Here is a 72,089-nt window from a genome sequence, read left to right on the forward strand (position 1 = left end):
CTAGTTAGGAAGCCATATTGGGTAGGATGTAGACCATCATGCATGAAACCTTTAATTCTTTCGACCACCATTTTATAAATCGCCTTATAAATGACTAGCATGTGTAATAGGTCTCCAATCTGTAAATTGGTTCACATAGATGCCTCTTTAGGAGGAGCTTGATAAAAACTTTTTTCCAAGCATCTGGCATTTGCTGATTTTTCCAAGCATAATTAATCATATGGAATAAAACAAGCTTGAGGGCATCCCAATATGCAAAGGACCCTGTAGTGAGGAGGAGGGAGAGTAGATAGGATTAGATTCACATCAAAAGTGTACGACGACGAGTGGAAGGGGACTTATATAGTCCCTTCAAATTTCCTACTAACTCTAGCTAAAGGGTCACTTTAGTAGCCCTTCCCCCCCCTTCATTATAGCCATCCCTTCCCATAGAATTTTGCCCTCAAAATTACATGTTCAGGCTACTATGCCATCATGTTGGGACAGCAAAGTGATGTTGATCAGCCTGGTAAAAGATAGGGGTACTCCTAGAGAATATCTCTTGGCTGCCATGACTGTTCATCCTATGGAAGTCCTTTCCATCTTATGAGGTACTCAATGTATATCCTATTGTGGAGTATGCAATTTGGGAACATAGAGGATGGAACTATGCACACATGCCGATCTACATGTGTTTTCAGCAAATACACATGAAACACAATGTGAATCTTCGAGGTGTTTGGTAGCTCCAATTAATATGCTATTCTAGATAATCATGTAAGGGCCATAATACCGATGATCCAGGAATATGAGCATAGCAAGGACTAGCTACTGTCACATCCCCATCGATATCATCAATGACTAACTGTGGATGTAGACCATAGTATAAACAAATGCTCTCACACATACAAATCCACACACCCGCACACACTTGAGTATAGACACAAGTCTTCATACCTGAGTTTCTGTAAGCACTCCAAAGGTGAAGGGTAGCAAACTCAGCTGCGATGAAGGCTAGCACTGAAGGAGAAAACAGATCAAAAAGTAGTCCACATTCTCTTTATTCAGGCTACAACTACTTCTGAAGATTATAATATTTCATTTTAGTCTCTCCCAAACCAGAATCCTAAGCCAAAGATCCTTTGAAAAGATAGCTGGTATGGCAACACACCAATTAAAATAGAAATAAGAAATCACAATATTAGCAGGCTGCAACATGTACGAAAACTACACAATGTGAAATTTGCATGTCCACTAATACGACGGGAACATACATCTAGATGAATCAAAGAACACGCCCAATGTTATGCTCTAGCCAAGATAGCATGACCTCGGAAAGATCGGTGGGCATTTTCTCTTAGATGACCGACTTTTGTAATATTTCATGTGCGTAAATTAAATGGTCAAGGGAAGTAACTGCCTAGGTCCTAGGTGAGGGTGTATTTGGCATCGACTAGGTGGTTCTGAGTGCTAAGGCCTAGGTGCACCTAAATGTGTAAAAATGCCAAGGGGCAAATGTTTTAATTGTGCCCCAAGAGAGGGGTAAATGGTGTACCAAGCTAAAGGTCTAAAATGATGACATGTGGTAGAGGGAACCATCTAGGGAATTGTGGGCTTGTGGATAAGCATGAAGGCATGTAATTACGTATCTTGGTGTACATGTAATCCATGAGATAGGTTGGGAGGAAATACGGATGCCTGCGCCTGTGAATTAGCCCGTGAATCGACGCGAAGAAGCTAGAGAATAGAATTTGGCTATATCACTTGGTATCAGACCGCTGGTTATCGGAAAGGAGGGATGAAGGTGGACGAATGTTGCGCAAAAGCAAGCTACGTTAATTTCTAATAGCGAGGCTGTCGCTCGGCTTTTATTGTCTGACCTTGGAGAGCTATGATTGTGAGTCCGTTAGGGAAGCAGGTCGAGATTTATTACAGGCCTTTCAATTACGTGGGCTACATCGACATCATAGTTACCAGACGCGCAAGCTTCAATGCTCTCAGTCTGGTTATGAGAATCTGGTGAAGGGGAGGAAGACTCGCTCACAAACATATTGATTATGTCATTGGAAATGACAGTTACACTTGAGATCGCTGCAATTTCAATTCCAAAGCTAGGCATACAATCGGTGCTGATGTAATATACTTTACTAGCTTGGGGGAAAAAGCTTTAAAGCTCAGGTCTTTATGCCTTAGTCGTGAACGTGGGCGAGCTAGAGTCTACACCAGGGTCAAGCGGTACACCTCCAAGTTTTTTAGAAAGGAGCGCAGGGTGTTATGACGACGAACGACGTGGGCTGAGGCTGATTCCGAAAGAGAGAAGCGAATAGCCAGTTGCCTTTTTGGATCTAGGCTTTCCATCGCAGGGGCTGCACATTTCCCATTGAAAGTTCAAATAGCTAAGGCAGTGAAGGTCTAAAAGTTATCGTTCGCTGGAGTAGTAGGAACTCGGGCTGGCTGAAGGAACTTGAATTACGTGGAGCTTCCAGGGGGTAAGTTTTCCTTCTGTATAAAATTTTAGTTTCCTGTTTGCAGTCGATTTATTCCTGTACAGCGGAGGGAAATTCGAAGTGAAAAAAAAAACTATTTTTCCTTTTGAAAGAATGGAGGCAGAGGGACAAAATTCTAGGGTAAATCCTGGTGAATCTAGAGCGCGATCTACGCAAGAAATGTCCCATCACACAACGCCTACTCTGGTGGGTAGGATTTCTGTACTAGAAGATGCCTTACAACAGATCATGAACCAGCAGCTTCAAGTGAATGCTGGTCGAAATGAAATTAGAGAAATCGTGAAAGCCTTGTTGGCTAGACCATCTAGAAATGAAAAGGGCAAAGCTCTAGCAGAGCCAGAGCCTAGTATACACTCGTCGGAAAGTGCGAAGGTCAAGGTACCTAATATTGCTAATTATAGACTGAAAAAGTACGTTGGTCGGATGACCGAGCGCAGTTCTAATGTGATCGAGGTTTGGTTACACAAGTGGGAAGAAGCCTTCGCCATTTGTGAAATCAAATCTGATCTAAAGAAAATCCGTGAGACCACTCACCTGTTTATTGAGGTAGCGGATAGGTGGTGGATAAAGCAACAGAGAGATCAGGTTGCCCCTACCACCTGGGAAGGGTTTAAGGCTAAATTTAAGAAACATTTTCTTCCACCTGACGAAGAGTCCCGAGCTTGAGATGCTTACAGAAACCTTCGCCAGAGGAATTTGTCAGTGGCAGAGTACACTGACAAGTTCAGGGAATGTGTTATGAAAATAACAGATCCTCTCCCTATGTCGGTTTAGTTGAAAGACTATATCTATGGACTGAACGACAAGATTAAAATGGAAGTTCGGGCTAAATATGTGACTACATTAGATGAATCTATTGCAGTAGCCCTAAACTATGAGGATGCCAGAGGCAGACCTAGTGGATTTGTGCAGGCAGGGACTCAGCATGAGTACCCGAGAAAAGGGGGATGTCAGAGGAAATGGTCTTCAAAGACAAGTGTCTCACAGCCAAGTGGCCAAACCAAGCAGGTGAAGCCGGTTGAGGGACAAGCAAAGACAAGTACCACCATTGGGGTGAAAAGAAAAGTAACTCCAATGGCGGCCTGAGCTTGGTCAAAGTCCTCGTTGACCCCTGAGCAAAAAAGAAACCTAGAAAAGAAGGATTGTGCTTCGGCTGCCTTCAACAACATCAGTGGAAATATTGTCCACTAAACAAAGACCGTCGCATGGCCAACATGATAATATCTAAATGCGATGCGAAAATGCAGGAGAGTCCCAATGCGGAACATATGCAGATGCAATTGGCGGGACCTTCTCAGAGGTTAGTACCTGTGTTGTTAAGTGTGTCTGTTACTAAGTTAGTAAGCGGTGCACCCGATAACATCCTTTCAAAGCCTGCAACAACGAGGTATACGGTTTTTGATGAGCCCGAGTTGATTAAAATGAAAGGGCAAGTAGCCAATCATGATGTGATTGTGTTGTTTGACTCAGCATCAACGCACAATGTAATTAACTCGAAGCTTATTAAGAGGCTCAAGTTGAAAACTAGTCCGTCTGACTATGCTTATATAGTCAGGATGGCGGACGGAAGTTCAACTGAAGTATAGCACCAGAGGGTTACCCAGTTGGAACTTTAAATTCAGGACTATGTTGAGAAGCTAGACTTTGAGTTGACCAAGCTTGCCCACACAAATATAGCCCTAGGCAGGGCTTGGCATTTTTGGAAAAATCCAGCCATTGATTGGAAAAAGCATATTTACCAGTTCAAGATGAACGGGGTAGAATATGTTTTGTGAGGTGAAAAGGATTTACCTCAAGGACCATTGATTTCAACCATGGAAATTGGGAAGACTCCGAAAGAGTTTCTGTGTCTGTGTATAGCATCAGGTAAGGTCGATTGATGATGCATCGGCTAGCACTGAGGCTACCCAAGATGGAGAAATGGCCGAGTTGGCTAAAGAGATATCGGAGAAGTTCTCTGATTGTTTTAGGGATGAATTACCTTATGGGTTACCTCCAGAGCGGAATGTTCAACACAAAATTGAGCTTATCCTGGGGGCAGAACCTGTAAATAGATCTCCCTATAGGTTAAGCTTTACAGAAGAAGCTGAGGTGCGAAGACAACTGGAAGAATACCTCAAGCTGGAACAAATTCAACCCAGTTTTTCACATTTTGCTTCGCCAGTGATATTAAAGAAAAAGAAAGATGATACTTTTCGTTTCTATATAGATTACAGAGCATTGAATAATATCACTATTAAGCACAGGTATCCGATGGCTTGGATCGATGATTTGCTAGATGCATTACATGAGGCCGTAATTTTCAGTAAGATTGATCTTAAGTGTGGCTACCATCAGATCTGTATTAGAGCCGAGGATGTGCATAAAACCGCTTTTAGAAGCAGGTTTCGTCATTATGAGTTTTTGGTAATGCCCTTTGGACTTACCAATGCTCCAGCTACATTCATCATGCTTATGAACGATTTACTACGTCCGTATATCAGAAAGTTTGTAGTACACTTTAGTGACGATATTCTGGTATTCAGTAAAAGTATTACTGAGCATCATGAACACTTAAGAATAGTGTTCAGTACTTTGAGGAAAGCCAGTCTTTATGTAAATAAAAAGAAAACTATACTGTGTATGGTTAGACTTGAATATTTAGGATTCATAATTACTCCAGAGGGGGTAGAAATGGATTTACAGAAAGTGGCTACGATACTGACTTGGCCAATCCCTCAGAGTTTGACCACTTTGCGATCATTCTTGGGATTTGTCCAATTTTATCAAAGGCATATCAAAGGATATTCCGAAATAGTATCGCCATTGACTGATCTGACCTTAGATAAAGTACCTTTTATATGTGTTTAACACCATAAAACAAGCTGTGGTCACAGGATTGGTGTTAAAAATAGTTGATCCCCAGAAACCGTTGTTCCTTGAAACCGATGCAAGTGGGATTGCGGTAGGAGCGGTTCTCCTTCAAGAGGGAAGGCCAGTAGCCTTTGAAAGCAAGAAGCTTTCTCCCTCTCAACGGAATTGGCCAACTCATGAATTAGAGCTGTATGATGTTGTCCATGCTTTGAAAACATGGAGACATTATTTGTATGGATCAAAGTTTTATGTGGATGTTGATCATGATACTCTGAAACATTTTTGTAAACAACTTGACTTGAGGGGCCACCAAGCTAGATAGGCAGAACTCATGCAGGAGTTTAACTTGACGATTTGGTAGCGAAGAGGGAAGGATAATAAAGTTGTTGATGCGTTGTCACGCATTATGCATAATATGAGTTTCACAGTGTTAGAGAGTGCTCTAATGGCCGAGATTAGAGAAACTCAAAAGGTGGGCGAGTTTGTCCAGAGTCTATGGCCTAAGGCCCATGTGTTAAAACCCGGGGAAAAGGATGACCTGGCATCCAGAAAAGACCAAACTTATGCAAGATATGCCATAAGGGATGGTATGCTGCAAAGAAATGGCAAGGTAGTAGTACCTAATCAGAATGATCTCAGGCAGAGAGTCATTCGACAATGCCATGATAGCCCATGTGTGGGACATCCAGGACTCGAGAAGACATATGATCTCGTGAAACGAGATTTCTTTTGGCCAAAGATGAAAAAGCATATTCATGAATATGTGACACGTTGTTTTTCGCGTCAGGTAAGTAAGGCAGAGCGGGTGAAGCCACCCGGACTTTTACAGCCCTTGGAGATACCACTAAGTAAGTGGGAGAGCATTTCCATGGACTTTATTGTAGGGCTGCCTACGACACAAGGTGGATATGATTCTATCCTTGTGGTGGTTGATCGTCTTACCAAGATGGCTCACTTCATTCCAACTAGAGAATCTGTTAGTGCCCCGCAAGTGGCGGATTTGTTTATTAGACATATATTTCGTCTGCATGGATTACCCAAATCCATAGTGTCAGACAGAGATGTCAAATTTACCGGTCATTTTTGGACTACGGTATTTGAGACACTAAGGACTGAGTTGGGAATGAGTAGTGGGGATCATCCAAAAACGGATGGTCAGACGGAAAGAATCAACCAAATTTTAGAGGATATGCTTAGAGCATATGTGTCATTGAGGCAACACACATGGGACAAGTGGTTGCCATTGTTAGAGTTTGCCTACAATGATAGAAAACATTCCTTTACAGGGTTCAGTCCGTTTGAACTGAACTATGGTTATAGACCAGCGAATCCAACTATAGTTGGAATACCACAGAAAGTGCCTAGTGCCACGAACTTTGTGGTTCAGATGCGGGAGATGCTAGCACTTGCGAGAGCTAACATCCGCCAAGCTATGGATAGAGCTAAGGCATATGCGGATGAGAACCGATCCACTCGAGAATTCAAGGAAGGAGAAAAAGTTTTTCTCAGAGTTCCTTCGCACTCTAAGTCTTTGAGTGCAGGAGAGTGTGCTAAGTTATCACCTCAATATTGTGGGCCATGGTTAATTCTAAAAAGAATAGGCAAGGTAGCCTATAAATTAGAATTACCACAGGGGTATAAGGTGCACCCAGTGTTTCATGTTTCTCGTTTAAAGAAATTTTTGCATATTGGTGACTCACTAATCGAAGGTGTTGTTTTGTTTCACGAGATAGAGGATAATGCAAGACGCAAACCAACAAGAATCCTGGACCGAGGAACAATGCAAGTGCGCAATCGGAAGATACCCACGGTGTTGGTTGCATGGCATGGTCTACCTCTATCTGAAGCTACCTGGGAATCCGTATACCAATTACGGAGAGTATTCCCAGATTTCATCATCGAGGATGCTGATGCTTGAAGAGGGAATGTTATTCTCTAGCCGAGATAGCATGACCTCGGAAAGATCGGTGGGCATTTTCTCTTAGATGACCGACTTTTGTAATATTTCATGTGCATAAATTAAATGGTCAAGGGAAGTAACTGCCTAGGTCCTAGGTGAGGGTGTATTTGGCATCGACTAGGTGGTTCTGAGTGCTAAGGCCTAGGTGCACCTAAATGTGTAAAAATGCCAAGGGGCAAATGTTTTAATTGTGCCCCAAGAGAGGGGTAAATAGTGTACCAAGCTAAAGGTCTAAAATGATGACATGTGGCAGAGGGAACCATCTAGGGAATTGTGGGCTTGTGGATAAGCATGAAGGCATGTAATTACGTATCTTGGTGTACATGCAATCCATGAGATAGGCTGGGAGGAAATACAAATGCCTACGCCTGTGAATTAGCCCGTGAATCGACGCGAAGAAGCTAGAAAATAGAATTTGACTGTATCACCCAAACTCATCCTTTGAAAACACGTGCAGTTTCAATCTCATGTCAGTCACAAGGTTGAAATGCTATGACTAGCTACTATGACATACCAAGTGGTTTAATCACCACCCAACGGTGGGTGTAGATCATAGGATAAACAAATGCTCTCACACATTTATTTTCGTTCATTTAATCTTGTTAGACATTTTTTACTTTTTCTTGACACCAAGACCATGAGCATTACAAGAGCAACGTGCATGTTCCCGCACACTTTTTTTGTCATGTGCACACACACACACACACACCACACACACATATCAAGCCGTGTCCACGAAACAGCCATTATCTAATTTGGTTACTCTGATTTTCTACATGATTCTTTTTTTTGCCGTGTAAAGCAGCAGGCAGTCCCCCGACCATTTTGTACATCATTTACATTTTCCCATGACCTACCATTTGAAAGGCGCCTGCATACCTGTAATGTCACGAAAATAACTAGGCTGTAAGTACCCCCTAAACCTTTAAATGAATCTAAACGACTATTCTGAGAGACATGCCTGACAACAATTCGACGTATGAGCAGACTCCATCCCACTGAGATAGAACCAATTGGCATTCCTCGAGATTACTTCCAATGGACAGAATCAGAAATGACCATCAAGGCAGACCCTAGAATTATTGTTGATTATAAGTGTTTCCAAGCATGGGGGCCATGGACAGCTTCTTGCTTGGAAAACAAAGCATGTGTCCTTTCTCCTTGTCATCCAAACCAATGAAGCTCCAGACATGAGTGTCAACAACCTATCCAGCCTTCATGCACCTAGGCAACCTTGTCAAAGTCGGCCAAGTATATCCTCATAAGGAGGTGATGTCTCTCTAACAAAAAGTTCATGTGTCACATTACTCACACCAGCTACTGCAACCCACAGTTCCTTCAATCATTGCCTTCCCAACCTTCGATCATCCGTTCGCATGAATGTTTGCTAGTAATACATATGGTGAAGAATTCCTTGGATCTAACTCCAAAGCAAAATTTGCAGCACGCACTGCACGCTTCACATCATTATGAATTCTGCATGATGAAAGCAAGCTCAAACATGCTGAAGGTACATATTCAACTGGCATACTGATGATCAGGTCCTCTGCCTCTTTCAGTAGTCCTTTTCGCCCAAGAAGATCAACCATGCACACATAATGCTCCACCGAGGGACTTATACCATGGTCTCTAATCATAGCAGCAAAGTAACGCCCCCCATCAGCAACCAGACCAGTATGACTGCAAGCAGTGAGAACACAGATGAAGGTGACCTTGTCTGGCGTCACGCCTTTGGTCTGCATTTGACCAAATAGTTGCAAGGCCTCCTTGCAATGACCATTCTGGGAACATCCAGCGATCATGGTATTCCAGGAGACCACATCCCACTGTGGCATCTCTGCAAACACAGCCCTTGCATCATCTAGGCTCCCACACTTGCCATACATACAGACAAGCGCATTCCCCACAGCAACATCCGACTCCCATCCATTCCCAGCAACAGTAGCATGGATTCCTCGACCATCTTCCAGGGCCGCCACACTGGTACATGCATCCACAACGCACATCAAGGTGATCTTGTCTAGCTCAAAACCTTCCACTTGCATTTGATTGAAAACTTGCAGGGCCTCCTTGCCATGCCCATTCTGAGCACATGCAGCAATCATGGCACTCCAAGAGACCACATCCCGCAGTGGCATCTGTTCAAACACTTCCCTTGCATCATCTATGGTCCTGCACTTACCATACATATTGACGAGGGCATTCCCCACAATAACATCTGACTCCCATCCGTTACCAGCTACAACAGCATGAATCATTTGACCCTCTTGTTGGGTGGCCAAACTGGCACACGCATCAATAGCACAGATGAAGGTTATCATGTCTGGCTTAAAGCCTTTGGCCTGCATTTGCCCGAAGAGTTGCAGGGCCTCCTTGCCATGCCCATTCTGGGCAGACGCACCTATCATGGCATTCCAAGAGATAACATCCCGCTCTGTCATAGTTGCAAACACCTCCCTTGCATCATCTAGGCTCCCACACTTCCCATACATATTTACAAGGGCTGTCCCCACCACCACATCTGACTCCCATCCATTTCTAGCAATAGCAGAATGAATTGCTCGACTCTCTTCTACCGTGGCCCAATTGGGACATGCATCCACAACGCAGATGAATGTGATCTTGTTCGGCACAAAGCCCTCAGCATGCATTTGACCAAACAGTTGCAGGGCCTCCTTGCCATGCGCATTCTGTGCACATGCAGAGATCACAGCACTCCAGGAGACCACATCCCGCTGTGGCATCTCTGCAAACATTTCCCTTGCATCATCTAGGGTCTTGCACTTGCCATACATATTGACAAGGGCATTCCCCACAACAACATCCGACTCCCATCCGTTGCCAGCAAGAGTAGCATGGATCATGCGACCCTCTTCTAGGGCTGCCACACTGGCACACGCATCCAAAACACAAATAAAGGTAATCTTGTCTGGTTCAAAGCCTTCGGCTTGCATTTGACAAAAGAGTTCCAGGGCCTCCTTGCCATACCTATTCTTTGCAGACGCAGAGATCATTGCATTCCAGGAGACAACATTCCGCTGTGGCATCTCTGCAAACAATTCCCTCGCATCGTCCAGGCTCCCATTCTGGGCCGACGCTGCGACCATGATACTCCAAGAGTACACATTTGGATCGAATATTTTATCAAACACAGCACGTGCATTCTCTAGGCTCCCACACTTGCTGTACATTTGAACGAGAAGGTTACTCAGAAATCTGTTTCTAGCATATCCACGCATGCTCATGTGTTCATGCACACGTTTGCCCTCAGACAAGGCCTTGGCACAGGTGCAGCGCCTCAAAAGCGAGGCATAGGTAGCATGATCTGTGTCTGGACCCAATTGAGCAAGGATCTCTGTTTCCAAGCTTTCAGGAGCGCAGTCTTCATTCCTTTGATGGTGTCCATGTAACATCTGTGTACGACAAGTCGTGTTGGTTCCTAGGTCAAGTTCTACCCCTTCAGCAAGCCTGGCCCAGTTGGATGCCCAGCGACTGCGTGGTGATTGAGTGACCATCCAACTGAAATGGGGAAAACCCAATACATCGCCCTTATGCCTATCAAAGTCTATTTTCGCGTCCCTACTCCAAGGGGTCAGACAGTCGAGCTTGAGGGGGTGCAACATACTATCATGTGTTGATTCCTTCTGTCCAAAGATGGCGACTCAATTTCAAGGTGAGGCAACGATGACAAAGAGTAGAAACCAAAACAGAGGAAAAGCACCATAGGCTTGAGATTAACAAAACGGCCCGTAAGAAACGAATTAGAACTTGACTGTGCATTCTACGTCTACAGCTGTGAGGAGTGGGATGTAATCCAGAGAATTAGAGGCAGAAAGTGAAAACCCTGAGAATTTGGGAGGTGAAAGACCAAACCGCAGATTCGAGGCAAGCTTACCTGCGTGAAGCATGAAGTCTTCGAGGGCAGACGGATGGAAGCCTCTAGCGCAGACCACTTCAGACGAGGACTTGCACAGGTGAATAGCAAGGGAGACAAAATGGCAAGCCATGCAAGAAAGTTGGTAGCTCAAGATTCTATCCTGAGTGTAGTATTGGCACTTTCAATTTCAGTACAACACAAAACTAGGTTGGGGTAGGCTGCCCAATGTATACTAAGTTGATTATAAATTAACGATTAGTCGAATCATCTCGCTATGTTAATGCATAAATCAGTAAAGTGGAATTAGGAATCCTATATTTATGAATTTGTCATGTAAGTGCATGTAAATGAGTGCATAGACAAATTTAAACAAGGATTAAAGAACGTTCTGAATTGTATTTTGAATATTTGGAAATGAAGTCACACAAATGATATTGTTCTTTAAATCAAATTGTTTCCCTTCAAGGAGTAATCCTTTGAGCCCGATGTGGTGTCCATTTATGCAATGTATTGATGTTTTAAATTATTTGCTTCCATTCTATTGGCGGTAGTAGGCCGGCTTTCCATCGTTGAGCACATACCTATTAACTCAAAATTGAACTTGAATCCTAGCATTTTATCAAAATTTTAAAAGGAAAAAATGAATGAATTAAAAAATGGACATGAGACACAACACAAAGTCCATTAAGACCTGATCCTCCCTGCAAATGCCGGGTGGTGGTGATTTGATATTGACTTGCGCATATTGTTTGTGTGCTTTGGGAGTTGAATACATTAATAAGGCGAAGCTCACAAGAGCTCATAACTGATTCTCATTGCAATCTATAAAATATTGTCACATGGACTACAATCATAGGAATAAAGGTGTCGATATCTTTTGACCTTGCATTCATCTTGGATATCCTTGCTCCCTCGCATCGAGAACATGCATCAATAGTGTGGGCAGGGAGGCGGCACGCTTCCTTCCCCAAAGAGTTATAATCTGAGGGAATGGGGCCCTTCCTCGTGCACCGAGAATATAAGCGTCGAGAGTATAAACATCGAGAATATTAGCATAGAGAATAAGTCTCTCGAATGGATAAGATATTGGCATATTACCTGAATGTCAGTAGATGTAATTGTAGTCGAACGGCGGTAAAATCACCATGAGTGGTGTGCAAGGAGAAATTCAAATGCTTGTCATCTTTTGGCGATTTCTTTGATCTTGGAGGTAGAGAAAACGCCACATTGTTACAAGTCATCAAGCTTAGGGAGCATACGCTCTAGATGATAGTAGACACTGTCAGCCATGGCAAAAGCATTGCGATTAGAACAATGTCAAGGATGCCAATGTGGAAGCCTAGTAAGTCTTCAATAGTTGAAATCCCATAATTATACTTTGCCTGGCTGATGAATGGACCACGTCAATTTGCTAGAGTGAAGCATAGAACAATAGATGCCAGCTCTTTGGTCAATTCCCTTGATGAAAGTGCAACGAACATGCTAGCAAATACATAAACAATAGATTCAGAATGGAAGCCATATTAAAACATGATATCAATTAATTAAGCCCAAAAATTGGACCATGCATGCACCATTAAATAAACCAAAAAAGTCTACTCATTATTTCTAATGAGCTTTTTCCTCTTATAGAATAAATAAACAAGATTTTTCGAGGTTGGGTATATTTTGCTCTTGGTTAAAACTACAAAACCTTGGGGCTTCCTTTTCTTGGAGATTTAATAAACTCATATGCTAAACTGACCAACCATACAATGCATTTATGGAAACAATGGAGAGCAAACATCTTCGCGTAATCAGTCCCTTTGGCTTACCGCCAATGATGTTTTCTCTACAAACAAAACAAGTTGAAGTTCCTTCATAAGGCCTGCCCAAGATCGAAAAAGAAGACAAATTCAATGTGTAGCATGGAAAAGAAAGATGGTCAAGGATACCTACCAAATAGTCCCTCCACGGGGACCAATAGCTCTTTACCTCTTAAGCGCTTGAAGACCTCCCTACAGGGCTTTACCTTCCACATGTGGCTAAGGCCCAATCCAACAACTTCATAATAAAAGCATGTCCAAGTGGCTACAACATTTGCACATGTCTGTTGGACATACAAAAAGTTGTATCAACCTACTAGTTGTGCAGCATGTGGAGTATTGGATAACCGAAGTCAAGCATCATCTCCTTGGACGGCATGCTGAGGCCAAACAAAATTCTTTTTCACTAACACTACCATCTACCTCTCATGCTCTTTATACACCACTAAACGCTGCCTAAGTAGAGCCCAACACCTGGGTGCCCAAAAAGACAGTCTGGAATGGGCGCACCCAGTACACATGAGCTGGTTAAAAATTGAGTTTTCACGCATGGCCACCCCTTTACAAATTGCCCATGTACTACGAAGAGTGTGCTTTTAAAATAAAACAAGATTTGGGGTAGGCAGCCTTTCTATCATCTAGCATGTAACTACTAACTCGAAATTGAACTTGAATCCTAGCATTTTATCAAATTTTTAAAGGAAAAAATGAATGAGTAAAAATATATACATGAGATGCATCATCGAGAACATAACTATGAACTCAAAATTGAACTTGAATCCTAGCATTTTATCAAAATTTTTACTGAGCTTTAGCAATTGCACACAAATGCTTGACACTTGCTTTAGAAGGCCGTAAAGAGACTTAAGAGCTATGCAGCTCACAAGCTGTGGACCAAGGTAACACTAGTGGTAGTCCACAACTAAGAACAGCTTCAACACCGGATGGAATCACACGAGCTATGGAACTAATCATCGCAAACTTAAAAGATCTCAATCATTACACCAATTGTCTCAATCGATCGTGATTGGAGCAGCCAGACTCTCAAAAACGTTTTGGTTCCATGTTAAGTAACAACAGATTGACATCTTAAAAATGGTATGATGTTGAGTTCCCTATGGTAGAAGAGGACTTCTTTGTCTTTTTTTTCGTGTGTAATGGGTCTATGAAGGGGTCAATAAGTACAAAGACAATGGTAGAGGAGGCTTTATTAAAATACATTATAAGTTTTGGTCTTGGTTTTTGTTAGCAGTAATTGCATAAAGTGCATTAAGTCATAGTTTTTTCCATTTGAATAGGAATGTGTGAAGCTCTTTGGTCCCGGGAATTTAGGGTGTTGAGAGACCACGCTCAACATCATATGATTACATGTGCATAGCACTAACACATATAGAGTGCTGTAAAGGAAAGGGTTAGATGCCCTAACCCTAACCATAAATGGGTTTGCATATATTCTAAGCCCTTCAACACGACCTTCTGCCACAACACCAACAAATATAGGGCAACAAAGCCATCCTTCAACAAAGCTCAAGCAATGCCCTCTGCAATAGTGGCGACTCCAGCCCGCCGACGACCTTATCCAATGTAGTGCTCTTCACAAGTCTTGCGCACCAGCTATCTCCTTCAATGGACATCAACGACTGCTACTCTACCACTCTACAATGACCACGGACGTCGTTGCAACAAAGGCTTCAAGTGTAGCGCCTCTATAACTCCAAATGGCTCCAATTCAGTAAGCCAAACGAGCTTTGTAGGCAACAACTGGCACCCGTGACCAAGCATACAAGCATGCTCCAACAAAGGCAGCAATTCCAACTTGCCAGTGACCTCAAGTGCAATGATGCCCAATGTTCCACCAACTACAAGCTCCATCCGACTCCCCATCATAGCCAAGGCCAACGACCCGACTTGCAACAGACTCAATAGCTACCTCTCGAGCAACTCCAGTAGCTCAATATCCATGAGCAGCCTCCAATAAGTAGATCCAGTGATCACAGATGGGCTTAACGACACCCGCAAGGACCGGCTCCATGGCGCCCCTTGCCTTGGACACAAATAGAATCCCATCGACGAAATCTAAGAGATTCTGTCACATGGTGCTCTTCATGATACGTGGCACACCCCGAATCTGACATGTAGCCTTATCCTCTTATCTTCACATAGTGCCACGTGGCATGCTATCAAAATTGCCATGTCAGCAACCCCATCCAAAGATGCCACATTAGCAACATCTCGCATAGTGCCACATCAGCACCTTATCTCCCACGTGCCATGTCAACACAAGGAGACTCTATCCTACCACGTCATCAAATAGCTCATCAGCTACCATGTCATCAGAGACACATCATCATCTAGCTCATCTCTACCATGTCCCTAGGCTGACATCAGCATTGCCACATCACCATCCACGTCAGCAAGTCCACATTATCACTGCCACATGGCACTCCCTCCTGCCAAGCACTCTGACCCCTCTGCAGGCCACTTGGCACCATGCATGTGCACCTGCTTACCACATCAGCACACTACTCTAGAGGCATACCTCTTCACAGACACAGTCATAGCATGTGACCCCCTGAGTGCCACATCATCACTGAGCACATTTGCACCCTTTTTTGTCCCTCCACTTAGATCAAGTCGTATCTCTTGATTCAAGAAGAATTTTAGGGCATTCCAAAAAGAAAAGTCGCTCGATTTTTTGTGCTCTACATGCTTGTCACATCATGCGCACATTTCGACACAAGTATCACTCACTTTTGAGCCTCGTGACAAATTCACTTTCTTCATGCACATCAGCCTCTACATCGACACATCTGACCTAGCACATAAAAAGAACCAAAGAAAAAGAAATTATTTGTTGTTCTTTTCTTCGATCGACGGTTGGTCTAGATCTAGATCAGAGTAGACTAGATCACCATAGTGGAGACAATTTGAATTTCTCCAAGTTGCCAATCTAAGCCATGCCCAAAATTCCCAACTAGTTCTTATTCGGAGTTAGTGCCTATGCTCACATGCAGTTTCACACATTACATTTTTTGAAAACCTACCATCTTCGAATCAGTGAGCAGTCTTCAATGGTATTGGCACATTGTATCAGTGGGCATATTGCAGACCATTGCACATTTTCACTTCACATTGCCACCATTGTAAAGCCTTTAATTGGGCTATTTTTTGGCATTTGTGCACATCATTTTGAGCCTTGTAAAACTCTTGGCTATTCCCAGCATAACAAATAGTGTTTTCACATACACTTTGAGTACATTTCTTGCACCATGTCTATGACTAGCAGCCTCAATTTGATCTGCTAAGCTAGACAACTCCAATTATGGCACATGGAAATACCAAATGGAGACCATTCTTGTACTTCATGAAAAATGGGAGTATGTCAATGGATCTACACCTAGACCATTAGACGATCCAGCCAATAGTAGCTCTACTCCACCTGTTGTCACAGCACCAGCAGCGGGATCTCCAACTACACAAATAGTTTTCGCACCTGTAGCAAATCTTGATATTGCTTGAGCATAGGCAGAATGGGACAAGAAACACAATTATGTATGTCATCTGTGATCAAGCAGAAAGATGTCATGCTAGGATAGCTCAACACAGTCAAGACATCAAAAGAAGCATGGGATATGTTTGCAGCTCTCTACGAGTCCAAGAACACTTCTAGGATTCTCACATTGAGAAACCAAATCAACCAAAGTTTCTGCAATAGCAACAACGAAACCAGTCATGCTTATGTACTCAAGATTAAATATTACAACAATTAACTCACAGCAGCAAGAGAGACTATGAATCCCATAGAAATTGTTTAAGTCATCTTGAATGGACTAGGAGAGAGATACAAGAATCTAGTATTACCATCCAACAACAAATTCCAACACTAGAAGAACTTCAGTCAGTTTTACTTGGTGAAGAACTCAGGACTCATGCCATTTATGCACGCAAAGGTCATTCCAATGATCAAGCATTCACAGCTTCAGATAGTAGCAAAGGCAGAGGCAGAGGTAGAGGTAGATCATTCCAACGAAGTGATCATCATCAGGAACAAAATCATCATCAAAAGTTAGAATCAGCATCAGCATCATCCTCAGCAACATTAGCATTAGCACAGAGGAAATCATTCCAATAGAGGAAGATTTCAAGGACGAGGGAATGCATCCACCAACGGGTCAAACATTCAGTGCAACTACTATCATAAGTTTGGACACTATGAAAGAGATTGCCGCAAGAAGCAGTATGATCAAGGCGATCAACAATCCAGCAGCAACAATCGAGGGAATTTCCATGGAAGAGGAAATCATCGTGGTGGGCATTCTAGTCACAGTCATTGTGGTGGACATTCTAGTCACAGTCATTGTGCAAATGAACATGGGAATATGTTCCTTGCAAACGAGGAAATGCAAAAGACCGATACAGTGTATCTAGACACTAATTGCAATTCAAAATAGGATTTTAGCTATCAAGTCGACGAAGCAGATCAGGATCCTTGGTACATCGACAACAGTGCATCATCTCATATGACAAAGCATCCGGAATGGTTCACAGAGATGAAACCATTAGAAGGTCAGAAGAATGTCATCTACATGGCAGATAATACACCGAATCTAGTTCATGTGGGGGTTAAAGGTCACTGTGCCTTTACCCCGGTTATGTACAATACTCAAACACATATATAAATGAATGAAAAAGAAGATTAGGGTGGTTCTGCACCCACCAAAACTTGTGTGGCTCTCTGTCACTCTCTCTCCCTCTTCTGTTCTTGCTTCTGTTGAAGGCACTCTCAACTGGTATCAGAGCCCAGGTGATCTAGCTGAGCCTGGAAGCTCAGCAGCTCTGTGGGAGGAAGGAGAAGCTGTGTGGGAAGCTTTATGGGTGGCTTCACTTGCATCCGAGTGTCTAGAGACCTTGGAGGAACCTTTGGAAAAGTCACTTTGGTTTTGCGAAGTGGTTTTGAGAGCCTGTTAAGTGTTTTCAAAGAAAAAGTCGTTTTTTGAGCTTTTCCTTGTTCTGTTTGATGACAGAGACTTCGTATTGACTTGTAGAGGTAACTATTGCTTGCTTTTGGTGTCCACTTCACTTCAGGAGCTTGGAAACACCTTCATTCTTGAATCTAGGATCATTTCATTGGATTTCTGACTCACTGTGTTAGTTTCTATGTTTTTCTCCCCGGGTGTTGGAACTCAAGTTTGGAGCAACCATTTGCAGATCTGTCAATTCCGGTGGACTTAGGAGGTCCTAAAACTTCTATGTTGCTCATCATTCGCACTCCGATGGAGTTTACAAACAGCTCTGTTTTCCAAAATGTTTTTCAGTCCGTGTGTTGGACCCAGTGATTGAGACCACGGTTTCCAAAACCGTCTGTCCCATTGCGTTTCGGACGCCCAAAAACCCCTACCTATCAGTTCTTGCACGATTCGGTGGAGTATTTTCAGAGTTATAGATCTCTGTGTATTCGATTTCGTCTCTCTGTTATGCATTTTTCATTCTAAGGTTTTGAAACCTTAGATTTATGCCACATGGCAGTGGATAAGTGTTGACTCCCATTTCTCACTCATCAGTTGGGATTTTGGAGTTCCGGCAGAAGAGAGATATTTGTAGATTTTCTTGCTGAGTCCGATTATGCAATGGCGCCCATGTTTTGAGGCATCTCAGGTTCTATTTTCAGTAGCGGTCTTTTCCGTAGGACCATGATTTCTTGAGCATACCTTATGCAGATCACTCTGATTGCAGTTTGAGCCATGTGTGCTCATTCGTGGTGTGCATTGGGTTGTAGTGGATGATTTATAGGCCATTTGGATGCATTGTGATCCTTATTGGATGCGTTGATAGGCCCAGATTGCCTTGTGGGATGCTATTTTTATGGATGCTTTGCACATGGATGCTATTTTATGCTGAGCGATAGCTTTGACACATTGCAGGTGATGCACTGATAGTGTTATGCTCTCTTGGATGAGATATTATTAATGCATATGCCCATGGACGGTGTTTATCCCATTTGGCACTTATTGGCATTTTGGATTGCCATTGCACTTGGCATTTTCTTTTGGGCTAGATTTGCTTATATGGATGCATAGTACATGCACATGAGTTAGCTGCATCTTTTGATGCTTTGAGCTTTGAGTTTTGGTGATATTTCAGTCTATTGTGGCATACACATTTGGGTGCACCTGGTATTTGGTATGATTCTCTCTTACAGGCACTAGCATTTGGGATTTTTCTTTATTTTCATCATGGCATCCTCTTCCATGTCTGAAAAGGAGTTTTTCAACATTAAAAAGTTTGATGGGACAAACTTTTCTTTGTGAAAAGAACAGATAAGGGATGTGCTTATTCAAAAGAAGCAAATTAAACCCTTGGCAGGGATTGAAGCTAAGCCTACAAATATCTCTGAGGATGATTGGAATGAGTTGGATGCATTAGCAAAGTCTACTATTAGACTTTATCTTGCAGAGTCAGTTTATTTCACAGTAGTAAATGAGCAGACTACGGAAGATTTGTGGAAGAAACTGTGTGCCACTTATGAGAAGGAAACTGCCTCTCATAAAGTTTACCTCATGAAGAGGTTGTTTGAGCTACAAATGAAGGAAGGGGTCTCCATTGCTTCTCACTTGAATGAATTCAATATTATTTTCAGCCAGCTTCAGGCTCAGAAGATGAATTTTGATGCGGAGACTAAGGCAATATTTCTCTTATGTTCATTGCCATCCTCATGGGATACCTTCCGTACAGTTGTCAGTAACTCTGCACCTGGTGGAGTACTGAAATTTGATGATGTTGTGCGTAGCTTGTTGGCCAAGGAGATTAGACAGAAATCTATGGACGGCAACAAGCAAGATGCAGCCTTAAATGTGCAAAAGGCAGGTCACAGTTCAGGCGGAAGTCCCAAGAAAGAGGGAAGTCTCGTAGCAAATCCAGGGCATGGAACATTGAGTGTTACCACTGTGGCAAGAAGGGCCATATGAAAAAGGATTGCTACAAGCTGAAAAGAGAGCAAAAGGATAAGAAAAAGAATGCAAATTGGGGTGCAAATCAAAAGGAACAGAGTCCAAGGGAGGACAAAGGAAAAGTGAAGATCGAGGAGATCAATGCAGTCAAACATGATAGTGACAATGACATTCTCTTCATGTCTAGTTTATCTGCAGAGTTGCTTACCACTTCAGATGATGCATATTCCCAAGATTGGATTTTGGATTCTGGTGCTTCATTCCATGTTACTCCCCATAGGGAATGGTTCTCCACTTATGACAGTGGAAAGACAGGTTGTGTGCATCTTGGAAATGACTATGCATGTGACATAGTGGGAGTAGGTGACAAAGTTTTCTTTTGCAAATGGGTCTGCATTTATTTTGAAACATGTGAGACATGTGCCTAAGTTGACCAAGAGTCTTATATCAGTGGGTCAGCTAGATGATGCTGGTTTTCACACCACTTTTGGCTTTCAGAGTTGGAAAATTCAAAAGGGCTCTATGCTTTTGGCCAGGGGTGCCAAGTGTGGGACTTTGTATCCCTTACATGTATCAGGGGTATTTGATCATGCTGTTGCAATAACCGAGCAGCCAAGCACTTCTATGTGGCATTGCAGGTTGGGGCACATGAGCCAGAATGGAATGAAACTCTTATGCCATTTGGGTTATGTACCGTATTTGAGTTTCTCTGATTTTGAATTTTGTGAGCACTGTCTCTATGGGAAGTAGACTAAATCAGCCCATGAAAGAAGGGGAAAGAAAGAGTTTGAAAAGCTTGATTTGGTGCATTTAAACGTATGTGGTCCCATGCCTACACGATCATTAGGCGGGGCTGAATACTATGTGACATTCATTGATGATGCAAATAGGAAAGTGTGGGCTTATGTTATAGCTCGGAAGAGTGATGTGTTCCAGGTATTTCAGAAATGGCTGGCCTTTCAGTCAGGTAGAATGCTTAAATGCCTACGAACTGACAATGGTGGAGAGTATCTCTCTCATGACTTTCAGCATTTCTGTGATACACGTGGGATTAAGAGGGAGCTCACATCCCCTCGTACTCCAGAGCAAAATCCAGTTGCAAAAAAGTTGAACCGTACCATTCAAGAAAGGTTGCAATGCATGCTTTCCAATGCAAGTCATTCTTGTGGTTTTTGGGTTGAGGCAATGAAGACTGCAGTGCATGTGATCAATAGATCACCTAGTAAGAGTTTGGATGGTGGTGTTCCTGAAGAGGCATGGAGTGGCAAGAAGCCCTCTTACTCTCATTTGTGTATATTTGGGTGTGAGGCATATGCACATGTGCCGAAAGAGCTTCGAAAGAAGCTAGATCCTATGTCTAGGAAATGCATCTTTCTGGGTTATGGTGAAAGTGGAGAGATGGGCTATCATCTCTAGGATCTAGAAGCAAAGAAGATCATAGCAGCCATGATGTAGTCTTCAATGAGAAGAAGATGCATAAGGCACCCATGAGGGATGTGGAAATGAGGAGAATCACTTTCCAGGATGTGAATCCACCTGCATATGTTGATAGACAGCAAGCTATCCATGCACCAAATGTGCAAGAAATGGTACCACCAAGTACTCCCACAAGTATACGATCAAGGGTAGATGATGGATCATCTATTGGTGGAAATGATGAGCCAAATGTGGCTGATATGCAGGTGGGACAGCATGTTGAAATGCCCTTGAGAAGATCATCTAGAGTGTCTAGAGTGCCTAATAGGTTTGTTCCAGGGGTAGACTATGTGATGTTTACTGATTGCGGGGAGCCTTCTTGCTACAGAGAGGCTATGATGCATGAGGATCAATGCAAGTGGGAGTATGCTATGCAATTAGGGATGAGTTCACTTATGAAGAATAAGACTTGGGACTTGGTTTCTTTGCCACATGGAAAGAAAGCATTGCCATGTAAATGGGTCTACAAGATGAAGGTCACAGGTCATGATGTGCCTAGGTACAAGGCCCGTTTGGTCACTAAAGGGTTCAAGCAAGAGAATGGTGTGGACTTTGAGATGAGATATTCTCTCCAGTTGTGAAGATGACCACACTTAGATGCATGCTTGGACTAGTGGTAGCAGAGGATATGGAGCTTATGCAGATGGATGTCAAGACAGCTTTCTTGCATGGGGATTTGCATGAGAAAATTAACATGGTGCAGCTGGAAGGTTTTGAAGAAAAGGGCAAAGAGCATTTAGTTTGCAAGTTGAAGAAGAGTCTTTATGGTCTTAAGCAAGCGCCTAGAGAATGGTATCAGAAGTTTGATGCTTTCATTCGGTCCTAGGGTTTTAGAAGGAGTGAAATTGATCACTGCCTCTACACTAAAAGGGCTAAGGATAATAGCCTGATAATCCTAGCACTATATGTGGATGATATGCTATTAGCTAGCAAGAATACTTATGAGCTAGATGCATTAAAGGCCAAGTTGCATGAGGCCTTTGATATGAAGGATTTGGGACTTCAAGGTCCTATTCTTGGTATGCACATCATGCGTGATCGGAGTAGGAAACTCCTTTGGCTTTCACAAAAGAAGTATGTTACAAAAGTATTGCATCGTTTCAATATGGAGAGGGGGAAGGCAGTGAGTACTCCATTGCCTCCATATGTGAAACTGAGTCATACAGATAGTCCCAAATTAGATGAGGAGAGGGCCATGATGGCCAAGGTTCCTTATGCATCAGCGGTTGGGAGTCTTATGTATGCTATGATAGCTACTAGACCAGACATTGCATTTGTAGTGGGAGTTGTTAGCCGGTATATGGCTAATCCAGGAAAGAGGCATTGGGAGGCAGTTAAGTGCATCATGAGGTACATGAAGGGTACTAAGGAGATGTGCATCTGCTTTGGTAAAGGAGACATGCGTGTACTTGGGTACACAGATTCAGACTATGAAGGGCATGTGGATAGTAGGAGATCCACTTCTTGTTATGTGTTCACCTTTGCAGGTGGTGCAATGTCGTGGATGTCTCGTGCACAGAAGTGCATTGCTTTGTGTACCACAGAGGATAAGTATGTTGCAGCCACAGAGGGTTGCAAGGAGGCTATATGGCTTGATCGACTAGTGGGAGATTTGGGGATTCATACAGGTGTACCAATATTGCGTAGTGATTCCATGAGTGCTATTCAGCTATCACGGAATCTTATCTTTCATGCAAAGACCAAACACATTGAGGTCAAGTACCATTTCATCAAGGAGGTACTTGAGGACAAGCGCATAGAGCTTGTCAAGGTTCATACAGATGATAACCCTGCAGATATGCTGATGAAGAGTCTACCTAGTCAGCGGTTTGAGTATTGTCGTGTATTGATGGGCATTAGATAGTATGCTTATTGGTTGTTCTCCCTTAAAGGCACATTGTCCTTTAAGTGGGAGGTTGTGGGGGTTAAAGGTCTCTGTGCCTTTACCCCGGTTATGTACAATACTCAAACACATATATAAATGAATGAAAAAGAAGATTAGGGTGGTTCTGCACCCACCAAAACTTGCGTGGCTCTCTGTCACTCTCTCTCTCTCTCTTCCATTCTTGCTTCCATTGAAGGCACTCTCAGTTCAAGGGATAGGGATTATCCCTATGAACAATTTCACTAGTATGAAAAGATTGGTGAAATATGTACTCTATGTTCCGAAGCTCAGCAAGAACCTCTTGTCAGTAGGTCAAATGACGGAACACAACTACTGAGTCATCTTTGATGGAGATGAATGCACTATCAGAGACAAATCCAAAGGATTTCAGCTAGTAGGAAAAGTAGTCAAGGAAGGACGCTTCTTCAGAATGCTAGCTAGAGTACCAGATTTGCATGCCATGTCAGCTCAATCGCAATAGATGCCACTATTTGCAAAATGGCACACGACATATGGACATGTCAATTTCAAGAGCTTGATGGATCTTAGGAATCATAATATGGCAACTGGGATTCCTAAGCTACAGTTTCTTGGAAAAGTGTGTGAAGCAGGCTGCTTCGACAAACAAAAGAGAACCAACTTTGACAAAAGCACCTCTCGAGCACGAGGTATTCTTGATTTGATTCATACAGATGTATGGGGTTACATCAGCATCAATGGTTCACTTTACTACTTGACTTTCCTCGACGTCTATAGCAGATATTGTTGGGTCTACTTTTGAAAGAGAAATCTAAAGTCTTTTCCAGATTTCAAGAATTCAAAGCCATGGTAGAAAACCAGACAGGCAGAAAGATCAAAATCATGAGATCAATGCAGAAGTCATGGCAATCCAAGACAATTCAATTGTGTAGATACTCCTCAGCAGAATGCAAGAGCTAAAAGGAAGAATGGTACTTTAGCAGACAGTGCTAGAGCAATGCTTAGTGAGAAGCATCTTTGGAATCAGTATTGGACAGAAGCAATAGCCACTACCAAGTACTTGCTTAATCAACTTTTGACCGAAGCGATACAGGGTATGACAACTTATGAAGCATTCACTGGACACAAGCCATGCATTGGGCATCTATGCATATTTGGTTGCATAGCATATGCCCACATACATGACGACCATCGTCGAAAATTGGATGCAAAGTCACGCAAATGCATCATGGTTGGCTACAGTGAAGAAATCAAAGCATACAAGTTGTATGATCCCATCAACTGAAAGGTCATTATCTCTAGAGATGTAATCTTTGATGAGGAATTAGAATGGAAATCCTCAAATACACAGGAGATAGACACCCCAATTACTTAGTCATCCACAGAAAAGGTTGATGAAGAAGAGCAAGAATTGCTAGAAACACCCCAAGAAGAACCACAGCAACTCCAACAGTCAACTAGGGAAAGCAAACCTCCAGCCAAAATGACATATGCTCAGAAAGGCAAAGCAATTTAGGTTGAAACCACCAACTATGCTCTTATGACTACCATCATGGCTATAGAAGAGCCATTGTACTTTGAAGACGTAGTTGATAAGCCAGAATGGAAAACTACTATGAATGAAGAAATGGCAGCTTTGTATAAAATAATACTTGGGAATTATGTGACCCTCCACCAGGAAAGAAGGCCATAGCAAACAAATGGGTATACAAAGTGAAGTACAATCCAAATGGAAGCATTGAAAGATACAAAGCTAGACTAGTTGCAAAAGGATTTCACAGCAATATGGCCAGGACTATGATGAGACTTATGCTCCAGTAGCAAAGATGGATTCCATACGGTTCTTGATATCACTAGCGACACTCAGCAGATGGAATGTGTACCAGCTCGATGTCAAGAATGCATTTCTCAATGGTTACCTAGACAAGGAAGTCTACATGCAACAAGCAAGTAGGTTATGTTGAACCAGGAAAGGAGAATAAGGTTTGCCATCTCAAAAAAATTCTCTATGGCTTAAAGCAAGCACCCAGAAGTTGATACAATAGAATCGACAAGTATTTTGCTGATCTGGGATACATGAAATCCAATGTAGATCATACTCTCTACTACAAAGTTCAAGGGGAAGACATTACTATTGCATTTTTGTACGTAGATGATCTGATTGTGACTGGCGAAAGCAAGGATAGCTTCATCAAAAAGTTGAAACAAGACTTATCTGCAAAGTTCGACATGAAAGATCTTGGATTTATGCACTATTGTCTTGGTATTGAGTTCTGGAGAAATTCAGACAACACCTTTATGAGTCAGCTCAAATCTATTGGTAGTCTCCTGAAGAAGTTTCATATGGCAGATTGCAATATTGCAGCCACTCCCATGGAACAGAGTTTGAAACTTACTAAAGATTCAGAAAAGCCTACTGTCAATGACAGGTACTACACGCAGCTCATCGGATCTCTTATATATCTGACTATCACACGGCCAGATATTTGTTATGTAGTAAGCTCACTTGCATAGTTTATGGCAAATCCAAAACAATTTCACTGGAATGTAGCCAAAAGATTCTTTAGATACATTAGAGATACAAGACAGTTTGGGATAAAATACAGAGGAAGCCATGCAAGGTTGTATGGATACTATGATAGTGACTATGCTAGAGAACATTAGACCAGGATATCCACACTAGGATATGCATTTTTCCTTGGTCAAGGTGCTATATCATGGTTGTCAAACAAACAGCCAACTGTTTCTTTGTCTTTGATTAAAGCAGAATATAGGGCACTCACTACAGGTGCATGCAAGGCTATATGGCTCAGAAGACTATTTTCAAAAAAATAGATTACTTTGAGAATCAAAGCCAACAACAATATACTGTGATAATCAATCAACTCAAGCATTGGCCAAGAATCTAGTATATCACTCTAGGACAAAGCACATTGATGTCAGAGAGCAATTCATCAGAGAGAGTGTTACTTGGTGACATCACACTACATCATTGTGATAGCAAAGCGAATGTTGCAAACATCTTTACCAAACCACTCGGTAAAGAGCTTTTCGAGAAACATCGACAAGATGTTTGTTTGATGCAGAGGAAGGACATTACCAATAAAGGGATGTGATGGAATGTAATGCTCAGTCCTTTTTTGATTCTCAAGAATCATCATCTTGAGGGAAGGCCTACTTCATGATGTTGATCTTGAGGGAAAGTGTTGAGAGACCACACTCAACATCATGTGATTACATGTGCATAGCACTAACACATATAGAGTGCTATAAAGGAAAAGGTTAAATGCCCTAACCCTAACCCGAAATGGGTTTGTACATATTCTACATTTTCAACTAAATCTAGTGTACAGTTAGAGTCATTTGTGGTGTGCTCTCTAGTTGTTCCCTCTCTCCTCATCTCAACTCTTCTCCTCTCCCCTCTTCATATTTTGTCATAGGGTTGGTAAAAGAGGAAACATTAGGCTTTTCAAAAAAATAAATACATTTACTAGATGCATGTACGTTAGGTCTGAGAATGAAGAGCTAGTACATGCTTTTTCTTTCCGGTTCAAGGTTGTGTTGACAATGTCAGCATTAACATTAAAGCATATCTTTATTTGTGGTTCTATTGGTATTCTCTTTATGTCAATTTATGGCAAAACTTATCATGCTAATCCATGCCGGGGATGAGTGGAAAAAGCTAATTCTTTTCAATGATTGATAGAACATAAACATGCTTGATGAATTATTCATCCAATTAATGATTTCAATAAATTATGTACCCGAGGGAAAGTGGCCCTCTCCTTTGAGCCTACCACATTCTAAGTAAACTAACCATCCCACCATTAAATTCAACTAGCACAAAACACAAAATTGCCATCCACAATTACAATTTTCACACAAGCTTAATCATTTAAACACCTCCCTCCAGCCCTCCACGTGGGGGAATGGTCAGACTTTTGGGGCGAAAAAGTGCCCGAATTATGGCTCGTACCCTCTAGCTACTCGCCACATTCAAGCACTTTCCTTCCTAAAAAGTACTCCCCTTACCCATTCCCCTATTGATCTTCATCTTGCAACCTATAGACCTTTAGATTTTCACACGTCTTTCTCAACAACAAAATACTTGCTACACATGGGCAAGCTCCATCCAGCTTCCATCACAAACTTATGCACCATCAACGTCCATTGTTGAAAATTTTATGCCAAAATAAACATTATTAAGGGTTCATTACTATGTCAATTGTTTTGCACATGTCTCAACAATAAGCAACATGCCTCCCCTCAAACAACACCTCCTCTCATTGCACACATCTCATTGGTCATTGGCTAGGGCTACATTTTGTGCCTATCCTCTATCACAAAGGCTTCTTCTTGGTGCTACTCTAACATTGATTGCTAAATCTCATGATCCCCTACATGCTGGCCATCAAAATCTCGAACTTGAACTATGATTATTTTATTGCACACTGGTTAAAGAATCTTATGTCTAAAGGTAGTAAAGCCTCACAGTATAAAGGCTTATAGTTCTTCCTTAGCACCTACCCACCAAAGCCTACAACATGAAATTAGCATTAATATTTTGGGTTTTTCAAACTTTGGGAAAAATAAAAAAATTACAGGCTGTAGAGATTTGGGGGATTTTATAAAGTTTTTTACTAAAATTGTACAATTAAAGCCTTGTTTGTCACATTGAGAGTCATCTGAGTTCTCTAGATTGGCCCCTAAGCCTAAAATTATAGTCCAACTGCCCATTATTGGCACAAACACCAAAACAAGTGATGTCATCAGCATGAAGGTGGAGTGTAACACCCAAATGTTTGAGTCAAGGTTCCTCTACACAGGTTGTCCCCCAAAATGAAATGTCATCATGTGTGTCTAATTTTCCTCCTACACTATTGCATTGTGCTGTGGTGATATAATTTTGAGTTTATCCTAGCTACGAACAAGGGGGTTGATGAAGAGTTGGCCTTGCTACTTCGGTGACTTGTTAATTGAGGATTAGCATGGAACGAGAGGTGCATATGCCTAGATTGCTCCCTTGCAACACGTGATGGAGTTAGAAGGTAGTTGTTTCCATTACACATTGGTTCTCACCACCTTCACTCTTAAATGGGGTTTGTTGGGTATTTGGAATGTCATGTGTCTGTTTGAGAGTGGTTTAAGTATGAGATAGGAGTGAGGTGTATGCATAGAAATGTAATATGACCTAAGTTATGATGTCATAGAGTGTGTTTGACCAAGTCAGAAGATAAGGTTTTCTACCTATAAAAACATGTAGTTGAGTGGTTCTTCAATAGACAAGAATCCTTTGAGTTGTGCACAATCTCTATCTCTCATTTGCTGCTACATCTTTTCTCCAACCTTCATGCCTATTATCAGACATCATGATGATGGATATCTTCCATCATCCATAGACTAGACCTCTCATCATGTGAAACAAAGTAGAGGGTGAAATAGATATGGGAAAAATGCCAGGAGTGATCATACAGTGGCCTGGGGTATGACATGCTTGTTGCAAAAGGAAGTGTGATTCTCTCCACCATCAGAGGAAATCGGGGAGGGTAAGGAGAAAGCTCTAGACAGAGCTCTAGACAAGGGTGCGCAAAAAGCTATAAGGAATGATGTGGTTGACGTAGTCAAGTTACACAAACACTAGATGCAAAATAGCAAGAATGAAAGATGGTGGGACACAGAGTGATATAGAGTCTCCAAAATTGACCAAGATGCTACATCAAGAGATGTCCTTAGGAGATATGTCACCATCACAAGTGCCAAGGCAAAATTTCTCCAAAGTTAACCTGCTAGGCACAAAGGAGCAGAGTATGAAAATCTTCAACAAATGAAATTATTTCCAAGTTGGATTGTGGTGGCTCTTTGTGATTGAAGGAGCACGGCACTTTGCTCGTGGATGTGACCACTATCAATGGTGGTTAGGGCAACCTAGGGCCTCAGACTGTATGCTGCATAATGTTTGTTACCTTTGTAGCCCTTCTAGAATGGGGATTGAACTTTATTGGTCTATTTAAGTCTATTTCACAGTGGATTGACCATAGATAATTATGGAAATTACTACACCAAATGGGTGGAGGCCTGTACTCTCAGAGATAATCATGTAGAGTTCGTGGCCAAGTTCCTATGTGAGATGATCATGACCTAGCTTGGTTGCCCCATTGAGTTGGTGAGTGATCAAGGTGGTCAGTTTCTAATCTCATCTTACTTAGAGACACGTGATAATTCATAAGAAGTCAACAGTCTATTATCCATAGGAAAATGGCCAGTCTACTAATAAGATTTCATTGTAGATTTTGAAGAGATATCGGGTCAATTGGGACCAACAATTGCAAATTGAATCGACTCTTTGGGCATTCTAACTTATGTTAAGCTAATTCTCCGAGTTAGACCAACAATAGTTAAGCTAATTCTCCCACCTCCATCTGCCTCTCTTTGACCGCCCCTTGCATCTCTCTCTCTCCCTCCCCTCAGCCCTCACTTAGCATTCTCTCTTCCTTGCCTCTCTTCCCTCTGTTCCCAGCTCTCTTTTGCCATCTCCCCTTCTCTTCTGCCCGCCTCGCCATCTCCTCAACTTTCTTCCCTCTCTGTCACCACTCCACTTTTGTGCCCTCCCAAATTGTCTCTCAATCAGGCCGTTTGCATCCAGAGAGAACGACGAGGGAGTAGACAATTGTTGGCAGGAGCAAAGAGAACGAGATGGAAAGGAGAGATTAGAATGGAAAGCAACGCAAGAGCAGCACTCATTTAGACATATAGTAGAGATGGAGGCGGTTAAAGTTTCCAGAAGGAGGAAGCTTTGAGAAAGGAGTGCTTTAATTTGTGATATAGGCTTATGTTAATTTTCCACATAGAGTGTCAACACTATTACTAATGCGAATTTCTCAATGTCATGGGAACCTATTGGCTTGGAGGTTGTGGTTTCACTGGAATTGGTGGTGGCTAATGTTCATAAGAGCATTGGATGTTCCAGTCATTGGCCTTAGAGTAGAAACAAATGCATCATCTATGAACAGAAATTGTTCTCAATCCACATTTGATGAAGTTTTTTTTTTCACCTCAAGCTTAGTGTTGTAAAGAAAAACCAACATCTCTTCAATGTCTTTTTGAGTACGACTTTGGTCAAGAAATGACCTCTCACCACTCCATTATTTTTAATCCAATGTTATCCTTGTTAGATATCAATGCTCCACTCTCGTGTAACTACGCGGGAACCAACTAACTCTACCTGTAAGCCCCCCATATGAGGAGAAGGCATTTGAGTAGCTCGGTTGTCCTGGTTTGGACACCAAATGGGGGCCATGTGTGGCCTAATGGCTGGACGGCTTTAGATAAAGTTGGCACACTGCCAACTAGGCTACATGCAAGTGCGGGAAGGCATCCCATGACTGACCGCACTAAGGGTAGACAGAGCATTTCCCAGGGCAGTCCACTCTCGGGTTGCGGGGCCCGTTTGGAGCCCCAGATGATCCCAGATGGCTGTGGACCGAACGGCGACCATAGGTCAGCTGCTCTATTTTGCGCACCGGTTCTATCGTGTGGTCGGTGGCCTATTTTAGGACCGACCCCCAGTCGGTCGTTTTGGGCAGACTGGGTTGGTCTCCCAATTGGGTCTAACTGACTACTAGTGGTGGCTATATAAGAGCAAGCCCATGAAGCCCATTTTATCACTGGCTATAGCAACCTTGATTCCTTAGCATCGAGCCTCCGTCCTCTACTATTTCCAGCATGCCATCAAAGCTTCTTTCACAGGAGCACATGGCTGGGAGGCAGGGCCATCTATCATATCAGTTCTACAGTAATCAAATTTTTGATTCTCCATACTATCTGCTTTTCTCTCTTGCATACGAGATCCTGTTATCTGTTGAGCACAGGCGTATTATTTTCTTACATGTATCAGAGCTTGGGCTCTAGCAAGAAGATTTGGTAGTGTGTTTCTATTTGCGAGCAGATTGTGAGAGATGGCCCAGCACGCAAGACTGCGAATCCCACTGTTTGGCTAAAGCGAAAAGTTGGACGGCACTAACTATCCACTCTGGAAGTTCAAGATGAAGACCATCCTAAGCGCATACGAGCTCTGGGATACTCCTACTGGGGTGGACGTGAAGCCGGTTGTGAGACCGGATCCAGCCAATGCAGGAAAACAAATAGTACCAATTGCAGATGAGATTCTCGTGTGGACAAGAAGAAATGCAAATGCGCTATGTTCTATTGTCTGCAGTGCAAGTGATTCTATCATGGCGTTAATTCAACATGTCACCACAGTGGAGGAGGCATGGACGGTCTTGAAAAATCAGTACGAGACCACGAATCAGATGCAGATTCAAAATCTAGAGACTCAACTTGCGAATGAGAAACTGTCTGAGTCTGAAGCGGCAGAGAAGTTCATCACCAGGGTAAAGAATCTGCACGATCAGATGACTGCGATTGGCATCACCATCACCAGCGAGAATCTAGCACAAAGGTGCATACGGATTCTCCCACCAAAGTACGATGGTCTTGTTATGGTGCTGAATACGCAGAACAAAAATCCGCCCCTCAACTTTCAAGATTTCAACGCAATGCTTCTGGAGGAGGAGATGCGTCAAAAGACGAGGACTGGAGAAGATTCGGCTTTCTATGCTGGATCAAAGAAAGGTAAGGGTAAGGACCCTGGTAACCCATCTTCTTCTGATGATAAAAAGAGAAAGAAGAAGATTAAGTGCTTCTATTGCAACAAGGCAGGGCACAAGCAAAATGAGTGCCGAAAGAAGATTGCAGCTGAGAAGAACGGAGTAAAGAAAGAGTCCAACAACAGCGCGCAGGCAGTACCAGTAGAGCTGTTCATAGCAATTGAGGAGATTTGCACAGAGGCAGTTCATATACCTGCGGATGAACCTTGGACTATTAACAGTGGTACATTGCGCCACATGACCAGTCGGAAGGATTGGTATACATCTCTATAGCCGGTAGGGAATGGCATCCTAGTAGCAGTCGACAATGATGCAAAATGTCCAGCAAAAGGAAAAGGTACGATTGCTTTCAAGTCAGATGGAGTTGTAAAACAGTTGTTCAATGTTCTTTATGTGCCAGATATCAAGAGGAACTTGTTCGTTTCTACGATCATGGATCGGGACCTCAAATTTCAATTCGATAAGAATGACGCACATATTTTGGATCTTCAAGGGAAGGTCATTGGTAAAGGTACACGATGCAACAACATCTACGAACTCTCAACTTTCAGTGCTCGAGTGGATGTGAAGAACACTAAGCTGTGGCATGAGAGGTTTGGTCATCTAGACCTTAGTTCTTTAAAGGAGATGCATAAAAGTGGAATCATTGCAGACCTACCAGAAATTACAGATCTTCCCGATGTATGTGAAGCTTGCATGATGGGCAAGCAGCATCGGCAGCCCTTTCCTAAAGAGGCCAGCAGGGCAAAGGCTCCTCTAGAGCTTGTTCACACGGACCTCTGCAGAAAGATGGAGACGGAAGCTTTGGGTGGTTCCTACTACTTCATGACGCTGATCGACGACTACAGTAGATATGGATATACTTCCTGAAGACTAAAGATGAGGCTTTTAGTAAGTTCAAAGAATGGCATGTAATGGTAGGGAAAGAAATAGGGAGGAAGGTGAAGAAGTTGAGATCAGATAGTGGAGAGTTCACATCAAGTGAATTCGAAAGTTACTGCAAAAGTCACGGGATCAAGAGGCAGAAACCCCCGCCACATACATCACAGCAAAATGGAGTAGTAGAATGCAAGATGCGTGTCATCTGTGAAATGGGCAGGAGTATGATGAAAGGGAAAGATTTGCCAAAGACTTTCTGGGCTGAAGCATGTAACACGGTAGTTTACATTCTGAATCGTAGCTACATGAAGGCTGTGAACGGGATGACTCCACTGCAGGCCTTTTTTGGTAAGAAACCTTCAGCTGCACATTTCAGAGTTTTTGGATGTGACTATTTTGTACATGTCCCTGATGCTAATAGGACCAAATGGGAACCGAAGAGCCGGAAGTGTATTTTCTTGGGCTACAGTGAAGAGGCAAAGGGTTACTGTCTCTATAACCCTGTTACCAAGAAGGTATTGAAGTATTTGTTCAATCAAACCATCATGAAACCAAAATTGATGACTTTATGCTTTTGCACTGTAGGGGCTCAATTTTAAAATCATTCATAAAAATAATTTGTCTCATTGTGGGGCATAATTTATCTCACACGGGATATCCAAATCCAATGCAGAGATAGATACTGGGCTACCCAATGCTACGGTTTCTCATTGTGTCAATATATGTAGACAAGAACATAGAAAACATGTAGTACCTCTATCCATAGTCCTTGAAGGTGCGGTAATAGATGAGAGGCATAGGATTGTAAGACATCTGTGTAAAAAGGTAAAGATATGATCCCTTGAAGATGCATCTTTCCACATGAGAGGATTGTAAGAAAACAATACAACGTCTGTGCTCAACAGATAACAGGATCTCGTATGCAAGAGAGAAAAGCAGATAGTATGGAGAATCAAAAATTTGATTACTGTAGAACTCATACAATAGATGGCGCTGCCTCCCAGCTGTGTGCTCTTGTGAAAGAAGCTTTGTTGGCGTGCTAGAAATAGTAGAGGACAGAGGCTAGATGCTAAGGAATCAGGGTTGCTATAGCCAGTGATAAAATGGGCTTCACGGGCTTGCTCTTATATAGCCACCACTAGTAGTCGGTTAGACCCAATCGGGTGACTGACCTAGTCCGCCCAAAACGGCCGACTGGGGGTCGGTCCCGAAATAGGCCATCAACCACACGATAGAACCGGTGCGCAAAATAGAGCAAGTCCCTTACGGTTCTGTTCGGTCCATAGCCATCTGGGATCATTTGGGGCTCCAAATGGGCCCCGCAACCCGAGAGTGGGCTACCCCGAGAAATGCTCCATCTACCCTCAGTGCGGTCAGTCATGGGATGCCTTCCCGCACTTGCATGTAGCCTAGTTGGCAGTGTGCCAACTCTATCTAAAGCCGTCTAGCCATTAGGCCACACATGGCCCCCATCAAGTGTCCAAACCAGGACCTACCGGATAATCGAGCTACTCAAATGCCTTCTCCTCATATGGGGGGCTTACAAGTAGAGTTAGCTGGTTCCCGCGTAGTTACACGAGAGTGGAGCATTGATATCTAGCACCCCCCCTCAATGTCCACTCGCAAATGAACTTACTTTTTCGGCCCAATGCCAAGTTGATGAAGATGCCTCTCCAGAAAGTCTCTTCCAAGAGCCTTCGTGAAGATGTCCGCAGCATTCTCTGTAGTCGGACAGTACACCAAGTCAACCTCTCCATCCATGATGAGCTCATGTACAAAGTGATATTGAATCTCAATGTGTTTTGTGCGAGCGTGGAACACAGGGTTCTTTGCAATCGCCATGCAAGTTTGATTGTCACATGATAACTGCGTAGGCTTGTTTTGCACTACACCCATGTCCCCTAAAATCCTCCTCAACCACACTGCCTCACAAGAAGCAAAACATGCTAATTTGTACTCAACCTCGGTAGAAGAAAGAGCAACTGTGGGTTGCTTCTTGCTGACCCATGACACAGCTCCAGATCCAAGTGAGAAACAGTAACTTGTCACTGATCTCCTGCTATCCACGTCTCTTGCCCAATCCGAGTCACAGAATCCGATCAAGATGTTGCCCTTGGTATAGGTGATGCCATAATCAAGTGTGCCTTTGATGTATTTCAGCACCCACATCCCTGTCCTCTAATGGTTCTCCTGGGGCTTATTGGAAAACCTGCTTAGTACACCAGTCGCAAAGCTGATGTCCAGCCGCATGTTGCACAAGTAAATCAAATTGCCCACAAGACTTCTGTACTTCGCTTCGTCCACCAGTGGTGATGAATCCTCATTTGAGAGCTTCACGTCAACCTCCATAGGGGTGCCAACTGTCTTGCACTTAGCCATGCCAAATGCCTTCAGTATCTCTCCAGCATACTTCAGCTGTGAAATGAAGATTTGTTTTGGCTCTTGCCGAACTTCAATCCTCAAACATAAATGCATCAGTCCGAGGTCTGTCATTTCAAACTCTCTTCCTAGCAAATGCTTTGTCTGCGAGATCTTCTCTTCATGGTTCCCTGTTATGACAAGGTCGTCCACATAAAGGACCACGATCATACACTTGCCTCCTTCTCTGAAGATATGTAAATTTGCATCAGATGGGCTCCTCCTGAACCCGTTTTGCAGAAAGTAGGCATCAATCCGCTAGTACCACGCTCGTGGGGCCTGTTTCAGCCCGTAAAGTGCCGTCTTCAATTTACAGACTTTACCTTCTAAACCGGGGATCACAAAACCTGGTGGTTGTTCCATGTATACCTCCTCCTTGAGATCTCCATTCAGAAAGGCGGACTTTACATCCATCTAAAACACGGGCCAACTTCCCTGGGCTGCTAAAGCCAAAACACTGCGCATTATGGTTAGTCGAGCTATGGGAGCAAAAGTATCCTGATAATCAAAACCATGTACCTGTGCGAATCCTTTTGCCACGAGCTGAGCCTTGTACTTATCCAACATGCCGTCGGACTTGTACTTGGTCTTGTACACCCACTTGGTGCCGATTACCTTGTGTCTTGGTGGACGATCCACAAGGTCCCAAGTGTTGTTCTTCATTATGGAGCCATACTCCGACTACATAGCCTCCATCCACCTATCGACACCTTGTGCCTCTTCAAGACACTTGGGTTCTTCAGCACGGATCACCTCTGACATCAAAGCGTAGTTGACCAAGTGTTCTTGCACCCTTCTATGCTCCTCTAATCCCTTGGACCGGCGGTGTTCGGATGGTTCCTCCTCAATGGTTGGAGGTTCTTTGCCATCCAAAAGCTACTTTACCCACTTCAGGAATGGCCGTTGCCGTTGTGGTTCCGCAGGCACTTCTTCCTCTTCTTTATCTTGAATCCTCCCAAGCACCTGCTGTTGGTGGTGGTACTGGATGGATATCCTGGTCCTGGTTGTCTAGGAAGGAAGCATCCTCCTCCAATTGATGCGGCTGTTCTGAGAAGGCCACATCACGACTTACTAGATGATCCACAAAGAACACAAAGGTGTTGCTAGCAAGTAATGCTAAAATGGACAACATACACCATTTTGAGGGCTTCCCTTGCTGTTATGGTGTAAATTCTTCTCTGCCATTGAGAACATCTAGCTCACATAGAAGATAGGGAAATCCATTTTCACCTTAGATTGAGTCATAAGTGACTCGATTTCCATCCTCAATAATCTGACATACACATGGAAAATCTTATTCTAGACATGCATGCTAAGTATAGTTCCTTTGCTACTATCTCTTACAAAATCTAAAATAATTCATCCCATTTTTTGGTCCATGTGTATTTGTTTCTTGCCTTTGCAAGTTGATGCAATGGTTTGGCCACTCCAATGAGCTTCTTGATGATCATGTGATAGAAGCTTGAGAACCCTACCACCAAGCAAACTTCCTTGAAGTTGATTGGATCCTTCATCTTCTAAATGTATCAATCTTCATTTTCTCTATGATGATCCCTTCATTCTCATGGTGTGCCCCAACAATACTCTTCCTTCATCATTGTAACCCAAGAATGTATTCACCATGAACCTCTAAAACTTTGTGGTGCATGGTTCAACTTGAATGGCATCACTTTGCTCTTCATCTTATTTAACTAGTGTGATCTATTTCACCTAATACATCTCATGTCTTGCCACTTTATCTAGAATGTTGTCTACAAACAAGTCACATTGCTTGGAGATAATCTCTTTGTTTGAAATGGTGTCCCCCAAAAAATACTCTTGCTAAAAAACAAAACACAAATTTATATGGGTTGAGGGAGACTTTAGTCTCTTGCATTTTTCAAACATCTTCACATACTCTAAGTATGTTGGTTCGGTGTTGTTCACCTAGAAATATTTCTAGGAATCCATCCATGTACTCTTGGAATGTTTCCACCATGAATCTCAAAAAAGGGTTGGTATAGTTTTCGATTCGAATAGCATTAATTTGCTCTCTAGCTTCTTTGACTCACATGCCCTAATTGTACCCAATACATCTCCTGCCCTACCACTCTATTGGCGAGAATGTCATTAGTGATGGGTAGTGGAAAAGGGTCTTCGATAGTTTGTTCATTCAATATTTTATGATCCACACACCCTTGTTTTCCATTCTTCTTAGACCAGAAAGTGATACTGGAAAACAACCATTCCCTTTGGTCCATCACATAGATGAATCTTTCCCTTAGTATTTAGTTGATTTTAGCCTTGATGAACTTTCCATAGTTGGCATTCATTTCGTGTGTCTAGTGTCTAATCAACTTTGCATCTCTGATAGGAGGGATTAAGTGTTGAATCAAGCAGTGGGATGTACACACTTATGGGTGTGTACTTATGATGGCTTGCCCCTTAGAGATTCAGCCATTGCCACTGATTCTATTAATATGATGTGTGGGCTGATTTCCATCTTCAATGAATCACTTTGGAAATGCCAGATTTTTCTCCTCTTGATTCACTAACACTTGTGTTGCCACTCTCATGGCATCAGCTGTAGGTATCAAGATAGTATTCATTGCACTTCTTCTTCTATATCCATGGCATATGCTTCCTCTACTTCTATGCATTCTAGCTTGCACTCCATTGTGACTCTACTCTTTGGCATTATATCTACACATACTTGCCTTCATTCTATATATCTTTTCCGCAATTGTCTACCACTTTTTCTCCTTTCAACCATGGCCTACCCAACAACATTGGTATCCCTACTCAGTTTCCCTCTTTACCATCATAAATGTCACCTTGAAGTAAGCCCCATTTATATTTATGAATATATCTTTTAGCATACCCTTTGGCATCACTTACTCTTGTTCTACCATTTGAACGTTCACAAGTTCCTTGAAGTAAGCCCCATTTATATTTATGAATATATCTTTTAGCATACCCTTTGGCATCACGTACTCTTGTTCTACCATTTGAACGTTCACAAGTTCTTCAAATTGAGCCATCTTTCGACTTCTAAAACCTCCATCAGTGAGACTCACTTGACCATATGCTTCCCAACATTGACATCATTCATTCAACTTAGTAGACAATGTTTTTGCCACTAGTTGCTTGCTTGGTGGGAACTTGGTACAGTGAGTGAGGATCACTGTCCAACATTAGACTATTGAAACCATCACATTCAACTCACAAAATTTCTCTGCTAGGGTGCCTTCCATTTCATTGTTGTTTTCAAGCTTGTGTTATCTTTGGTTCTTTATTGCCTTCAACTACTGCGCCGCGTTGAGCCTTCTCTAGTAGCACAATACCACTTAGAGTGCTTCTATAATATTTACATTACACTCCTTTTACATTGAAACTTCCAATGGGAAGGAGGTGTGAGCTGACGATAGCATGTACAAGTCCAATCAGAAGAGGATGGAATGATGGGAGTTGTTGGATGACAAGCCACATGAACAATCTTCGAGGGAAACCCAAATCTTTGCACCAACTTTCACATGTGCCATAGGTAAGGATGAAACCGAGAAAAAACCCCTCCCAGAGTTGGAACTTCATACAAAACTGGCGAGGGATGGAGAGGTTCAAACATAAAGTGGATGTCTTGACTGATCCATCATTACTAGAGAGCCGAGACGCACATTAACGAGCACTAAAGATATAAGAGCAGTAGACTACACAATCTATAAATGATATACAAGACCAGTGTACGAGTGTAGCATGCAACAAGAATCAAGAAACTGATAGAGACACAATGTCACAACTAGAAACAAGAGTGGAGCATCAGACTGGACCAGTTACAAAATTTCCTGCCTCAACCTAATGGGACATTGCAGTAAATCAACAAGGCTTCAATCTAACTAGATAGAATAATGCTACTTCAAAAAAAAAAAAGCTTTGAGACCATCTCATATCCATCACAAAGCCGTTAATGTAGTGCATACATTTTCATCCCTACAAGGCTTGATCATTTGCACTTTCCCACACATTTTTAAGGCCCCTGTGAATATGTATATTTAGATGAATTGAGGAACATGCCCAAAGTCATCCTCTTAAATCACAACACAGTGTGCAGTTTCAATCTCATGACAGTCACAAGGTTGAAAACCATTAACTCCATCATGCAGCAGGGACTAGCTACTATGACATCCCAGTATATGCCAGGTTCTAAAATAATTACCTGGGTCCTGTACCAATAAACCCAGAAATAAATTCACATACAGACAAAAGACAAAAAATCAGCTAGCATAAGACGTTTTCAAGAGGTGTGCCTGACAGCTATCTCACCAATAATCAGCACAGGAACACACTCCATGCTCAATGTGATGGAAAATATTAGAGTCCATCACAACTATTTTCCTTTGAACAAATTTAGAGAAAATTTTCAAGGCAGAATGACAGTCAGAGCAGACCCGAAGGTTCTTCGTGATACGAATAAGTGTTCCTGGGGGGGTGGAAATGAGCCCGAAAGCAAGGGCCAGCTTTTCGCTATGGTAGCAAAACAAGTCTTCTCTCTCTTCTCCATCCACAGCATGAAGACCTGCATATGTGTCTGGCAGATGACCATCCTCCATGTAACTGATCAACCTCTGCACCTTGGAATTTATCGTCCTGTTCAGGATGCCATGTGTCTCCATCAACAAATTCATGCACCTTATTATTCACCTCAATACAACTTCGACCTCGCACTTTTACACCGTTATCAATCATTGCCTTTCTCACCCTCACTACATCATCGAAACTACCTGTGTTTGCATGAATGTTTGCTAGCAATATATATGTTGAAGCATTCCCTGGATCTAAAGAAAAAATAAAATTTGCAGCACGCACAGCTCGGTCCACATCATTGTGAATTCTGCATGCCGCAAGTAAGCTCAACCACGCTGAAGGGACATGTTCTAATGGCATACTCATTATCAGGTCCTCTGCCTCTTCCAACAGTCCTCTTCGCCCAAGGAGATCAATCATACGTGCATAATGCTCTACCGAGGGTGTTATCCCATGATCTCTTTTCATTGAGACAAAACATTGCCTACCATCAGCAACCAGACCTGCATGACTGCACGCCGTAAGAATGCAGACAAAAGTGGTCCTGTCTGGCCTAAAGCCTTCAGCCTGCATTTGACGAAAGAGGTGCAGGGCCTCCATGCCATACCCATTCTGAGCATATGCAGCCATCAAGGAGTTCCAAGAGACCACATCCCGCTCTGGCATCTCTGCAAACAATACCCTCGCATCATCTAGGCTCCCACACTTGCCATACAGATTGACAAGAGCATTCCCAACAACAACATCTGTCTCCCATCCGTTACCAGCAACAGTATCATGAATCACTTGACCCTCTTCTAGGGCAGCCACACTGGCACACCCATCCACAACAGAGATAAAGGTGATCATGTCTGGCTTTAAGTCTTCAGCCTGCATTTGATCAAAGACTTGTAGAGCCTCCTTACCTTGCCCCCTCTGGGCATACCCGGCAATCATGGAGTTCCAGGAGATCACATCCCGCTTTGGCATCCCTGCAAACACTGCCCACGCATCTTCCAGGGTCTCACACTTGCTATACATATTGATGAGGGCTGTCCCCACAATACCATCTGACTCCCATCTGTTACCAGTAATGATAGCATGGATCACTCGACCCTCTTCTAGAGCAGCCAGGCATGTGCACGCATCCACAGCGCAGGTGAGCGTGATATTGTCTGGCTCAAAGCCTTCAACTTGCATTTGACCAAACAGTTGCAGAGCCTCCATGCCATGACCATGCCGCACACATGCAGCAATCATAGCATTCCAGGAGACCACATTCCACTGTGGAATCACTGCAAACGTGGACTTTGCATCATCTACGCTCCCACATTCACCGTACAAATTGACAAGGGCTGTTCCAACCACAATATCTGCCTCCCATCCATTGCCAGCTATGGCAGCATGGATCATTTGACCATTTTCCAAGGCTGTCACACCCGCACATGCATCCACAACACAGGTGAAGGTGACATGATCTGGTTCAAAGCTCTCAGCCTGCATGTGATCAAACAGGTGCTGGGCTTCCTTGCCACGCCCATTCTGAGCACATGCAGAGATCATGGCATTCCAGAAGATCACGTCCCGCAGCATAATCATTGCAAACACTGCCCTTGCATCATCTAGACTCCTACACTTGCCATACATATTGACAAGGGCTGTCCCCACAACCACATCTGTCTCCCATCCATTGCAAGCAACGGCAGCGTGGATGACTTGACCCTCTTCTAGGGCAGCCACACTGGCACATGCATCCACAGCACAGATGAAGGTGATCTTGTCTCGCTCAAAGCCTTCAGCCTGCATTTGACTAAACAGTTGCAGGGCCTCCTTGCCATGCCCATTGCAGGCACAAGCAGCGATCATGGCACTCCAGGAGACCCCATCGTGGTGTCGAATTCCTCCAAACGCTGCCCTTGCATCATCTGCACTTTCACACTTGCCATACATATTGACGAGGGCTGTCCCCATAATAACATCCGACTCCCATTCATTGCCAGCAACAGTAGCATGTATCACTCGACCCTTTTGTAGGGCAACCACACTGGCACACGCATCCACAACACACATGAAGGTGATCTTATCTGGCTCAAATCCTTCGGCTTCCATTTGATCAAATAGGTGCAGCGCCTCCTTGCCAAGCCCATTCTGGATGCAGCCAGTGATCATGGCATTCCACGAGACCACATTCCGCTGTGGCATCTCTGCAAATAGTGCCCTAGCATCATCCAGGTTCCCTTTTTGGGCAAATGCTGCGATCATAATGTTCCAAGAGTACACATTCCGATAGACTATTTTGTCAAACACAGCACATGCACTCTGTAGGTTCCCACATTTGCTATACATTTGGACGAGAAGGTTACTTAGAAATGTGTTTCCAGCATAGCCACTTCTGTCCATGTGTTCATGCACACGTTTTCCCTGAGACAGGGCTTTGGCACTAGTGCAACGCCTCAAAAGCAAGGCATAGGTATCATGGTCTGTCTCTGGACCCAGCCGACAGAGGATCTCCGCATCCAAGCTGACAGCACCGTGTCTTTCAACCCGATGATGGTGCCTATGTGACATCTGTGAGCCAGAGGCCTTGCTGGTCTCTAGCTCGCTTGGCACCTCTTCCTTGGACGACCACCCACTGCATGGTAGCTCGGGCTCTGTAGCCATCCACCTCAGATGGGGGACAGCCAACGACGCCAAGACCTTCCTCTTGTGCTTATCCCTACACCGTGGGCACAGCCTATCGGAGACATGCGAGCCTGTATGCGTGCCAAAAACTAACCTGTGATATATCTCGAGCTCGCCAATCACCTCTTTAACAAGCTCGGCCCAATTGGACGTCCACCCACTTCCTGATCGCTCCAACCTCACTGGGCATGACCCCAGGACCTTGCCTTGGTGGCTAGGAGAGTGTATTATCGTATTCAAAGCCCAAGGGCAGGGCCTATCCGAGACTTTAAAGTTTGCAGGCGTGCAAAATGCTGACCTGTGTGGTGGAGTTGCCTCTATGCCCGATGCCGACGATAAAGAAGAGGAAACATCAGAGAGGAATAGCGCCATGATGTTGTTACTAGAAGCGGGCAAATAAGATCACCCATTGAACAGAATCATTCGAGAAAATTAGATAATCATTTCGGTAGCGGAAGGTAACCGCATAAGCAGAGCTCACCGAATCGCAGAATTGTGAGCCCGTTCAATTTCGAAGCAAAACTTTGGCGCTAAACAGAACAGAAAGACGCAGCTGCACCTAAGCAAAGCATTGAATCTTCTTGTTGGGATGTTCCAATGGAGAAACCATCTGGGCTGAGTTTTCAAGGCCCATTTTCTTTTCTTTTTGGAAGGTGGCACCAAGTGGCGTTTCCCCGGAGGATCCACGACCGGCCCAGCCAGTTCTGACCGGTAACTGTCACTTGGCACTGATTCCCAAGCGTCAACGGCGGGGGGGAGGCGATAGGACACATGGATCACATGCACAGTCAGCGACTTCAGTGAGTCGCACTATCAAAATTTGAATGTAAGAGCCTGCGAGTAGCCGTAGGGTCACCTTAGAAATCCAATCGTGTGGGGAATCATTTGTTAGCACTACCCCGCAAGGGCAGGCTATAGCAAGGAGATGGTTTTTCGTCTAAGGGAGGTTTCACACCCGTCCACCGGACGAGGTGAACCAGACTAGCGATGGGCGCTCGTTTGCTTCGTCACTAACCATGGAAAAGTAGCTGGCGTTTCATACACATCCGGACATGCCTCCTGACATTTGACGGTTGAGAACAAGCCTTCAGCAGACTGTGGCGCTCTCTCCGTTCCCTTTTGGCGGTTGAGCTTCCTCCTTCACTATAGTCTGCCGCTCTCCCCATTTCCTGCTCTCCCCATTTCCTTCTGCGACCTCAATCTTGCATGCCTCCCAAGTTCCCAACAAGTCTGTACCGAAGTGCAGCTCAACGAATCTTGTGGCCACTGGGTACCAGATCTCCAACGTTCAAATCGTCTGTAAAGACATTGAGCGGCTGCTTCTACAAGTTACAACGTCTTAATAGGGATCTTCTATTGTGCGATGTACTTGAGCTGTCTCTGTTGTTCCTCCAGCATACTACTATACAACTTTATCTTGAATCATCAGGTGGCTCTGATACTGCTTCCCTGAGAGGTGGGCACTCTGGCTGGAGCTGGTGATTCAAGTTCCAGAGCTGTGGCTCTTGCAATCCGCCCTCTTCCCTGTGTACAGCAAAATGTACAGGAAGTCATGTATTATTGTGAATAATACAGGCATTCCTTGTTCCTGCTAGAGGCATTTTGTCAACGCTATCCATGACTCCGCTGTAGGGCTTACTTCTGCAGGATTGCTTTTGATCATTTCTTGAAAGATTCGGTTTAATAATGGTAGGCGATCGGAACAGTTTTGTAGACCTACATAATTGCGGTATTATTGTTATTTAAAGCAGTCTCCCAAGTGATGGAAGATACAGTGGTACTCTTATTGGATTTTTAACTGTGGTTTTTCATGTTTCTACTGTCATTTTACTTTGTTTGTGTGTGCAAATTTTCCAGTTCTTGTGGATGAACACAATTATTGATCTGGGACTGGTTTGATAGTACTATTTGTGTTGGAGTGGAGTGTTTCCTACTGTCATAAACACCATGGCTACTGAAGACAATTGGCTAAGAACTATAGGAGTCATCAAATTTTGTTCATTATGGCTCGACATGAAATGCATTCAAAACTGTCTATATTATTGGACACTTGGGAACGCATAGGCTCTATTGCCTTTCCCAAAAATGAGAACGCTTTAGACACAATTGAAGAACAATTTACACATGCATCCATTTTGATCTTCAAGCTCCGACAACATCATGACTTTCATTGTCCTCATCATCATCCACTTCTTCATCTCCCTCAGCAAACATGCCATTCACATTTCGTTTGAGAAACTCTCGGTACATAGATCGTGCAAGATTATTGCGTCGCTCAGCACCTGAGCCAATAGGGTGGCATGAAGAACTGCAACCACCATCGATAGCACCATCCCAACCACTTTGACCCCTTTCCAATATGTCATTTGGATCTTCGGTCATAACAGCCTGAACTTCATTAAGAGTGCATGATGCCTGCATTTGTGTCTCGAACTCATTGCAGCCAGCATGTAAGTCTTGTTCGGCTTCACGCACCCAATCAGACAAAAAAGAGTCTCCGTGCACAATGCACATGTTATGTAGAACCAAGCATGTGGCTACCATGTCTGGGACATTCTTCAAGTCAATGTCACACCTTTTTAGTAATATTCGGAACCTGGCTTTTAGCATTCCAAAAGCTCTCTCCACTGGCATGCGTGAACTAGATTGGATGAAATTCCAATGACTCTTACACCGACTTAGACCATCCTTCCCACCTTTGAACGGAGGCAACATATAGGGCCTTGCCGGATATGCACAGTCACCCAACAAGCAATACTTTCCAAGCCCATTGGATTGGCATCTACGACCAAGGCTGCTACGAGTAAACAAGACTGAATCATGAATTGCACCAGCCCAACCAACATCATAGTCCCAGACACGACAATCTGCCATCACGGTCATCTGCAAGAGTACTGAATGGAATCCCTTGCGGTTATAGTAATCCGCATGATATATCTGAGGAGCTATGATTGGGATATGTGATCCATCCACTGCACCAACCACATATGGAATCCCTCGAAGAGCCTCGAATGCCTGTGCTATCTTAGCCATTCCTCTCTCGCTAGGCCACTTTATATACAAGTCATGAAGTCCGGACTGTTTTATTGCACTGTAGAAGAGGTTCACAATCATGCATGCTGTGCTTGTTGCGCAACCGTATAAGTCACCTATGACCTCTAGACTTGCACCTGTAGCCAATCTATGCAATGCTATGCATACACGCTTCTCGAGGGAGATAGCACTACGCATGCAAGTGCTTTGTCGACCCATAATAGGAGCTACTTTAGAGCATATGAAAAGAAATGTTTCCTTGTTTACACGCATGCGCCTTTTGAACATTGCATCTGAATAAGAACCAAATAAGCACCTCTCCATAAAATTTTGTGGCCGTGCATATGCCTAACAAGCTCGGTTGAAATGCCGCTGTCGACGACATAGTAACCTTCGTGATTGCATTGTTTTAACACTATTATGTTGCTGTAGCAACCACACCATTATCAAGTCCTCCAATTCGTGGTTGTCGGTGGCTGGTAGAGGTTCCATCAATTGAGCTATGAGCAGCACACAAAGACAAGCACATAATATGGCCTCCTCTTTCGTCATGTCCATGCTTGCTGTAAGTGGCATGAAGATATTATTAGTTCTGTCCGAAAATTCTTGCTTTAGGGGGGAAAAAATTAACAATGTAGACGGATAAGCAATTAGAGATTTGCATCAATACCACATAGATGTACAGTTACCAAACTTATGAGTAATCTTGAGGTACATTAGCACCTTTGTGTGCTACAGGCATCACGAAATATGTGATAGCTCTTGTGTGCTGCAATCAGCCTCTCCTCTACATACACTAGTGGCTGTTATGCTCCATGTACTGCTGTACTCCAGCCCTCTGCTTAGTCTAGCCAAATGGCAGCCTGAAGACTAGACATGTGGCAGCCCAAATGGCAGCCTGAAGACTTCCCATGTGGCAGCCCAAATGGCAGCCTGAAGACTTCCCATGTGCATGCCGAAATGGCAGCCGGAAGACTTCCCATGTGGTAGCCCAAATGGCAGCCTGATGTGGCAGCATGAAGACTTATTACATGCCCAACTGGCAGCCTGAAGACTTCCCATGTGGCAGCCTTGTACTCAGGATGTTTCACTACATTGCTTCACTACATTTCTACTAACATTAAGCCCCTTCGCACTCCTCATTCGGGTGCTTACAGGTGGGGCATTGACCCTATCTTTTGAGGTTCTTACTGCAAGAAAGTAAATGTTTACAATGACAACAATTCAAATTAGAGGAAAGCAAATTCAGATTGCATGAAATATAAGCTTACAGTGACAACACACGAGCAACGAGAGAAATAGCTTTCAAACTGTAGGAAACCATACTCTTGTTAAACGAAAATAGAAGATCACATTGAGAACACATCTGGAACAATAGAACTGTATCCTGACACATAGATGGAACTAGATGTCCAAATGACAGCTGAAATATATAAAATGCAGTCCCAAACTTGAACATAGCTTCATTTGTCCAAATGAGAGAAATAGATGGAACTAGATGTCCAACAAGCAACATAACTAAATAAAATGCAGTCCCAAACTTGAACATAGCTTCATTTGTTGGACATATGATCTATAAATCGAACCAAAGCAGCCCCTAGAGTCTCCATGATATCAAGCCTTCGGGCCTCAGCAGCTTCCCTACGTGCATCTGCTTCATCCCTTTTCAGACAAGATTGATGTACTTGTGACAAAATAGCACGTCCACTCTCGTTGACCTGTGCAATAAATTCTTCCATCTGAGAATCTTTCTTTCCACCACGACTCAATGAGGTAGACATTGGTTTGTTGGAAACAGATGCACTCACAGGGCTGGTTTCTTTGGGACTCTCATGAATGGCTTCTGATTCGTCTAGTACCACTGTCTCCCCAGTAGCCGAGGCATGGCTGTATACGCGAACATGTGCACGATCGTGCATATACTCATCCACTATGTCATACCACTTACATGTTCGCTTCACATCATTTCCTGATATGGAATTGTGTAGCTTATCTGCTTTGTACTGATCATATACTCGACCCCATTTCTTGCGGCAAGCTTCAGAGTCTTTGTCAAATTCTGAATAGGCTGAAGCTAGCTTATTGGCAATTTTGGACCATAGATATGTTCCCTGCTTTTGCGGTTTATTGAACTCTTCATTCTTTCCACCACGCTCATGGATCAAGCTTACAACCCAAAAGTCTTTCCACATTGTCGCTCTTCCTCCCTCTCCCTCGCATTCATCTTCCAAGGCTTGGGTATCTAGACACTTTTTTTTGGCTCTACCTCTCTTTTGGACTACTACCTTGGCTGAACTTGTATCTGCTTCCGATTCAAGCTTCCCTCGTCCGGTTTCTTCAATTGTCTTGCCTTGGCATGCTTCTTGCCCAACGGGCTTTGCATAAGGAGCTTCCAATGCTCGTGGCCTTCCTCTCTTCACACCCTTTTTACCCCCTTCAATAGGGGTAACATCTTTTTTACCTTGAGATCCCACAGATAGAACGGAAGGTGCAAAGGTAGATGGCTGAGACATGACAGGTGGCATCCCAAAGAACATTGGTGACGAAGATGGGAAGATGGCTGGAAATTTTGGAGAACCAAACATCTGCGATTGGTTATACATAACCATCGAAGGAGGTCCTGACAATTGTGAATCTGTTACTTCAAAGCTTTGGAGGTCTTCAAGGGCATCCTCATAGTTGGGATCAATAAGCAGGCGTTGCATTGCCATCCTGAAAAAAAAAACTATTTTAAAATTGTAACTGGTGTTCTACTCAACAAGAGAAGACGGATTGAATGCAAAAGGTGTGAACAGAAGCTACACCATACACTCAATCTCCATTTTTTGGGCTACGCATGATGAAGCAAATAAGTGATTTCCCAATGCATTAATCCTACCTGCTTGTCATCTCAGTGTAAATGGAAAAGTAATGTCTATTGAGGAGTTTGAAGAGGTCAAGAGACAGGACGAATAGCCCTGGCATACATTGACAATCTTTAGCAGTGTACCTATCCTAGAATGAGGCCTAGAATGAGGCAGCGTTGCTCAAAAGACTTGCAATATAACCCTTCACGATCACAGGGCTGATGTATTGAGAACCCGAAACCAAATTTTAGAGCAGCATGTCAATCGCAAAAACGTCCATTACTTTTGAGCTCGCAAAAATGACTTTTTTGACAAAAATCTGGAGGGAATGGGCAAACGCTCGGAAGAAGACAGAGGATTTAGAGGGAAGATAGAAGGAAAATTTTGGAATGAGCATGAGAGAGGGAATGTACCTGTTCTTCCACGCTATTGGAATGCTGAGACTCCAAACTTGCGGACTGCAATTCTGAGAAATGGTGAAGAACGCAACAAAGGACGCCAGAGAAAAGAAATGGTGAAAGACTCCCGCCAAAACCATGTGCAATCGCCTATATTCCAGGAAGACGGACATTTCTATTGGAAGCCAGCAGCTACGCCAAGAGTTGGGCGAGGGGAAGACGCCGCCTAGGATTCCACTACTTTCGTTCGTGACTCATCTTGCCACCTAGGAAATGAGAAGATGCCCGTCCGCCTCGTTGTGAAAGCACATACCAACCGGCACGCTTTTTCATTGGATGGAGCCAAAATTGGGTGAAGACGTCCGGATGGGTGTATAACATGCCTAAAGCGGCTTTTCTCTTTTTCTAGTTACGACGGGCAACCTAGGGAGCTTTTTGGGTTTTCTCAAAGTTCCTTGAGCCACTTGTCATCAATATAAGCCGTAGATTCTATTTCATCTTAGGCCCTTGATGAAAAAGCTGAGCTTTTGAGTAAAGCACGTAAATAGTAAATAAGTTTTGTTTGAGTAAAACAGTAAAACCATATAAGTGCTTTTTGCTGCTTTCTATTGTAAAGAAAACTATATAAATGTTTGAAGAGGCATGAGTAGAGAGCGCAGAATAAGTTCTATTTGATTTGTACATTTCTGGTCATTGGTGCAGAAGTGTATTTGCAGCAAGACCTGAGATTTTGGTTTGTTTGGAGCGTTTACTACGATACGTTTATCTTGAGTTTGTGTCTCTTTTGCTGACTTGCTCTCGCTTGTCTGTGTGTCGGTTTCAGTATAGTTCTGTCTCCACTACTCAGCATAGCTCCGTGTCAGTCTCCATCTCAGCATAGCTCTGTCCTTATTACTCTTGCCATCGTGAGCTTGCTTCTTAATTAGTGCTGACGATTATTTCTACTGCTCAATGTTATCTTCCTCCACCCACCATAAACCGTTTAGACACGTTCTTTCTGACCACCATCTAAGCTTAGATAATCGAAATTGATGCGACGATTTATCCGTTAGTGTATGTGACAATCAATGCTCAGATAATCAAAATTGATGCGTCGATTTCGTCGCGCTCATTATTACTCGATTGTTGTCTTCTCCAGTTGTGTCTTTGTTGGATCTCTTGCTACAAATGGTCATCTAATATGTCGTGCTTGTCTTGAGTCTTTGCTGCCTATTGGGTTGCTCTCTTTTGTTGTAGTTGTCACATTGGTTGCTGGCTTCAGTTCTTAGCGTAAGTTATTCTTTTTGTTTGTCTCGAAATTCGTGTCTAGTCTTGACCTTAAACAAGTTTGGGGACTCCTTCTATGTAGTGAGAGGGGTAGTAGGATTTTATATTAGCACGATGAGTAGTGCTTGAGAACTTACCAGGCGAATAGGCCCGCCAACGAGGAAAACCTCGCTATATGTAGAATATTAAGTGACTGGTGATTAACGTAACTAGTTTGAGAACCTCTCTTTTGGAATTTTCATTTAAGAACATTCTGAGCGAGTGAGGAGTGAGCCGAGCAATTATATAGAGGGGGGGGAGTGATAAGTCTAAGAAGTGGAGAGGGAGGAAGAGTTGGAGAGAGAGGAAGAGCGGTGGAGAGGGAGGAAGAGGGGAGGAGTGGTGGAGAGAAGAGTGGGAGAGAGCGGTGGACAAGCATCTTCAATTCCGTCAAAGCGCTAATGCTCTTTGATATGTTACCGGTCAAATTCATAGCTGGGAGACTCAACCATGTGACCGAATCATTAGAACAGGCAACGCCCTTCCAAGCACAACAAGGCAGAGCCTCTGAAGCATTCTAACTCTCTAGGTGATTCAAAGGATCTTCCAACTGGCTTTGAAATTCCAACAAAGTTGTGCCATCAGGAGAGTGTAAAGTTCAACATAGATTCTGGACAGTGACTCAATTTTTCGATTGCTGTGATTCAGGAAGGAAGAGTGGGAGAGAGGAGAATAGCGGTGGAGAGGGAGGAAGAGGAGAGAAAGCGAGAGAGGGGAGAGGAGGGGAAGCGAGGCTGAGAGAGGGGAGAGGAGAGGAAGCGAGGGAGGGAGAGGTACTACACGAGGAAGAGGCGGTGACAGAGGGAAAATGCAGCCATCAAAGAATTAATAAGTTTGTGAGCTTAGGTTAATGCAACCATCTGAATTTGATGATAAATGAATTGATTGGAATTAGGTTCGAGTAGCAATTAGGGACCCCCTTCGGCAGCAAGTTCAAAGAATTTTGTGTGAAAAGGTGGTGAACGGGAAGATGTTCCTCTGCCATATAGGACGATACCCAATTCTTGATATAGGATGGATTGAGGGAGATTGGCATTGATACAAAGATGATGACTTAGTAGGCGCTGCAACGAGGCGCTGGAAAGGGGACAGCTGCAAGAAGGGGTTAATTCATCAAATAGGGAGGCTTAGGTTAATAAGATTAATTAACATTAAGAGAGAGGCGTACTACTTAATTAATTAATTAATTGAAAAAGGTAGCAAATGCGAATAGGAGTTAGGACAACATTGCGGATTATAATTTCTATATGTCGAAGCCTTACCGTCCAAGATAAGGCCTACATAGTCAAAAATATATGCGTATTTCCTAGGTTCAGAAAAGCCGGTAAGGCTTCTTTTTATAACATAAGGTGGATTTTGTTTGTGAACTTTTCATACACGTTATCAACTTTGTACCCTGGAGTATTTGCGCTCATATGGTATATTGATTGACCATGTTTTCAACATGATTAAATTTTTCATTTTTCTTATATTTACTATACAATATCAACTTTGTACCTTGGGGTATTTTTGCAAGGATTTGCTCATATGGTGTATTGAATGATGTTGTCTTAATTACCTTCAAACCTCAGAAACAAAAAGATTATAGATGCATGATCTAAAAGTTAATGTTTTTATACATGATGTCAACTTTGTACCTTAGAGTATTTCCGTAAGGTTTTGCTCATATGGTGTATTGATTGACCATGTTTTCAACATAATATTATGTTGCCAAAAGTTTCAAAGGCAATGCAGAGAAGAGGCAGTGTACTTTCATGAAAGAATCAATACTGCAACTAATGTTGAGAGTTCACGCTCAACATCATGTGATCATGTGTGCATAGCACCATCACGTGATCATATGTGCATAGCACTAACCTTATAGAGTGCTATAAAGGAAAGGGTTAGATCCCCTAACCCTAACCCTAAAAGGGTTTGTATATATTCTATTTTTTCAACTAATTCTAGTGTACAGTTAGTCATTTGTGGTGTGCTTTCTAGCTGTGCCCTCTCTCCTCATCTCCACTCTTCTCCTCTCCCCTCTTCATATTTTGTCATGGTATCAGAGCATGGTTCTGCCTTCCGCTGAGGCGCCATCCTTCTTGTGAGTGTGAGAGAGATTGTGAGATTGAGAGTTCTCTTGAGTGATTGTGAGATCCTTCCCTTCACTTCCGTTGAGAGAAATTTCCGTCCATTTGAGAGAAAATTCCGTCCATTTTCTTTAAGAGATTTCTGTTCATTCTTCGGTGAGAGTGAGTGGTTCTTCATAGTGTGAGAGATTTCTGAGAGTGATTTCCATCTTTGAGAGCTTCAAGAGAGACATTTCTGAGTTTTGTAAGGTACTTTGATTATGAGAGAGAGAGAGAGATCTAGATCTTAGTCTTTGAGAGAGAGGTTTTGAGAGATCTGTGAGAAGAGAAAGAAAGGTTGATTCCAAAGCTAAGCCTCTCCAACAAAGCTCCTTCGACGGCCGTCCCTATCAAATAGCTCTTGAGGCGAGCTCCAACTCCATGCTGCAAGCACCTGCAACAAGGTGGCTCAACTGACTAAGGCCTCCATCAACAGTCCTATTGACCGTCGACACAGCACTTCAGCACACGGGTTGCAACGGACTCTTGTGCTATCCACAGCGTGCTACCGATTGGCCTGGACTTCCAAAGGTCCAAAGCAATAGCTGCACTAAGGTTCCAACGCGGCGCCTTCTACAACAGCTCCTTTGAGCTCACAGAGCTCACGGCGCACCTACAACTAAGCCAACGAGCTTCACGGCATTTCAAACCGACAGACTCCACTACAAGCTCTCGCCTACTCCAGTGCTCACAGCTCTACAACAGCGCCGAGGCGACCTCCTAGCCAAAGCAGCGACCTCCTTCAGTGAATCTACTACTCATGGGCGGCCAAGACAATCCCAATGCCAGCACACAACTGGCTCAGCCGTCTCGAATAACTACCTCTAGTAGCAAACGCCTCGTAGACGAATCTCCCAGGGCCAAGGAGCCGCTCCTCCAGCAAAGTCACCATGCTCCAACGCCTTCGAGCAGCTCGTAATACGGCTCACAGCCAACGATAAGCATATTTGTAACCCAGCTCCATCCGCCACCAGCTGACCCTACAGCCTCCTACGCTTCCTATCGACAACTGCTCCACGGACAAGCCAGCCGCCAAGCAACGTCCGGCTCCAGCAGCTCTCTTCTGCAAAGTCTCCATAGCTGGGCTACAAGCCAACGGCAGTAGCCCTCGAACGATTGGCCGACTCCTACAACGACTGCTTCGACGCCTCCAGCCCATCGACGGAAATCCGCAGGCGGACGGAATCCCGAAGATTCCGTCGGCATCTCCAAAGATTTCGGCTACCCACGCCCTGACACGTGGAGGATAAGGCACACACTCACCTTGCAACACGTGGCAGATAGGGTTGGTCAGCCTAACCCTAGTCAGTTAACCAGATAAGGTTTGCCCCTAACCGTGGTTAAACAAATGTGGTTAAGTCAAGTGAATCACAGTTAAATCAGTTGGTTAGATTCGTGCCACGTGGCAACCTTATCCCCAAGTGCCACATCATCTGCCATGTCAGCACCGGTAGCCACGTCATCACCGACTGCCACATCACCTGCCACATCATCAGTGACACGTCATCAGCCACGTCACCTGCAAGGTCATCAGTGACACGTCATCAGTGCCACGTCACCTGTGCCACGTCATCAGTGACACGTCATTAGTGCCACGTCATCAGTGCCATGTCATCTGTGCCATGTCATCAGTGCCACATCATCAGTGCCACGTCACCTGTGCCACGTCATCATTGCCACATCACCCTGCTGACATCATCAGTGCCACCTCAGCACTGCAGTCAGCACTGACCCTCTGCAGGCACAGTCCCTTGCCAGGCACACTGTGCACACTCCTGCAACCTCAGCACAGAGCTTCACTGGCACACCTCTTGTTAAGCACAGTGCCACATCATCCCAGCATGTGACTCATAGTGACACATCATCATTGAGCACCATTTGCACTCCTTTTGCCCCTCCACCTAGATCAAGTCGTATCTCTTGATCCAGGAAGAATTTGAGGGTGCTCCAAAAAGGAAAGTCGCTCGTTTTTTCGTGCTCTACGCGCTCGTCACATCATGCACACATTTCGGCACAAGTTACACTCACATTTGAGCCTCGCCGACAAAACCACTTCCTTCACGCACATTTGCCTCTACATCGACGCATCTGACCCAGCACTTAAAAAGAACAAAAGAAAAGGAATTATTTGCTGCTCTTTCATCGATCGACGGTTGGTTTAGATCTAGATCAGAGTAGACTAGATCGCCATAGAGGGGACGCTTTGAATTTCCCCAAGTTGCCAATCTAAGCCATGCTCGAAATTCCCGACTAGTACCTACTCGGAGTCAGTCCATACGCTCACATCCGATTTCACATCATTACATTACCTGAAACCTTACGTTCATCAATTCAGTGAGCAGACTTCAGAGTTCAGAGGCATTGTAGATTGATTCAGTGGGCAGATAGCACTTGATTTCACACACACATGCCAACATTGTAAAGCCTATTTGGCTATCTCACGGCATCGTGCACATCATTTTTTAGCCTTGTAAAGCCTCTTGGCTATTCCCGGCATCATTGCCACAAGCCTTGTAACACAGATCAAATCTTATATACTGCAGTTCTATCTTCACCGACGGTACAGAGATTTCACTTGGCATCTTCAGTGTATTTGCAGTTGATTCATATAGAGTTTTCAGGACACTTTTTGAGTACATTGTTTGCACCATGTCGACTAGCAACCTCAATCTGGAGGCATCTGCTAAGTTAGACAACTCCAATTACGGTACATGGAAATACCGAATGGAGACCATTCTTGTGCTTCAGGACAAATGGGAGTATGTCGATGGGTCTACACCTAGACCATTGGCCGATCCAGCCACCAGTAGCTCTACTCCATCTGTTGTCACAGCACCAGCAACGGAATCTACAACGGGATCTACATCTACACAAACAGTTTCCGCACCAGTAGCAGATCCTGCCATTGCCCGAGCTCAAGCAGAATGGGATAAGAAAGACAAGTATGCCTATCACCTGATCAAGCAGAATGTGCAAGATGTCATGCTAGGACAGCTCAACACAGTCAAGACATCAAAAGAAGCATGGGATATGTTCGCAGCTCTCTACGAGTCCAAGAACACATCCAGGATTCTCACCCTGAGAAATCAGATTAACCAGAGTTTCCGCAATAGCAGTGAAACCGGTCATGCTTATGTACTCCGCATCAAAGACTACAACAATCAACTTGCAGCAGCAGGAGAGACTATGAATCCCGCAGAAATGGTTCAGGTAATCCTGAATGGACTAGGAGAAGGATATGAGAATCTAGTCCAGAGTATTGCCATCCAATGGCAAATTCCAACACTGGAAGAACTTCAGTCAGTTCTACTTGGTGAAGAACTCAGGACTCAGGCCATTCAAGCACGTAAAGGTCATTCTAATGATCAAGCATTCACAGCTTTAGACAGAAGCAGAGGCAAAGGCAGGAACAGAGGTAGATCATACCAGAAAAGTGGTCATCATCAACAAAATCAAAGTCAAAATCAGCATCAGCATCAGCATCATTCTCAGCAACATCAAAATCAACAAAGACGAAATCATTCCAACCGAGGAAGATTTCAAGGATGAGGGAATGCATCCACCAATATGTCAAACATTCAATGCAACTACTGTCACAAGTTTGGACACTATGAAAGAGATTGCCGCAAGAAGCAGTACGACCAAGGCGGTCAATCCAGCAATAATCGAGGAAATTCCCGAGGAAGAGGAAATCATCGTGGTGGACATTCTAGTCACAGTCATTTTGCAAATGAACATGGAAATATGTTTCTTGCAAGTGAGGAATTGCATCAGACTGATACAATGCACCTAGACACACTGATTTCAATCCCAAAGAGGATTTCAGCTATCAAGTCGACCAAGTGGAACAGGATCCTTGGTACATCGACAGCGGTGCATCATCTCATATGACAAATCATCAGGAATGGTTCACAGAAATGAAGCCATTAGAAGGTCAAAAGAATGTCATCTACACAGCAGACAATACACCGAATCCGGTTCAAGGGACAGGTGTTATCCCTATGAACAATTTCACTGGTACAAAAGGATTAGTCAAAGATGTGCTCTATGTTCCGAAGCTCAGCAAGAACCTTTTGTCAGTAGGTCAAATGACGGAACACAACTACAAAGTCATCTTCGACGGTGATGAATGCACTATCAGAGACAAATCCAAAAGAGGTCAGCTAATAGCAAAAGGTGTCAAGGAAGGACGCTTATACAGGATGCTAGCTACAGTACCAGATAAGCATGCCATGTCAGCTCAAATTCAACAGATGCCACTATCTGCAAAATGGCACAAGAGATATGGTCATGTCAACTTCAAGTACTTGTTAGATCTCAGGAATGAGAATATGGCAATTGGGATTCCGAAGCTACAGTTTCTTGGAAAAGTTTGTGAAGCATGCTGCTTCGGCAAACAAAAGCGAACCAACTTTGTCAGAAGTACCTCTCGTGCACGAGGTATCCTTGATTTGATTCATACAGATGTATGGGGTTATGCCCAGACCCGCAGCATCAATGGTTCACTTTATTACTTGACCTTCATCGACGACTACAGCAGATATTGTTGGGTCTACTTTCTGAAAGAGAAATCTGAAGTGTTTGCCAGATTTCAAGAATTCAAAGCCATGGTAGAAAACCAGACAGGCAGAAAGATCAAGGTCATGAGATCCGACAGAGGAGGTAAATACATGTCTTCAGCATTCATGAACTTTTGCAAAAATCACAGCATTCGAAGACAATTCACATGTGCAGATACTCCTCAGCAGAATGCAAGAGCTGAAAGGAAGAATGGGACTTTAGCAAACAGTGCTAGAGCAATGCTTAGTGAAAAGCATCTTCCAAATCAGTATTGGGCAGAAGCAATAGCTACAGCTAACTATTTGCTTAATCGGCTTCCTACCGAACCGATACAAGGTATGACTCCTTATGAAGCATTCACTGGACACAAGCCACGCATTGGGCATCTCCGCATATTTGGTTGCATAGCATATGCCCACATACATGATGATCATCGTAGGAAATTGGATACGAAGTCACGCAAATGCATCATGGTTGGCTACAGTGAAGAAAGCAAAGCATACAAATTGTATGATCCCATCAACCGCAAAGTCATTACCTCCAGAGATGTAATCTTCGATGAGGAATCAGAATGGAAAACCTCACCTACACAGGAGATAGAAGCATCGACTTCACAGTCATCTACAGAACAGGTTGATGAAGAAGAGCAAGAATTGCCACCAACACCCCAAGCAGCGCCACAGCAGCTCAGACGGTCTACTAGGGAAAGCAGACCACCAGCCAGATTGACATATGCTCAGAAAGGCAAAGCAATTCAGGTGGAAACCACCAACTATGCTCTTATGACTACCATCATGGCTACAGAAGAGCCAGTGTACTTCGAAGACGCAGTAGATAAGCCAGAATGGCAAACTGCTATGAACGAAGAAATCGATGCTTTGTATAAAAATAACACTTGGGAATTATGCGACCTTCCACCAGGAAAGAAGGCCATAGCCAACAAATGGGTATACAAAGTGAAGTACAATCCAGATGGCAGTATTCAGAGATACAAAGCCAGATTAGTTGCCAAAGGATTTGCACAACAATATGGCCAAGATTATGATGAGACTTATGCTCCAGTAGCAAAGATGGATTCCATACGGTTCTTGATATCACTAGCGACACTCAGCAAATGGAATGTGTATCAGCTCGATGTCAAGAATGCATTTCTCAATGGTTATCTAGACGAGGAAGTCTACATGCAACAACCCGCAGGTTATGTTGAACCAGGAAAGGAGAACAAGGTTTGCCATCTCAAGAAAAGTCTCTATGGCTTAAAGCAAGCACCCAGAAGTTGGTACAGCAGAATTGATAAGTATTTTGCTGATCTGGGATACATGAAGTCCAATGCAGATCATACTCTCTACTACAAAGTTCAAGGGCAAGATATTACTATTGCACTTTTGTACGTAGATGATCTAATTGTGACAGGAAGCAAGGATAGCTTCATCAGAAAACTAAAACAAGACTTATCTGCAGAGTTCGACATGAAAGATCTTGGACTTATGCACTATTGTCTTGGAATTGAGTTCTGGAGAGATTCAGATAGCACATTCATGAGTCAGCTCAAGTATGTTGACAGTCTCCTGAAGAAGTTTCATATGGCAGATTGCAAGATTGCAGCCACTCCCATGGAACAGAGTTTGAAACTTACTAAAGATTCAGAAAAGCCTACAGTCAATGACAGATACTACAGGCAACTCATTGGATCTCTTATATATCTGACAATCACACGGCCAGATATTTGTTATGCAGTCAGCTCACTAGCACAGTTTATGGCAAATCCAAAACAGTCTCACTGGAATGCAGCCAAAAGAGTCTTGAGATACATAAGAGGTACAAGACAGTTTGGGATAGAATACAGAGGAAGTCATCCACGGTTGCATGGATACTGTGACAGTGACTATGCTGGAGATCATGAGACCAGGAGATCGACACAGGGATATGCATTTTTCCTTGGTCAAGGTGCTATATCATGGTTGTCAAACAAACAGCCAACTGTTTCTTTGTCTTCGACTGAAGCAGAATATAGAGCACTCACTACAGGTGCATGTGAGGCTATATGGCTCAGAAGACTATTGTCAGAAACAGATTACTTTGATGAGTCAAAGCCAACAACAATATACTGTGATAATCAATCGGCTCAAGCATTGGCCAAAAATCCAGTATATCACTCCAGGACAAAGCACATTGATGTCAGAGAGCACTTCATCAGAGAAAGAGTGTTACTTGGTGACATCACACTGCAGCATTGTGATAGTAAAGAAAATGTTGCAGACATCTTTACCAAACCACTCGGTAAAGAGCTATTCGAGAAACACCGACTAGCTCTTGGTTTGATGCAGAGGAAGGACATTCCCATTAAAGGGGTGTGATGGAATGTAATGCTCAGTCCTTCTTCGATTCCCCAGAATCATCATCTTGAGGGAAGGCCTACTTCATGATGTTGATCTTGAGGGAAGGTGTTGAGAGTTCACGCTCAACATCATGTGATCATGTGTGCATAGCACCATCACGTGATCATATGTGCATAGCACTAACCTTATAGAGTGCTATAAAGGAAAGGGTTAGATCCCCTAACCCTAACCCTAAAAGGGTTTGTATATATTCTATTTTTTCAACTAATTCTAGTGTACAGTTAGTCATTTGTGGTGTGCTCTCTAGCTGTGCCCTCTCTCCTCATCTCCACTCTTCTCCTCTCCCCTCTTCATATTTTGTCAACTAAAACACAACATCTTGATTCGGCCAATCGCTATGTCAATATGTGCACCACATTGGATTTTTACGTCATATTTTAATGGAGGCACATTGTACACATTTTTTAAAGAAGCTAAAAAAAGGTTCATGCATTACAAACCTGACTTAGATGCAAAGTAAATCCCTTCAAATAACATAGAAGAGGTTGTGACTCTAGTACCAAAACTTTGTTTTGCTCTTTGCCTTGGCCTTCAAACGTTGCACAAAAAAGGTTGGATCCACAATGATTTGCATAGTGGAAATGTCCTATTGGACTATGAATCTACTAAGCAAGTGCGGATTGGGATTTGTGACTGAGGACGTGCTACATATACAATAAATTCAAAGGAGAACTTGCTAGCCAAGCATTCTAGCGAGACAAATAATGAGTACAACGATAGAATTCGAAGGAGAGAAACTTACCAAAATGGTTTGGTTAGCTCTTGAGCTATATGATGGTACTACAAAAAAGCCTTGGACATCTGCATCAAATATTTTCTCTCTAGGTTGGATATTCTCAGAGCTCTGTAAAATCAGCTTTTATATATCTAAATATGTACCCAGTTTACAGATTCTCACAGACCAAGCACAATGGTCAAAAGATGTTAAACTAGTCGAATACATTTCCAAAAGGATGCTTAAACAACATCCGAAAGATCGCATATCACTAGATAGTTCATGCAAACTATTTTCATCAAGGAGAATTAACCCTAATATATGTATGCGACCAATACAAGAAATGGGATACAATATGATCCCAAGTTAGTTTTACGGTGTAATAAACCCAATTCAAATAATATAAAGTCATTATACACTGGCTAATCATATATTCTATGTTTATATTGGATTGACAACTATTTTAAAGTGAGATTTTTTCTCGGGGGTGTCACTCATCATATGTAACCCTATCACGTGAGTTCGACAGAAGGATATTTTTTATTCCTAAAATTTACAAAAATAAATATACATAAGGGATTATTTAAAATATTTTTGGAAAAAATTTACAGATTTGTATAGAAAAGGGGTACATTTTATTAATGAAAAAATTTACAGATAAGGGATTTTTAATATAGGCCTTGAACGCACGTGATATAGAGGGTTTATACATAGTGACCCCCCTGAGGATTTTTTATTATCTAAAGATTCGATTTCTCATTTTCAATAAATAAGTTCTAAAACACTAAAGATATTGTGTCAACAACTTGTGAGTTATTTAAGTTAAGGTAGTGGTTGGACTGATTTTAGGTGTGTGATTGGTGCTGCATGCAATCTATTGTCTTTTGAAGTTGCAATACAAATGCTACTATTGACATTCAGGTAATGCCCTAGTATTTTATCCATTTGCGAGACCACTTCTCGGCACTTATCTTCTCGGTGCTTATATTATTAGCATTTATAATCTCGGTGTTTACATTCTCGGCACCCAGGGAAGGGCCCATTCCCTCGGATTATAATTCTTTGGGAAAGGAAGTGCGCCACCTCCCCGCCCACACTATGTGTGGTTATAATAATAATAGTATACTATATTTTAATATATTGCTTGGACAATCTGTGTCGTTCATTTTTTTTCTTACGGTAGGTCTTTATGTTTTTTATGTACAATTTGAGATTCATTTTTCCCTTTTATGTCTCAAGGTCCTCACTTCAAGTGTATGCAATCGTTATCCCAAACAGGAGGCCTCTGCTTTTCAGCTTGCCATCGTGTACTTGCTTCATACCAGGTATTTTCCTTCCTCAACTTTCTTTTTCAAAATTTTCAATCAAGCAAACGTTTAATAAAACTACATGTTTCATAAGACCCTAGGGGATACACTCTTCATGAAAGGGGGACATCACCTGCGTGCATGAACTTCAAGAAAACCCCCTATTTAAGATCCATGTAGGATGATAAAACACCCCTATTTAAGCTTATAAGATACCACCAAAATTCTATTATGTCCCCCCTTTCCTTAAATCTATGTTCTTTCTCAAGCATTTAGATCGCACAATAAGAAAATTTAGATTACTTTCCCTATGACTATTTAAAACCATACACAAAACCAAACTTGTTTGGACTAGTTATCCAAGGTAGCCTATACTATGTCCCCCCCTCTTAAATATGGCATGGCCCCCCTAACTTAAATTCAATATTGGGAAAAAATAAAAGGCCCCCCACCCCTAATGTATAAGCTTATGCCTCATTAAAAAAAACCCCCCTATTGTACACTCACGTGATATCATAAGTTTCCTCTTGTGAATCCCCCGGGCATAAGACACACACCACGTACGCTAAATTCGCATCATAATGTTTCAAAAATTAAAAAGGTAATCGCTAATTTGCATTCTACTATACACTTTGTAGACAAAGTCTTAGTTTCATGAGGATGCAAAGAATTGTTGATAGGTGATAGGCAGCTCTATAAGAAGAACGTTCGACAAGAAAAAATGCAAATTACAGCCATCAACAAGAGCTTGGATCCTTGTAGATGCAATTTTGAGAATATGGAATCAAGGTTGCTTAGAACTCATCAAAAGGTTGCAGTTTTGTGTATCGTGTGGAAAATGCGAGCTTTGGATTGGAAAAAGCAAGAAACTTTTCCAATCCAAAAGCCTGCAACAATCAGCTCTAGTCCCTCCTTACTGTATCTCAAATGTGCTACTCTATGTACATGTGGAAAAATGTCACATGGACCTTGCGATGTGCATGCTTTGTAAGGCATGCGTATCACATAAATTTCAAAAAGTACACTCTGTCCCATAAGAGATCGAGTACATACATCCCATTCTTCGCACACATGTTTTCCACATGCAAATGCTATCGATATTGGATCTGACCTGATGCAATCACTAGAAGTAGGCTGATTGACATCAAGATCATTATTGGATAATTCTCTGATATGTTGGAATCGAGAAGAGAGAGCTTGCCAAAATTCAGACGACTTCTTGTCTGCCACTAGAGACATCTTATCTTTCAATCCTGGCCTCAAACTTGATCATAAAGCGATACAAGACAATGCTTGAGAGGCCTCATCCTAGGCTAGGTATTAGTGTTGTCTCATTAGACGCTATAGCAAAGATACTACAAAAACATTATGTTGATTCTCCGTTCGAGGCGATGGTTAGTGCACACAAAAGAAACTACTTGTCACTATTGGAGCGTGTTGACCACATTCCCAATAAGGCACAATTCTCTAGGCCGATGACTAGAGAGGTTGGGACAATCATGATACGTGCAGAAGGAAATTTGATTGAACGGCAGGTGGTTGCCACACGAAATGGAATGATAGAAAGTGAGGATTTGACAATCGAGACTGCAATTTTCCCATTTCTTTTCCCTTTCGGACATGGTGCACACAATGGTCAACTATTCTTTTATGAGTATTTGAAAATGAGAATATCGGCATTCTTCTCAGTGTTTGCATTGTACAAGCCATACCTACTTCTCATGTATCAAGTCCGGCAATCATTCACAATTGCAAATGCAATGCAGATAGAGATTCTACAAAGAGATATCGATCGGAAGCATCATGAAAGACCAAACGCAACAAGCGAGGAATTGATGAGAGACATATTAAAATTTGAGATCCCAGCATCAATCCCAGGGTCTCCATCCTGGCATCGAAGAAACCTAAAGGACCTAATGACGATGGTCAATGAATGGGGCTTGCCACACATATCCTTAACATTGAAGGTCGATGAGGTCACAGAGACACGATGGTTGGAGTTTGACGACCTCGAACAACTTGTGAAGCAATATAGTCCGCAATGCCTTGTCGAATGTGCCATGATTTTCCACCTCAAGCTTCAAAAGTTCCTACAACAATATATCTTGAGCGACAATGGCTTGTTGGGCAGGGTGAAGCATTACTTAGTTAGATATGAAATATAGAGCCGTGGATCCCTTCACGCACACATTATGCTATGGATACATGACGATGATGTTGATCAAGTTATGAACGAGATAGATGCTCATGTTCCATATGAAGAAGATCAAGCTTTACAACTTTCGAAACTTTCCTCAGAGCTGAAGTTACAGAAGCTTGTGCAAATAAAGCAAATGCATAGATGCATCAGTGCTTGCCAAACTGATCGATAAATTTTAGGCAAATGCAAATATGGTTTTCCCTTTGACAACCATCCAGAAATGAAACCATCTTTGGATCTGAGGACACATAGGTGGTTGTATTATTGCCCGAACCAACATCACTGAAACATCATACCGTACCATGCTGCAATCCTATTATTGCGGCAAGGACACATGAACATCCAAAGGATCACAGACACAGGTATCTCATACTACCTGCTAAAGTACGCCATGAAAACTGAGCCTATTGGGAGGCTCAATTTGAATATAGAAGATGCGAAACGTCTGAGCCTTGACACAATAGATCCATTGAAGCTAAAGATGATTTCAACATACGTGTTCTCAAAACCAATGTCACCGACTGAGGCAGCATTGATGTGTTTGCAAGTGTCGACTATCCATCATAGCAAGGCCGTATATTCAGTCGACTCCTCACCGCCTAACCTTCATCAAAGGTACTTGCGAAGTTACTGTGTCACAACAATGCATCCCATCGACACATACTATGGCCGTCCGAGCGCACTAGAGCAGCTCACTTTTTATGAGTATTGGAAATCATTCACACCACAGAAGGACCGAAAGCACGACACAACCAACATCGCAATGAAGGACTCGTTTGGGAACTATGTATACCCAGCGCATGACTCATACGCTTCATAGACTATCATCCGGTCCACCACTTTGAGGGCTTTTTTTTCAATGAGTTGCTAAAGAGAATCCCTTTCCGAAATGAATGTAGCTAATCTCAACAAGCAATCGAATAGGATCCTACTTTCTCGAATGCCACATGCGTGGAATTATCCAAACAGAACAAGACATCGAGGCACTCGTTTCCACTTACTGTAAGATTCATATGCTTGTTGAGGAGAAGCGACAAGAACTGACAAACATTATCTTACAAAAGAACCTGTTACGTGCCCTTGATGATACTTCGCTCAGCATTTGTGAAGATGCAAGCGACAACACACTTGAGATGAGCCAAATAAGGATTTTGCAACTACTAGATGAATTCAAGGGCATGGAGAATTCCACCTTGATTGAAGATCAAAGAGCTATTTACAATAACCTTTTCGAGATAGCAGCAAGGTTGCACATTGTTTGCGGGACACCAGGCTCAGGAAAAACTTTCATGATCAAGTACATTACATATAATCATGTTCTACACGAAAAGTCTATAGTTTTATCAGCGACGATCGATGTTGCAACAATACGATTGAGCCACCTCGCAACAAGGTGCATCATTGATTATCCCTTCCAAAGAAGAATGACATGTTTCATAGTTCACTCGCCAAATCAGATGATCAATACTTAGCGCTGCTCACCGCATACACAATCATCATCGACGAGATATCTATGATGACATGCCAAATGATGAATCTATTGGTCCGATAGCTATGCAAGGTCTACGACAATAGCGCCCTGCATCCATTCCACTCCAAGAAAGTCATTCTTTTTGGAGACATGCAGCAGCTCCCACCAGTATGCAAGTGTCAAGTCAGTGCAAAAGACTATTGCCACAAATGACACATCAACAACTCGCTCTTTTGGCAAATGGGTACATTCCATTACATGCAAGCCTCCATATGGCACCTACAAGATCCAAAGTTTAATACCTTCTTAAAAATCATGTGCACAACAACACCAACAGAGGATTAGATAAAAGAATATCTCGGTGGCTTGATCCATCAAGGATGAGGACGCACTAAAATTCATCGATACAAAAACCACTATTCTATGCATGCACAAGGAGGATGTGCAACGATACAATGATGATCTATTAAGATCACAATTTGCAAGCTCTGATATCATACCAGTCCATGTAATGAATGCCGAGAAAATTCCAAAATTACAAGATTGGATCATGGACTCAGATTTTCATGAAGTTTAGCATGTGGCAATCGGAAGTAAGATCATGCTAATAGAAAACATCAACCTAGCAATAGGAGCTGCAAATAGAGCGCTAGCAACTATTTATAGCATGGAATGGCGTGAAACAATAGGCACATTAAGAAAGATTCATGCCACCATCTTGTCGATAGGCGAGCCTATTGCTCTCAGATGCTTCAAGCACACCCGAAAGGTATTGAATGGGACATGGTACCACAAGACGACGTTCCCCATCATGCTTGCATATGCCATCACCAGACACAAATCACAAGGCACAACACTACAAGGCAAGGCATTGATTGTGATACGTTGATCGTTCACTGTCATGCTCTCTTGGTTCACAAGCCGACAAAATCTTTGTATCTTGCACGACATAAAACCAGCTGACTTGGTGCCCATGCCGTACATACCAAAACCACAATAGATTAAAAATAAGGTAATAATAATTACTTATGCATTTCAACAAAAAAATATACAATTACTTTCAAAAATACTTCAAAATCATAAATTCATTCATTTCACAAAATCAACAAACAATCCGGGTTATAACGGATTTTGTATTTTCTTGTAGGTACAAAAAAGTTCTCTCCCTCTACACAAATGGCCAGCACCAAAGAGGTATCTGTGCAGGCGTCAATAATTCCTCAAACTTCTAATTTATTTAAACTCATTCCATTGTATTTCTCAATTATCGCTTTTAGCTGTTTCAAGAATTCAAATGAAAAGCGATTGCAAAAATGAACGAAGAAGACAATGCTCCCAAAAAAGAAAAAAAACAAAGCAATACTTTCTTCACTGACAAACAAATGAAAAGAGTCGATGTAGCAGGGGTTCCTCCAATTCAATACATCTATGGATTCGATTCACATGCCCACTACCATCCCCTTATGGATAATGTTACCAAAATCTTACGCAAATAGCCACCAGGAAATAATGACCTCGCAGATGGCCTCATAAAACATATCAGAACAAAACTATCTAAAGAAGAGAAGAGGATAGATGACCCGTTGAGTCGCACAACACAAGAAATTCTAAACAAGTACACCAATGGCATTCTCGTGTTTTGCTCACAATGCTACATTTTACGTTTAATCTCGAACTCGAGGACCTCAAAGAGGTGGACAAGTGAACGGCCAATAACACATTGTAGTAATATAAAGATGCATACGATTTGAAGCAAGGTGAATGGCCAGTAACAACCGAAAAGGTCACATACAAAGTGGATCCAAAGTTTGCAGAAAAGCAATATGGCACCTCCGCATACATCTTCCCAGCACCAAAAAATACTTCCACACAAGGTAAAATTCTATTAAAATACATTTCATCTTCCTTATTTCCATTTTATCATACAATCATGTCGACTTCTCTAATGCAGATATTGACAACTCATGCGACGTGCGGTCTTCGGTAATAAATTTCATTTACTGCATCACTTGTCTACAAAATGGAAAGAAATACATTGGCCAAACTACAAATTTTGAGAAACCTCTCAAACGACACACGACTAACCCACTGATTAAAATGGCCAATGATGTCAGCAGGAACATTCTGTTTGAAGAACACTTCAAAGCAGACATATTAGCATCAAATTTGAATAAAAAGGAGGCAAATTTCTTAATACATAGATACATTGTACAGCTAGATACTACATCGACTTCAAAAGGATATAACAATTTAAAAGGAAACCCTACAAGTGCAAGAAAATATTATTACTTGAAGTGCAATAATCTGATATAAATCATAAACAGATTCATTACTTTACTTGATTTTCTCTAAATTTTTGTTTCACTTTGCATTTACTTAATTCATTTCTCACTCCATACGTCGTCTTTGTAATTTATTTGTATCCTTAATGTTCAATGTCTACGTATCAACTTGCATGTAACAATAATTGTGGCTCGTACAAAAGTTAAAAATAATCTTTAAGTAAACCCTTACACTGCCTGATGCATATCTAGTTCCTTTTTAGTTTAGGATCTTCAGCTTTCTCAAGCAATTCCATTGATTTGTGAGTAGTTTCATCGATTTGTTGACCTTGTTGCGATATAACTTCTAACTGGCTACTTGTCTACCTTGCTACTTGATTGCAAAAGCTCCTTGCAAGATTGTTTGTGCTCCGGTACTTCATTTCAACAACTTTCTTTGTGGTAGTACACCTAAGTGGATTTTCGCTTTGTAGTTTTGTGAAAGCTAATCTTCTCATCATACCTCTATTTCGTGGATGTATTAAGTGTCCATATCAGTCAATGGCAAGATGGTGTCACATCAAATTTTCACAAACACTCAAACGGTAGCAATGAGACTAAAAATATTTTCGAAGCCTTGTTAAACTTTTAAGCGTCTGTTTTATTGCAAGAGTACATTTCCCAGAGAAAATGAGTTTCCAGAGAAGAGAACTAGATCGAGGTAAGAGCTTAGCTCTCCTCCGCCTTCAATGTTCACGTGACTGGAGCTATAATGGTGGTGGATGCACACCGATACTTGAGGCAGTATCCGCATCAACTTCTTGCAAGAACAATATTGGTGAACTCGAATCGTGAGAATGACCGCGGTATTTGCAATCATCTTCTTCAAAAGTTGTGTGCACGAAGACTAAGGAGGAGCTGAGAGAATATGAGGCCATGCTTGGTAGAACCTATTTTAGTGTCTATACCTTTGGGTGAGCTTTGGGTTCATCTTTTCCCAAATGCCATCTCCTTTGGTCACTCCCCTCTTGCTTAGTTTGCATATGGCAAACGAAACTATGTCGACCTTCCATATGCACGTGATGGTGGAGGTGCAGGATTGCCTATAGAGGTATTGACACAGGTTTTTGGCTATGGATGCATACGTCCTGATGCTGAGAGGCAAAAAAACTCACGACTCCCAACATTCTCGACGAACCAGAGGCCCCAAATACTCAAACTAACAATCCCTAGCATGGACTTCTAGCCCATAACCATCGTGTTATAAGTGTTTGAGCAAAATAGATATTCATGTAATCGAGGACGCTGACATCGATAGGTTGCAACACTAGATATGCTATGCATCCCCATAAGCTTTTCATCAAGCTTCAATGAAATGTTGAGTGCATTATTGAGGATTTCTCCGGCTTGCACCTCGATGTCATTCAGTTTCTCTACCATCCAATGTACCAAATTCGTTAACAACATGCTTAGTCTCTAGTTTGAAGGGTCTGTTTCTATGTATACACCAACAACTCTTGTTAGAAATGACTTCAGTCTCTAGTTTGAAGGCTTTGCTTCTATGTATAAGCCGCAGTTTGAAGGCTTCGCCTCAGTGCATAAAACAACAACTCTTGTTAGAAATGACTTTCAATAGCACCATCAAATGAATAATGGAAAGCACACTATTAGCTTGTAAAAGGCTTCGAATAATATAACTATTTCTTACTCTCCCCAATTAGAGAATCATGTTTCTTTGCTAGCAATAGTTCTCAAGTACTACTCTGACACCAAAAATTAATATTTTCCAATCTTGATTTTGTATGTATCCTTCCCTCAAAGGTTCAATTTTAGTTCTTCTTACATGGATGTAAATATCTCTTAAAGCCTTTTGATCCTAAAATATTAGTTTTTCATAAGAGTTTTTATAGATCTTTCAATCCATATCTTTGTGCAGTGATTTGGTCTTATCATATAGTTGAATTAGTGTGTCACCCACTGAGTATGCTATAAGGTGTATCATTCTCTATAATCCTTGTGTTTAGCCCTATCTTTGGGCATGATTTAGATATGAAAATGCTTTGTTCTAATCGTCCAATTCAACCCAATCAGCCTTATCAATTTATGCCTTTCACATCTCTTCACATCTTGTTGAGCCATAAAATGTTCTTTCTGGAAAGACTCGCCTTAATTTTGGAGCTGACAGGTTAGCTCAAATCCATGCTTCCCCTCAGCCCTTCTTATTTCCAATGCTAGAGTACAACCTCACCTTTGACGTCTATATCTTTGTAGTGATATAGAAAGATAGAGATCAAATAATTCACCAAAAGATGAGACACAGAACTAAGGGTTTAGTTCTAGTCACATCTCCAAAACACATATTGAAGAGAGAGAAGGAGGTAGCAACACTAAATGAATTAAAAGAGAGGGTTAAATCTCGGACTTTCTATGTCAATACAAAGATATAGGCATCAAAGGTAAGGTTGTACTATAGCATTGGAAATAAGAAGGGTTGAGGGGAAGCATTGATTTGAGCTAATCTGTTAGCTCCAAAAATAAGGGCAAGTCTTTGCTAAAAGAACATCTTATGGCTCAAGACAATGTGAAGAGATGTGAAAGGCATAAATTGATAAGGATGATTGGGCTAAATTGGACAATTAGGACAAAGCATTTTCAGATCTCAACCGGGCCCAAAGATAAGGCTAAACACAAGGATTATAGAGAATGATACACCCTATAGCATACTAGGTGGGTGACACTAATTCAACTATATGATAACACCAACCAGCTGCACAAAGATATGGATTGAAAGATCAACAAAACCTCTTATGAAAAACAAATACTATAGGATCAAATGGCTTTGAGTGAGCTTCACATCGATGTAAGAAGAACTAAAATCGAATCTTTGAGGGAACAATTCTCATAGCTTTACTAGAGACTAGTACAACTGCCCAAAACATAGACCCGGTTACTCAGAAACCAATAATTCCCATGCTACTTATTTCCTTTCTTTAGTGTGACAACTACTGGAGATATCATTTCTAAATCCTCAACTGGAAATATTAATCTAGCCTCAAGTAATTGTGTTACCTTTTTCTTTAGTGCCTCACCCCTAACCGCCTTAAGCGTTGCACAACTAGCTTGCTTTCTGGTTTCAATTCAATCTTGTGTTCCACAAGAGAGACTGGTCAAACTTGTGAGTAGCTATTTGCAAAAAGGTTAGGAAATACATCCAACATTTTCAAGCAATTTTCCCTCTCAGTACTTGTTATGGAATCATCAAGAAGAAGCTCATTTTGTTGACAAAGACTAGTGAATTCTACATTCTCCCTCTTGGTTGAAGAGGGTTCTTCTTTCTCGTCTCCATCCCCTTCAGTGCCCCCCACATCGTCTCCTAAGTAAAGAACAAAGGCGACTCCTTCCACCTCTCCTTCTGAGATGGACTCCTCAGAGCTACCAGCTATCTCCTCATTATCATATGACTCTGGTTCAGAACTTTCAGAAGTTGAAGATGCTTCTCTGACCACCTTCCTGTGGTGACTCTTGATGTTTTAGTAGATGTTCCTATTCTCTCCTTGAAGAATACGATCACTTATGTCCCATTTTTTTACTGCCTTTACCATGGCATTCCCAAGATCAAAGGGTAAGCCCTAGCATCTGGCTTTGTAGGGATAACCTGGAAAGTTGTAGGCACTAAAATACCACATACATCTACTACCAAATTCTTTACCACTCCTAGAGTTTTTATCATAGTATTATCAGCAATTTTGATCCAATAGGGAGAGTTGATAAAAGACAACTTTAAATCAATATCTTTCATTGTTTTTTCACTAATTACATTTATAGACACACCACCATCAATATATGCATTAGAAAATGTTTGCCCATCAATGATGACATCAACCATTGGTACATCATCTCCCACATCTATGTCTACATTTTGTGGCATGAGAGTCCCATTATCCTTCTTCTTCTTTTTCTTTGATTCCCTTATGCTAGATAGTTTACCCCGTTCCTTTTCTGGGTTTTGGAGAAAGTGCCAAGAGTTGGCCAAATGAGATTTGTGCAGTTTTCTCCCTAAGGTTTGTCAAGAGGTCATAGCTAAGAGATCCTCGTAGAAGAGAAAAAATTGGCTGTCCAATTGTCCCTCTAGAAGACTGTTAGAACATGAAGCCAAGTTGAGTCAGTTTGGTGTGTTCTAGTGAGTTCTAGCCTAGTGTGTGTCCTATGGATGCCACATGTCACATTGGGAGTTATCTCATATGCATTGGTGTTCATATGTGTGTGTGTGCTCTAGATAAGAGTTGTACTTATCTATTATCAAATCAATCAAGTATCAAGCTACAAGGTCTTTGGTCTACATGTGAGTACTCTCATTTTGTTCATTGCTTAGTCATTTCATTTCCATTTCATTATGTCTCTCCCTAGCCTATCCTCTCTCTCTCTCTTCTTCTCCACCATGTGCCTTCATGTGGTATCAGAGCCTCCCCTCCTATTTTTCCCTTCTCCTTGCTCTACCTAGAGGATGAGAGAAGCCTGCAAATGGAAGCTCCCGTATCCTCCAAGATAGGGCTCCCTTCCACTCTTTTCTTCCCATCTTGCTTCCCTTAGCCTTTGGAGCTGATTTACCACTTGATTTGGAGTCACCATCAACTACCCCTTCTTCAGCCCAAAATGCCTCACTAAAAGCAGTGCCCATTAGCCTGTATAACAAGCCATACTGCCTTGAGATTACTACCCACTCTTGCTGCACCATACCAGACCATTGCACAGGCTGTACAAACTATTATGTATAGTACGGATAGTTTTAGCTTGCTCGTACCGATGTGACACACCCGCCATTGCTACTCATTTCCCTCAAGATGTGTGCCATTGCTTCTGATTGCCTCTTCTCCTCCACATGATATAGTGAGCTAAGCTATCCTCATTTTGCCCATGAATTGCTGCTCCATCTCCGTCATGATGACATCTCTATCCTCCACCTCTTTAGTTGTGGAGAAGTTTAAGGGCCAAGGCTTTCCTACTTGGTAGACGAAGCTGTAGTTGCTTCTCATG

The 72,089-nt window shown here is 42.6% G+C and overlaps 2 protein-coding genes and 1 pseudogene across 2 annotated transcripts in view; all 3 read right to left on the reverse strand.

Moving 5' to 3' along the window:
- LOC147899324 (uncharacterized) overlaps positions 1-11,339 on the reverse strand; it is a 39,909-nt gene extending 28,570 nt beyond the window's left edge. The window contains exon 1 of the mRNA XM_087377696.1: positions 8,676-11,339. Coding sequence (XP_087233822.1) covers positions 8,676-10,922 — 2,247 coding nt within the window. The 5' untranslated portion in view covers positions 10,923-11,339. The remainder of the gene's footprint in view (positions 1-8,675) is intronic.
- A 28,160-nt stretch (positions 11,340-39,499) lies between these two features.
- On the reverse strand, positions 39,500-43,010 carry LOC147899325 (pentatricopeptide repeat-containing protein CRR2, chloroplastic pseudogene; annotated as a pseudogene).
- Positions 43,011-44,594: 1,584 nt separating this feature from the next.
- Positions 44,595-48,780, reverse strand: LOC147899326 (uncharacterized). The gene is made up of 3 exons (XM_087377697.1): positions 48,745-48,780; positions 47,430-48,197; positions 44,595-45,690 (listed from the first exon to the last, which is right to left on the reverse strand). Exons 2-3 carry the CDS (start codon positions 48,194-48,196, stop codon positions 44,595-44,597), a joined length of 1,863 nt encoding a protein of 620 aa, XP_087233823.1. The 5' UTR covers position 48,197; positions 48,745-48,780.
- Between the last annotated feature and the right edge of the window lie 23,309 nt (positions 48,781-72,089).

This window comes from Dipteris shenzhenensis, chromosome 8 (genome assembly GCF_047967505.1).
Source record: "Dipteris shenzhenensis isolate YYH24624 ecotype China chromosome 8, Dip_SZ_1.0, whole genome shotgun sequence".
Classification (NCBI taxonomy): domain Eukaryota; kingdom Viridiplantae; phylum Streptophyta; class Polypodiopsida; order Gleicheniales; family Dipteridaceae; genus Dipteris; species Dipteris shenzhenensis.

Excerpts from the sequence above, each read along its gene's own strand:
- LOC147899326 (XM_087377697.1), bottom strand. The coding sequence starts at position 48,196 with ATGGCAATGCAACGCCTGCTTATTGATCCCAACTATGAGGATGCCCTT. Across the intron at positions 45,691-47,429 it reads GATGTGAAGCGAACATGTAA|CACTTGCATGCGTAGTGCTA; the intron begins GTGGTATGACAT and ends GGGTCGACAAAG.